Raw genomic sequence first — 72089 nt, forward strand, 5'->3', positions numbered from 1 at the left:
AAATAAATAAATCCTTAAAAAAAATTCTTTCTGCTCCTAATTCAAGGATAAAGAAGACAGGATTTTAAACCAACGTGAAAGAGATAAAGGAAATTTTCAAAAGCCACAGGAACAGTGGTCTTAGTATCACACATGCTGCCAGTCATGTTTAAAGGAACATTCTAGAAAAGTTTTGGGAAATTTACATTAGTACTTAGTTCCAAGTCCAACCAGAGTAGAAACAATACGAGCTCCCCCTCCCCATATTTCAAGTGACCTATTTGCCACTCCTTGACTTTTGGGAACATCTCTCCTTGCTCTTAGAATCGTTAGACATTTGCAATTGTTGAATTAAATGTAGCTCACAATATTGTTTTGAGCCAAAGCTTTTATCATTTTAAAATTTTGATGGCTAAATAAAGTTCAATCGGGTAGAAGAGGTGTTTTTTTTTAATTTTATTTATTTATTCATGAGAGACACATACATACAGAGAGAGAGAGAGAGAGAGAGGCAGAGACACAAGCTGAGGGAGGAGCAGGCTCCATGCAGGGAGCCCGACGTGGGACTCGATCCCGGGTCTCCAGGATCATGCCCGGGCTGAAGGCTGAGCTAAACCACTGAGCCACTGGGGGCTGCTCGGGGAGAAAAGGTTTTAAAGAGAAATCTAACCAATTACTACAACTGTCTGAAGAAAAAAAGATCATTCCTAGGAGTTGCATGCATTTATGTTAGACTTGTGTAATTAAACATTTTAATGAAAGCAAAGCTCTATAATGGATATTGGTCACACCTTGCCTGTTGTCCTAAAATGGGACTTGGACCCAAAAGTTAAATGTTTCATTTTTTTTAATAAAATCAAACGGCACTGAGCTTGTAATGTATATTTTATTTTGCACAAGCTTGCATATATACTGCACATACATTCAGTTTAAGAGAAGATGGAAGGCACACAAGGCAATTGGACTACTGTATCCTTTAAGTGGTACAAAGCAAAAGGTAAAAGTTTGGAGAGTATACAAAAGCTTAAAACACACAAAGTAAAACCCCCTACCCACCCACCCCCCAACAACTTTTTTTCTGTTTTAAAATTTAGTAGCTGCCAAACTAAATTTTTGTACTTTTATTTTAAAATCAATTGTCTACTGCACCTTTTTTATTTTCTTTTTAATATGGACAGGGAGTCTCATTTTTTTATCATATCAATTAATATTACAGTACATCCTTGGTAATACAAAATTGTACACCTTCATCAAATAAATTAGGATAAATTAAACCAATAAATTATGCAAAGTCTTCAGAACAATAGACAACAACAAAAATCCACAATTGAAATTGCCTCTAGCTAAAAAAAAAATCAAAAATTGACTTTATCAGTTCAGTTATTGTACTATATTCAAATCAAAGGGTCTTTATTACAAAAAAAGAGCTTAATAATGCTATTTACAACATATTGCTAAATAATATAAAGGCAGTGTTTTGTCACGGTTTATACTATATACATATGAAAAATGGCTGGGACAACATTGGGAGAAGCCATGACCTTTGATTCTTGTAGGTAGCGCTGAGACCAACCCCAAATACAATTTGTTTTTCTAATTCTAATTTTGAAGTGGTAATATACAATTTGAAAATGCTTTTCCCCCCCACGTGGAGGATTAGAATAATTCTAAAACACAGAATGAATACATTTTCACAAAAGAGGGCCAGTCTGTTTGCCTTTTCTGCTTCTGTCTGTGCATTTTAGAGGGTGTCAGATTTGAGAGAGGGCTCAGTTGAAAGACTCAAAGTCCAGACGCTTCCAGATCCTGTTATATTCTTAGAAGGATAATTATAAGAAGATGCAAAGGTTAAATACCAGTTTTGATCCCAGCTCTGAATATGAACATTTTAGCTTTAGTTTTATAGATGGTTTACAACCAACGGATCTACAGAAAACAAAACTGCATTTCCTTCAACAGAACATTTAAGTGCAATGCAGTAACCGCTTACTCATATAAACCAGTTACATTCTTTTAAGGGGAGCTTTTTGAAAACAATGCTTCTTGCAATTTGCAAACACAGAGTTTGTACCAGAAGGAAACATTTGTACTATTCACACGGATGAATATTCTATAATATACATGGCAAAGAGATTTTGCTCTGTCCTCACATGTACACTGCTTTCAGGGAATCTGTAAACCACTTTCTCTTTGATGAATTTATGATTGCTTCTGAGGGACATCCTATTTTTTTGAAGCCCCCAAATCTTTAGCTTTATGACTTAGTATTAACCTGTATATGTGTGTGTGTGTGTGTGTGTGTGTGTGTGTACGTGTATGTGGTGGTGGGGGTTTCTTACTAAGTGTTTTCATGTACATAGAAAAGAAATTTCCTAAATTTACAGAAACTGCATTACCCTTGCCCTTGACATCTGATGAAAGAGACTGTTATCTTTTAAAAGTAGAGAGCAGGATTTTCAAGAATGCTTTCAACTGTCTATACAGTCACTGTAGTGTTCCTAATAAATTCAACAGATGTTGTGAGAATGTAGTTATTTATTAAAATCTCATGTCTTACGTAACAACAGCCATGAGGTTAAATATTTACATTGCTTTATAAAAGTTCCCCTCTTGCTTTAGTGTTTTTGTTTTGCTTTTTTTTTTGTTGTTTTTAACATTTTTAAAAATGATATCCACCCACTTCCCTAGCACAGCAACAAAGATTCTGCAAACATAAAACACTTGAATTAAATAATACTCGGAGGCACAAAGCAAACTTCAGGAACATGTGGGTGAACATTTTCTTAAATAATTACTACATTCTACCATCTTCCACGTTGTTTTACCATTTAATGCGAAACGTCCTCATTAAACAGCCAGAGATACAGTAAGAATTAAATGTTTTGTTGTTGCAAATAGAACATTCTTTTCACAAAACATAACAAATGTCTAAAATAGGTCCTTAAATCTAGATAGGAAAAGGTAAGCTTTCCACTTCACACGCATATATATATGTATATTTTTACATGTGTGTATATGTGTGTATGTGTCTTTACGTTCACACACCCGCACACACATATATAGCACATGGTATGAAATATTGCTTCTATACTACTTTTCATTAGGCTAAGAAAACACAAGATTTGCACCACTGTTACAAAAAATTGGCTTCTACAAGAATTTTCAAAACTCGAATGCTGCTCAAACAATTGAAGAAAAAATAATTTGCGGTATCAAACTGTTCTAAAAATTCTCTTCTTCAAAAACGTATTCTCCCGCTTTGTTTTTAAAAAGACACAAAATATGCATAGCTATCAACGTTATGTCAAACAGCCAGAAAAAAAATCTAGTGTTTATTGCAGCTGTAGTAATTGGAAATAAAGTCAAAAAGATGAAATCGAAAGCCACAGAAGGCACAAGAACAATTGTACTTGTGGGAAAAAACTGGTATTTTGAAGGATTTTTAAAAATCCCCCCGCTGGTGCATTTTAGGTCTAGGCACAGACTATCACCTCAAGTGTATATGCAAAAATAATTTAGGGTTAGCAGAAAATAAGTGGTAATGTGGTATTTCAACATGCACTTTAGACTTCCTTTTTCCTATGTAAACTGTCCCTCATCCTCCCTCCCACCTTCCTAGAAAGTTAACTTTCTCCCAGGCAGCCAATTTTCACTTGGTGAGAGTTGAGCTGAGATTTGAAAGATGGTGATTAAAAAAAAAGTAAAAAATAAAATAAAATAAAAAACAAACCAAACCAAGCCAAACCAAACCCAAAATTGTTAAGTAGGAGTTTTGAGAGACAGACTTTTGTCACTTTCCAATGCACTGGCAGGCACAAGATTTTTGTGATCGTAAAAGGGGAAAAACCACCTACACGCAGAAGTGATTGCGTTCTATTTTCAGAACAAAGAGGTGAGTTTATCCTCATGCAAGTTCTACTCGAAATAATTTCTATGCCTCAGTGAACCTTGAGTGGATATGATCACAGATAAGCACATCAACATGGGTGGTGACACACACTTTTGCTTAATTTGTCTACTTAAATTCGAAAGGCAGGGTAAAATAATACTAAAGATCCAAATGAGTCTGGAATCAATACCGAATGTGCCCCAGATCAGAAGATACTAGCAGTCTGTCTGCGTACAGGTGAATACACTCCGGTCTTGCCTTTTACCTTGCCAATGGCAACATAATGTTGATGTGAATTACTTGGAACAGCAAAGACCCACTTGCATAATGATGTGAACAATGAATTCATACTCTTTCCCATGAAGCAAGGCAAAAGAGTGTGACCACAAGTTGAGATTGCTTCCCTACTTTGTGCTGATTGGGTTTTTTTTTTTTTATTTCAATGTCATGATTACCTGAACATGTTTTTCTTTTTTTTTCTCCCTCAAGCAAGCCAGAATGAGAACAAATTGGATCTGCTGGCTCTGTGCGTGCTACGTAGGGGAGCACGAGCTGGACAATGCATTTGGCTTGTGGGTGCGGAGAGAAGCCGGTAGTGTTCAAGCCTGCGTCGCTGCCCTCTGTCCACACTGTGAGAGTCTGTGAGCCTCCCGAATGATGCAGGGCATCATAGGACTGTGCCGTTTAATTTAAAGTCAGCAGGTTTTAAGGCTTTGTGCTGACAATAATTGCCTCCATACATTCCTGTCCATCAGCAGAATTTATAAACGATGTTAAATTACCGCGATTGGGTCAGCTAGTAGTCACATGGGTCAACCTGCATTCTCCAGAGTCAAATGTAACTTTTATGAAAATTAAGGAAAAATGGTATTTGTGTTCAATATAATCTAAATACCAGGTTTGTTCCTGTGTCACTTTAAGTGTGTATCAAATGACCTAAGGGGAGGGGGGGGGTCTGGAAAAGCCTATTAGAATGAACAAGGAATTCTTACTGCATCTGCACACAAAACCCATCTGAGAAAACAAGCGTGAATGCCATATGACTTTTTAAAAGCAAGTATGGGACACTGTACACCTTTGAAAAACTGGAAAAAGAGAAAAAAGGAAGAAGAGGAGAACCATTGAAGAAAGCATAAAATAGCAGCTAGCTTTCTTATGTGTGCTGAAATTGTATCTTTTGGGTTAACCCCAACCTCTCCTATGCTGTCTCTACACTGTTCACACATTTTGGTCAGTACTAGCTTCTGAATTCGAAGAGACTTTATCAGTTGCTTTAAAATGCTGTACCTAAAATGAAGAAACACTTCATTAGACTGTCACCACTTTGAATATCCATCCGGGTAGTGTGGAATCGTATACGAAAATAGGTCATTCTTACATGTGCTCCTCTTCGGAGGTGAAGACCAAGTCAGCTAGCAGCTGTCAACAAGAGTCTAATGTAGGCAGGAGTTCTATGGTCAACTTGGGATGTCCTTTATTCCTTACTAGAGAAAGGTATTCAGAAAATAGTGTTTTTGGAAAAAAGTGTTAAATATTAAACAGACATCATAACTCTTTGAAGCACATAAACAAAGTTGAGCAAAGAGTACATTGGAAACGTATGTGCCTTTTTAATATCTGACGTAAGATAATAGAAAATTATGCCATAGGGGTTTTTCTCTATGAAAAATGACATGTACTCACTCATTATGAAGAACCAATTGTAAAATTTAGAGAGGTAATTTGAAGATCAGGTATGAGTTTCCCGCCTCATCTTGATAAAGAGTCAGTTTTGTGTAGAATTGCTCTGCCTCCGTAAGAAACTGGTACTAGTTTGGGCTACCTGCCATTTCTCTTACGGAAAGGCTTGACAGTGACTATTTTTCTATTTGAAATCTGGCCTTTTGGGGGTAACTTGTGAAAAGTGAGCCGTTCATCTGCCACTGACATTATTTTTAAACATGTAATAAAAAGCGACTTAATGGAGTTCCAACCAAACAAAATTATTTAAGTTTACGTAGTGGTTTCATTGAGTTTTCTGGCCTTCTTAGCAGTAAAAACGAGAAACACACCACCGTCTGTGGAGTGGTGCTGTGTCCCGGGTCTCCCTCTGCCAACTGCCATTTGTGATAAACCATCAATCAAGCAGAAGCATCTTTAAAATGCCTTTCCTTGCGAATAGAGATTTTACACACGTCAACATTCTTTTTTTTTCCCTGAAAATTAACCCTATTTGAAAGTCTCCAAATGTTAAGGGCCTCGGGCAAAAGTAAACTAAAGACCGATGGAAAAGAACCATCCCCTTGCAATGGAAAACCAAAGAAAATGAGTGAAAGATGATGAGGAGGAACTACCAGCTGATTTCATAACATATCCATGCCTCCCATACACATATATATGAAATCAAAATCTAGACACGTACAACTCGGACATCCAAAGGGGACTGCTACTATTCATACATTCGAAAAGAGTTGTTGAAATTTCTACTCATGAAGCAGCTCTTGTAGGCAGTTCGGGGATTTGAAAATCTCAGGGACTTCACTATCCAGCTTGCAGATGACCTTGTATATGGCCTTCTTCCAGGAAGGATCAACATCTTTGCCTGCGATAATGGCATTGAAAAACTCTCGTAATGTGATCTGCGCAACTTCCAGGAATCTCTCTGGAACCTGCTGATACAAGGAGACAATGGCATTAATAAAGTTTTCAGTTTCAAGTCTCCAGTTCTTCAAAGGAAATTGAGCTAAGTTCTTTCTTGCAGAAAGGGGCTTACATGGCACCTGCATTTGCTAAAAATGGCCGGCCTCTCTTCTCTTATGTAAAGTCGTTATATATAGTAGCATTGTAATGTAGGGTGGACAGCTTTGTGAAGTCTTAGAAAGGGCCTTGGGGAAAAAAAAAAAAAGAAAGAAAGGGCCTTGGGCAAAGGATACACGCAGACACACGGAGAAACCAGGATTCCCTTCTGAATATTCAGGTAAGAAAAGGGGACACGCTGTTGGGATTCCCCACTTCACCAAACAGGTGTATTCCAGGGACAAGTCTCTGGCTAATCTTTCAGAATTTGAATCCTATTTTCTTTGGATTTCCATTATGAAGACGAAGCATGTTCCCAAAAATAGAATAAGAAATCACTGGCCTTTGATATCAACGAAACCCCTGTAAATGAAGAAAACCTAAAATCTGTTTCCTACTCAGAGCAGCAGAAGAGTGTTGACCTGAGTGCTGAATTGTATATGAGAGTAATATGCACCATGAAGTACCCTGCATACAGACAGGGCTAAGATAATGAAATGAATGCTGAGTCCCAAAATACCAAATCTGTACTGAGTCCTAAAATTCTACCTCGGAAATTACTTTACTTTGAGATTAGGATCGCTCCATAAGAGTGATTCATGCAGCTGATGGTAACAACGAAAACTAACATTTCTGGCGTGCTTATTACGGGTCAGGCGCTGTGTTATGTACATGAATCATGCCATTCAATTCTCCCAACATCTCCATAAGGTGTCATTGTCCCCTTTTTACTGTGGGGAAAACTTGGGCTCAGAGAGATCAAGGGAATTTTTCAAAGTCCTTACATTCTAAGACCAATATCCTCCAAATATTCTTTTTATTTTTAAAAAGAGTTAATTAATGAATTTAATTTATTTTTTAAAAATATTTTATTTATTTATTCATGAGAGACACCAAGACATAGGCAGAGAGAGACCGAGACATAGGCAGAGGGAGAAGCAGGCTTCCCGCAGGGAACCGGATCCAGGACTCCATCTGGGGACCCAGGGATCACGACCTGAGCCGAAGGCAGATGTTCAACTACTAAGCCACCCAGGTGCCCCATCAATTTATTCATTTTAGAGAAAGAGAGAAAGAGACAGAATGCACGTGCTGGAGGAAGAGGGTTGGGGGGCAGAAGGAGGGGACATGTAGACTCTGTGCTCAGCAGAGGGGCTGAGTTCCCGACCTGAGCCAAAATCAAGAGTTGGATGCTCAACCGATTGAGCCACCCAGGCGCCCCTCCAAATATTCTTCTTAGAATCCCTATTTGCTTATCCTTTTCTTCCACAGCAACTATTATGTGCATGGGTGTGTGTGTGCGTGTTCTTAATTGTTTATTTAATAGTCTGACCTCTTGTCCAGGGAAAGGGGTAGCCATTGATGTACTTAGTATTCTTTGTCAGTTACTAAAGGTAAAAAAGCATGGCTTCTCTTTCCCCACACCAAGATAAAGGATTAGCAGAGCCCTTCTGTGAACTCTTAATTTTCCAAGTACACATGGACACTCAGTAGATTTCTTTTAGTAGGGTATGTATGCATTAGTAATGTTTTATTTTTATAGTAAGTGCAGATACATGAGGAAGTAAATGTACTATAGTTGTAAGTGTAGATAGATCTGTCTGCACATACACAAGAGGTGAAAAGATTTTCATCCCAGTTCACATATGCCACTTTATCAAATAAAAAGGAGGTACGGTCACGTCGAACAGATTTGATCTCTTTCTCCCCTTCGTTTCTCAATTTGTGCAATGGACCATTTTATAATGATAGTAACTATTAAAGAAAACTAAAATGATCACCAAGCATCTCTGTTTTATATATTTAAAATTGGACAAAGAAATTCACTCCTTCCAATGGTAAGTAAGTCACTTGTCTTTTGTAAAAAAAAAAAATTAGTAATTTCCTAGAAAAAGGGATCCCTGGGTGGCGCAGTGGTTTAGCGCCTGCCTTTGGCCCAGGGCGTGATCCTGGAGACCCGGGATCGAATCCCACGTCAGGCTCCCGGTGCATGGAGCCTGCTTCTCCCTCTGCCTGTGTCTCTGCCTCTCTCTCTGTGACTATCATAAATAAATAAAAATTAAAAAAAAAATTAAAAAAAAATTTCCTAGAAAAAGAAGGGACCCTATCTGGGGCCTATCAGAGTCTAGAAAAAGCAAAAAATTTGAGAAGTCCCTTCCAAAGACATATATATCATGTCCTGAGAAACTGGCCAGTTTCTCAGGACATAGCTCCCCAAAATCATCCAGACACTACCTCCTCCCCACACATCCCAGGGGCCATTCCCTGATGAGAATTCATCTAGATTTGCTGCAGAAGGTTGGTGATTTCTCCCCTAAAACTCTTGCAGATACAGGATAGGAGGGATAGGAGGAGCCTGGAGAGATTAGCTCTCCCACTCACCTCACACCAAATAAAGAGTCATTAAGCAGGCTTTCTGAGTACTCTCCCCTCTTCCCTCAAAGATAATCCTTCACATTTTATCAGCTGGGCATTATTGAGAGAGGGAATCTGGCTGGAGAACAGTAAGGCAGTACAACTACCCACTCTAACTACTTGGTTTGGGAGCTGTTAGCCAAATGCTACAGAAACATAATCATAGGCATTTATTAAAATAAACAATTCAAGAAGTGTGGTTTTCCTGGTCACTGGCACCAAAGGCATGACAAAGATCTATGTTCCTTGAACACTTGGGGAACGCAGCATGGCATGGCAGAGAGCTGTGTGGGGCACAGGGTACGGTGGCCGCTCCAGGTGAAGTCAGAGAAGAACGGAGCCCCTCCACACCAAAGGGCCCCACAGGAGGTCTGGAGTACCAGGGCCCAAAGGGAACAGAGTATTGTCTGAGATCCTCAGAGGAGAGAGATGGCATCAGCTCTAGAGTTGGGAGGGAAGCAGCGTTCCAGGATTTGCCTGAGGGCAAATGAAAGTAACTTCTCGGGGTGAGGGGGTGGTGGGTTATGCAGCTCCCATCTTTTTTTATTTTATATTTTATTTTATTTTATTTTATTATTTTATTTTATTTTATTTTATTGCAGTTCCCATCCTATTATTACCATTTGTCATGCCTGTTAATGGTTTTTAGTGGGTTTTATCTTGTTTTAAACATTCATTTCTTTTGGTGGTAATCTTGGGCCATCCTTCACCATCTTTTGTATTTGTGTCTTGTGTTGTTTAATTTTCACCTACTTCTCGCTAGCTGTAGAACTAGCTAGCAATGAACTTGCCACAAGACTTCTCTAGATAAAGAGCCACAGTTTCTATTCTGTGTATTTCGCAAACCACCCCTGCCCGCAATGATTACCTACAAAAGTTCTCTTGCCTAGTCTTTCAGAATGAGAGCTTGTTTTCTGCTTTACTCCATACTGCTCTGGAGTCCTACCTACCTTCTCCCTCAAACTTTTTTTTTTAAAGAAATTTTAAAATAATGCCCCCCCAAAAGATAGCATATGAAGAGTTGGAATCGATCTCAAAAGTCAATTTTTGTAGATAAGAAACTACGAGACTCTACAAGATGAATGAATTATGAGAACAAGAGACTCATGAGAAATAACATGTCCAGGTGTCTAAGCATTAAAGCATGCTGACTCCTTTTTAATGCATTTTCAGTAATTTCTATTTAGATAGGGCATCAAAACCTTGACAAGCTACGGATCTGTGTCTGAGAAAAACCACAGAAGAGCTGGTAACTTCAAAATCAATGTGAACAAAGGATTCCCAGGAGGAAATTTAGGTTATTGGTTTATGTTTGAGAAGGGATGAATTCTTTTTGAACAAATGAAATGGTTTGCTAATTTAGTGCTTACTTTGAGGCAATACTTCCCACAACAGATTGGGCTGGTTTAGAGCAATTGATAATGAGATCCTCTAATGCTAGAGCAATTAATCTTTTTTGGTGGCTCCAGAAAGGTAAACTGATGAGTAGCAACTGATCTTTTGAGAGAGTGCCAAGGAATTCATCCACAGGTAGAAATAGCACCCATGGGAAAAGAGACCCTCACCTTTCTGCTTTAAAACTTTCCCCAACTCCATTTAACAGAGTAAGGGGTGGAGGAGTCCTTTCTGATTTTTTTTTTTGTGGGGGAGGGACTGTCTTAGAATTCAGGCTTATGAGAATGATGTTGCCCATATTTTTCTGGACCTCTTCACACCTAATGGATTTCCAATCACTAATAAACATCTGCAGAAAATCCCTTAGTGACAAGTAATCCCTTATCTAGGTTTCTTTTAATAGAACCCAACAATCTGCAGAATGAACCCCAGAGTATCTCCTCAGCATCAGGTGGCAACAGTCAATCAAGTCCCTGGAATGCAAGACAATGCAGGCTGCTGGGAGGGGGGAGGGAAGGCCATGCCTTTGGACATGCCACAGGGAAAAAACAAAAGGCTTCCAAAGTCTCTGGCTGGAACTCTGAAGCTATTGTGGGAGCTGCTGTGCCGAGTGTTCTTCAGGAGAGGAGAATGGAAACTTTGCTTGATAAAAAGGCATCCCAATATAGGAACCTCACCCCAAATGGTCTTGCCTCTCCTTGCCTTGATATTTGGAGGAGAATATAATTGCCATGAGGTACTTGAATGCACTCATAAATTTGAAGGGGGCTGGCTATCAGCATCTACCAATTTCATCACAATCTTTTGTACTTGAGTCTCCTCAGAGCAAGCAAGGGCCTTATGGGCTTTGATAAAATGGGGAAATCGGAAGGATGTTTTCAAATCTGCTCCAGCTGTGGCTGAGTTGCGCGGGTGCGCGCACGCGTGGACACGAATACACATGCACGCACGCACACTCACGGTGTGTTGGGTGTGCGGCTGTTTTGTGGTTCTTTTTTTTTTTTTTCCCCTCAGAATGAGTGGCAAAGACACATTTTTCCCCTGTCTTCCTCCTCCTCTTCCCAGTTGCTTTACCTTCAAGGATGATTTGTTTTATTAAACTGACTGTCCCTAGCCTCTGCAGTACATAATAAAAGCCTGACATAGCAGGCTGCCTGCCTTCTGTGTCCTGCAGACACTCATCATAAGTGTCAGGACATACCAAGGTTAGTGGTCACTGGAAGTGTGCTCGCTGGCCCAAACCTTGCCAAACGCTCTTGGCAGCTGAATGAATGTCACAGAGAATAGAAGGGGAATTACAAAGGTTAAAAAGAAGACAGCCTCTCCTATTTTCTGGAGACAGAGAAGCTGATTTTTCACACCTCTGAAATATCCACAAGCTCATCCCTTGGCCTTTTGCAGGAGACCTAAACCTGGCCCCTTGCACAGTTTCCCACGGATACCTCTCCATCCTCAATCCCCTTTAAAAATTGGTCCACTGGCCTAATTTTATCAGCAAAATGATCTTTGTTGAAATGGACAGAAAACAAACCAGGCGTAGAGCTGTCTCCCCAGCCCCTCCCCAATAACCAAAGGCTCAAATGGCTTTTCGAGGTTATCAATAGGTTTCAATCTTATCAAGGGAGATCCTCTATTCAGTTCATCTCTTTAACTATTGTTTTTTCAAACTTACTTCGACAGGGAAATGTAAGAGGGGACCTGTGTATAGACAGGAGATGGAAAAGTAACAACGTGGCTACTATTTTGGTGAATTAGTTTGTGTGTGGGTTTCCTTTCTTCTTCCTCCTCCACTTTTTTTTTTAATACTATAAAAGGACAATAAAATGCTGACTGTAAGAAGACAATGTCAAGGAGAAAAGGGTACTGGTATTTTGGATACTCTTCACTGCTCGCCTTGGAGAGAGAGTTATTCTTGTCACAAACCCTTTTGTCTGCATCTGCTGACTGCTTGCCTGTAGCCAGCAGCATACTTTAACTGTTTTGTCACCTCCTAACATCACATGCATCAGCTGTTGGGCTTTTGTTACGGGTATTGTAGAACTAATCCACTGTGGCTGTTCTACTGTGCAGTAAATAAAACAGAAACGGGCTTCTCAGACAATTCTGCATGAATATTTCAGATGGCTTTACAACTCCAATTCACAAAATCAAATAAATAAATAACTCCCCCAGCCTCTCCCAGCCTCTACCCACACAGAAACAAAACCCCTCGAACTAGACCCAGATGCCTCCAAGTCAACTGGATTGGAGACACTGACTTGAGCCTTCAAGCAATTGTTTCAGTGATGTTGAAAGAAGAGTGCTCTCTAAACTCAAACGCCGTGGTGTTCATATTTACTATTAGTGTTAGACACATCTAAGTTCAAAAACTGGGTAAGCAGCTTTGAAAATCCGGAGAGTTGCTTTTCTCCTTGGGCTTTCAAAGAAACCAAAAAACCCAAAAACAAAACAAAAATGAATGTAATGCCCTCAGAAATATATAGTTAGAGTTGCCTTGTCAAATTGCTTTCACCGTTTCCATCTGCGTTTTCTTCCCTCCCACTTCTCTGAAAGGGGTCAGAGGAAGATGCTCGTGCATCTTGTTCATCCCAAGAGTCTCTTCCCAAAATGTTTCACCTGTGCAGGAGCATGAGAGTCGCACTTTGGGCTGGGGCTTTCAAAACCGAATTTGCATCATGAATTCTCTCTTACAGGGTAAACAACGCACTGATCATAAATTGCGAGGCATTCTCTAGATGACTTCTAAGTGTCTTTGGAGAAGCTAGGAAGAGAAAGGGCATCTGCTCGTGTACACGCACACACGCACATGCTCAGAGAGGTCCTAGAGAAGGAGACAAAGTTGAAGTACTTTCCCCAGCACTCATTCACCCTGGTGTGCACATGATTCCTCTAAACAAACTCTCCCATCCCCGCTGTTTGTTAAGTAAATATTGATCAAGGAGAGACCTAGCTCCTGACGGCAGTGGCACAAGCTGGGGACTTACACTGCAGACAGAGTGGACTTAAATGGATAAACTCAGATGCTTTAGTAACTCCTCAAAGAGATTATCAGATGAAAAGGCAAGAACAGATATGATATTGCTGCCCCTTTCCACCGGTGCATTCTCACTGAATTTTCCTGCCAGGCAGGGGAGGAAACCTGGAGTTATCAACTATGGTTATAAGATGCTGTTATGGAGGGTCTCCCTTGCAGCCAGGCATGCATTTACTGTGTGTGTACATCTCAGGACTAACTGGCCCAGAAAGAAGACATGGCACTGGATGCTGCACGGAGTGCATTGTGGGATTGTGTCCCAACGTCCCCGGTGGGAAAGCAAACGTGAATGTGCTTTGGAAAGCGTAACATACCACCCAAATGTAAGGGGAGGCTTTGAACCTTTAAAGAAGAGTCCGATTCCTGGGAAGTATTTCACTGTGGTTAGTAAGTGTGTGCAAAGCAGTATTTTGAGAGATGCTCTGAGTACGTCTGCTTGAGCAATGTTATTGGCTGAGTCAACAGGTTGAGAAAGTTGCTTTGTGTTTCCTAAGTTTTATTTCAGTCATTTCATGATTGTGATTTGAATCTCTGTCAGGAGCTGAAGGAAGCGCCATGTGTGCTTCCCTTGGGAAGGCCAGTTTTACAATGATCACTAGAGATTAGGTTTTGTATATTAATCACTGAGTGCCACAGTCAAAGAACGGGGTATTATACCTAAGAGTTCCCACTAAACGGCTACATGGCGTTTAAATTTTATTAGGATGCTCACACCTATGTTTGGAAGGCCTGGCAGTATCTGGGGAGCACTGGCTGCGAAGCCACTTGCCAATGCCTGCCTGGTTATACCAGAGGAAGATTCTGGTTGTGGCAGCAACCAGGCTTCGGACTAAAGCCTTTTTTACTCTGATGCTCCAAGTGGCGTTCAGTGTTTGGGCACCCTAGAGGACTGGCTCAGCATAACGCCCATGCAGTTTTAGGCCTAAGAGTGGGGCTCACTTCCTAGTTACATGTTTTGCCACTTAAATATGTGAGGAGTAAATGCTTATAGGAAGTGGCTATAGTTCAAGGCTGTCCTTAAAAAAAAAAAACAAAAAAACAATAAAACAAAAACAAATCCACCCCCCCCATGTTTCCTCTAAGCAAGGGAACACATGGCAATAACAGTCTGTGTGTATATATATATATATGTATATATATATATATATTTTTTTTTTACAAACCTTCAAAAGAACAATGTTCTGTTGAGCAAAATTCAGTAGCATTCTGTAAACATTAATTTAAGCAAATCAATACACTCAGTGAGCTAAAGCCATATTGCAAGATAAACTGGCCAGAGTGCCACTTTGTCAAATAGATTTTCGTTTTCTCGGCTAGATAAAGACAGTTTCAAAACGGGGCAAACGTGTTGCAACCAAGGTTTGAAAAGTATGTGGCCTTCAAACAGCCTGCTTGTTCCTACTGCAAAGCTGGATAAACATACTTTAAAAATGATAAGATGGCTTAGAATTGATTTGGCTTTCAGATTGTACGTATAGTAGATTTCTTGGTTGTCTCACAGGAAAAGGATAAAACAAAATCCCATGCATTCAGAAAAAAAAAAATGTACTTGGGAGAAGGGGTTAAATTGTCTTGAGAAAAGGAGCTTTGGGGGCAGTGTCAGTTGGTGCTTGACTTTAAAAAAGAAAGGAAGAAAGAAATCTTTATTCATGCTGACCTGATGGGCAACAGGCCTTCTTGCCAAAATCCAAAAGCCAAACTCTCTAGTGGGTTTGGGATCAGAGGTTTCAGCTGGTGGAAGCTGCTCGCGTTCTGTGCACACCACGCAATGTCATGTTAATGTGCGAGGGGTGGGGGTGGGGACAGAATGGGAGGGAGACCCACACACAACGGCCCCCAGGTTGCTCCCAGCCAGCCTGAAAGAGCTGCAGGGATAATTAGAAAAAGTGGCAAAAGGGAAGCATGTCTCTCCGTCTGTCGCTGCAGCAGGGACATACATTGGGCTTGTGGCAGGAAAACTTCCAAGTGAAACCGCCTGACATCCTCCAGGGCCATACCAGTCTATACAACCAGATAGGACATGGTGGAAATGGCCTAGTGGAGGAAGTGTAATAAAAAGAATGAACAGTCATGTGGAAATTGCAAAAGAGGGAGGGTAAGGATCTACCCTGAATGGACAGTGGAACTTCATGAACAAGCATCAGAGGAAGTGGACTTTGGTCCGTAGTGTGGGCAGAGAGGGGCTGCTACAGGCTGTCACCCGTTGTGTGGGTGAAGTGAAGGACAGTGAAGGAAGGACTGAGGCACGCCCTGAGTATTTTGTTTCCTCACCCGCACGGAGTCTTTCTCTTTTAAAAGTGGCTATTTAGAAAATCCAAAATTCCTACACCTCAATGAGGTTGGTAACATATGTGTTGATAGAAACATCGTGTGATGATCAAGAACTGTCCTTGGATGGGGCGTTTTGACTGTGAATAAAAAAGAATGTCTTAACATCTACTCTTCCTGTTAATAATTTGTGTATACTTTCCAAACTGTATAAACATTCCATTGGTAACTCTGTGCAGCGATATCAAGATAAATAAAACCATCTCTCCCACAGCCCCAGAGAGGGAGGTACTTAACTGGCTTGCCGGGAGTAGAATGGCAAATGTCATTATAATACACTCTGTGACAACTTAAAAATTATTTTGTGGGGCTGAAATTTGGTTCACCAAATATGATTAAAATGGCTAGTTTATTTGCTCATGCTTGGAAGTCTTGGTTGTATACGTGCCAGGAAACACAACGACTGTCATGTTATTTGTGGTGATGGAATAAAATTTCCTTCCCTCCAAAGCTCTGCACGTGTTTCAAAGAGTGACTCCAAGTTTAAACAATGAACACATAAAATTAAACAAAAAGAAAACCAGAAAAAAGGTATTAAAAGGGAAAATCTAATACTTTCCTAATCTCTTTACCCCCAGGATACATTGCAAATACTCTTGGATCTGAAAAAAAAACTGGAAGCTCTCCACTGGAATTATGCAGCTGGTAGGCTATTCAGGTAAGACCTGGATCAAGGCTATTCCACCAAAGAAACAGGGAGTTTAGGAACCTCAGGACGAGGAGAGAGTTCATGTTCTCCAAAAGGGTGAAACGATCTGAGCCAGAGGCTGGCAAACTTTTTCTGTAAAGGGCTAGATAGTAAACACACGGGCTTTGTGGGCCACATTCTGTCTCTGTTGCCCATTCTTCTTCTTGTTTACAACTTTTTAAAAATATAAAACCATTCTGAGCATGGAGTCATAAAAAACAGGCTGAGGGCCAGATCTGGCCCATAGGCCATAGTTTGCCAGCCTCTGCTCTTAGCCAAACTTGAGGGCTGAGAATGAATGCGCTTTCATTCTTCACTAACCCTGTGCGCCTCACTGGGTCACCACACTACTTGTTCTTGCAGGGTAGCTGGGATTGATTCGCCCAAATGCAACCCGCAGTGTCACGTCATTTCTCAGGTGTACCGAGGGCTGCGCATGTCGATGGGAACAGAGTGGAACCACACCCAGAGATCATCAAGGACCAGTCTTGCTTGGTCCACCAAGACTTCAGTCTTGCTCCACCTTGATGAGGAGCTTTTCCTTAGGAACTTTCCTGCCAGTAAACACTCAAATGTACGAGATGGAGGAATCTGTATTTCCTTCAAAACCCATCAAATGAATCAACTCGATATTTAGATGGAAAAATAAGCAGCGTACTGGTCACTCTGTAGCGTTAACTAACTTCCTTTCAAGGCAGCCTCATGAATTATGTGGCATCGGTATCTGAGTTCAAGACAGGCTGGGAGTGCTTAAAGTTTAACTTTTGCTACAATTACCGGGTGAGGCGGTAAAATAAATAGGGCCAAGCTTGGTGCCATTCTTGGATGGGAGATTATCCAAAAACAACAAGACATAAACTCTCCAATATTGCACGAAAGGAAGCTGGGGCACAGATAATCCACAGTTACTCCTGTTTCGTTCGAGAATGCATTACGTGATTGTTTTCTGCAGCAGGTTTATCTTCGTAATTAAGCTTTGCCTAGGCTAACATGGAAACTAGCCTGCGTGCCCTGTATTCATGCTGATAGAGCATGTGAGTGAGGAGCCCAGGGAGAAACTGTTAGGAAGTGGGGGTTCAGGCAGGACGATGAGAACAACATTACTCGTGGCGAGCACCAGAGCAGGCACTGTGAGATACGGGTGATAATCAAAAGAATGCTTCCGAGAACACCGGATCCTGGGAGAGACGGCCACTCTGCTAACAATAGAGCATGCATCCCAAATAAAATCGAGGCTGCTCTGAGAAAGGGCTGGGATTAAAGGCCTCAGTCCCATCTTTTGGTTTTCACTAAAAGATCTTTGTTCTGCTGGAGAAATTCTGTTTTGTTTCTGGAGTATTCTATTGGTCTCTCCTCCACAATTACTCTTTGCAAAAGGAAGGATGAGCTATATTTCAAAGCAACCTAAGAGCTTGGGATTGGCTCTGAAATTCCTTTTTCAAGAAAGGTAAATAGTTTGGAAGAGGGGAGAAACAGATTCCCGAATGGCCCCAGGAGACTTCGGGAGCCCTGGACCCATGCCAACACTGAATGGGACTTGAGGTATTGCCTGCGGTGGGGCATCTTAGGATGCTGTCAGGGGCATTTTAGGATGCTGTCAGGGATTGGCACTTGCAATGGCCCTGCCGGAAGGCAGTTACAGGAGTCTACATCCAGGTGATCATGTATGCCATCAGGCCACTGCAAAGGAGAAATCTTTGAAAATAGTCTCTATATTAAAAGAATGGTAGTGGCCTTGAAACCAGAGCCTTTTATCTTCTTCCACCCACTTCTGCTTCTGGCACCACACAAACCCCTACACTTGTTCTCAGTCAACATAGTACCTTTTACTAAAAGTCACTGTTAGAACCAGATTTTACTTTAAAATGCTACAATAGCCCCTTCCCCCCAAAAATACAGAAGTTGGGGGCCATGACCCTAAAAAGATGAAGACTACATATCCAAATGACTTGTGTGAGGATTTAATACCTGCCAACCACAAATGCATGAACACCCACAAAAACCCAGTGGGAAAGACTTTCATGATGGAGATTACCACATTGGGAGGCCTTAAAATAAAAGGTGGGTGACGCTTTTGCAAAAGTTGCCAGCCAAGCCTAGTCGTGAAGGTAGTTATCCGAAAAACTCCTTCTGACCCTTAGAAGAGGGGAGGTGCTGTCTATCATACAGAGGTTAACGCATAGCGCAAATGCTGGCTATCTGGGTGGAAGTGTGGCACAGTGGGATATGGGTGGGAACCGGTCTACAGACTCTCCCTCAGTTTGTGCAGTTCTGTGCCATCTCCTAGAAAACCCACTTGCACGAGGGCTTCACCGACAAATGTCCTCATGGTTTGGCTGCCCTAGCCAACACAACAGATAAAGTGAGCAGCAAGTATAATGATGCGTGCCAATTCAGTCAATAAATGTTTATGAATTTAAAAAATTAGTCTCTATAATCCCAGCAAGGGAGTTGCCACGTCTCCAAGGGCACTGTTGAGATTTAGATCTGCAAAGCGGGCCTTGGGAGAAGGCTAAAATGGGCACCCTAGAGATTTTCACTGAGATAATTAAGCCACAGCAGAGCCACAAGGGTGTCAGTGGCCCCACATGGACACCATCTGGATTCCTAGGGGCTCCACAATCACTGCTTAAAGCTGTGCATCATGCCTGGGATTTATTTAAAGAATGCAGAATGTCTTTATTCTAGAATCACAGAATTTCAGAGATAGAACACAGCTCTGTGTTTAATCTTATCACTTCACAGGTGAGCAAAGGACAGCCGGACAAGGCAGGTGTTGCCAGAGGCAGACCCTTCCATCCGGTGCTCCCTCACCCTCATTGCTGCCCTTCTCATCTGGAACCCACGACTCCAGAATCCTGGAGCCGTTCCAGGTTGGTGTCACCTTTACAGCCACACCTGGGGCAGGAGGAATCACTTTCTCTTTTTCAAACCAGTTTTGCATTGACTCTTTGTCCCAATTCTGATGAGAAGTCCCTGTTTGCTCATTTGTTTGTTTGCCTATTTAGGGTCAGCAGGAAATGGTGCAATAGTTAAGGTACTGATAACAGCAACATGGTAACTTTTACTCGGCTCTATGGATTAATAAAAGCAAAGGCTTATACAGCACTAACTTTGTACTACTAAGTTCACTTAATTCTCAAGACAACTCTGTGAGGTAGTTGCTATTATTTTCCCCATTTCGTAGACGAGGAAATTGAGGCACAGGAAGCGTAAGACACTTGCCAAGGTTTCAATGCTAGGAAGTGGCAAAGCTGGGATCTGACCCCCAGAACCAGTTCCAGAATCCATGCTCTTAGGCTCTGCATTATTATTAGTTCAGGACCTGACATTGCAAAGACTCCCCAAAGGATTTCCTTCTTAGGATTTCAAGGTTGTGCTTTCATATGAAATAACACCTACTCATAAGTGAAGAACATTTTCTTTCCTGCCCGAGAATAATTTAGAGACCAGAGCTTTCTCGCCTTCCTTATCATGGTTACAGACTCAAGCCCAAGACTAAGGCCATGTCTTCGTGATATTAAATATTCTGATACTTTATCTACAAAGACCCTAAAAACATCCGGACAGCATGGTGGATCTGCCCATTTTTTATTTGGCTGGTTGTGCCCTGTAGACACATTCAGATTTGTCAGAATACTGGCCAAGAGTCACAGAAATTGGTCTCCTGGGATCATTTTTAACCAAAAAGTGTTCCTGAGATATTACTCAAGAAATCCAACTTCTGAGGATAAACTTTTGGGACAAACAAAACAAATCTCACTGGGTGTGCGTGAGAGAGGTACAATCACCAAACTGGTGTGGCTGCCCACAGCTGGAATTCTGTGCCATGGTCTAGTAATTGCGACCGTCCCTCGCGAGGGCACAGTCATGCCGGAAGCGCATTACAGAGGGCAGCGGAAATGATCAGGGGCAGCCCACTTACTGTATGAGATTAGACTTTTAAAAAGGATTAGAGCCCCTTAATCTGGAGAGATGAAGATTAAGAGGGAGGAATGATCAAAGTCTATAAAATCAGAAAGGAAATGGAGAATATGGCCACAGTCCTGTTCACAAATCCCAGGATATTATACCAAGGGAGATCCCTTTGGAGTTCCAGGGAAATCACTTTAAGAGCCATAAAAAGAAGATACAATTTTCACAGCAGGTAATAAATTTAGAGAATTATTATCTTGAGGAGTGGTATACTCTGAGAAGGCAGTCAGATTTAAAAAAGGTTTAAATAAACCCATGGGTGATAAAACCGTAATGAGCTAATAATAGAAGGCTGGGAATGTTGCGGCGACATCCTAAGTTTTTCGAAAATGATTCCACGAATGACACGTACCAGCCTCTCCCGACAGGCTTCCTGCCCGGGGCCGGGTAGCCTACTGATCTGACCACCTCTCCTTCCACTCTGCCAGCCAGGTCGGTCCTAAGATTCGGAATGGGGCTCGGTGACTGGAAAGCATAGGGGCCTGGCACAATAGGACAACTCATTCCTTGCAGGGAGTTTCCTTTATTCCTTACCAATGTCTCTGTCCTAGGGTCTGCCCGTGATGCCCATAAACATATGAACTTAATCCTTAAAAACGAAGAATCTGTGTTTGACTCAAAGATAGGGACGTTTCAAACATCTGTGGCAGCGACTGGGAGATAAAAACTGGTTAACCTCTCCACTGGCGAGGCTACTCAGAGTATGCTAACACAGACCAATTAATTCAAATTTAAGGGGAAATTAAACATCCCAATTATGGAGCACCCATCACAGCCCAAGACATTAAACTCTGAAATTTACTGCAGTTAATGGAGAAACCAGCACACCTTAACAAAAGCTGTGGTTCTGTGAAATACACGGAATAAAACTTAAGGGAAATGTTTTAGCTCCTTCCTAAAAGAGCCAAGTGTTAATCTAAATATCTAATAGTAGGTCTTGGGGGGGAGGGGGTGGGCACGGAGAGGGGTTAGGGCTGCAGGAGGCAGGGGACTTGGGTCAGGGGTCGAGTGGAGATGAAGATCCCATTCAGAGAAAAAGAACCCTTAGACTGACCATGACATGCACAGTGAAGCCTGAAGAATCTTTTCCATATTCGTATTTTCCGCTCTTTTCCGAAAACTGGTAAAGTGTGGCAAAGCGTCGGAAGCAAATAAAGGAGCCACGGAGAGGAGAGGAGTGGCGTGGATGAGAAAGGCACCGTCCCACAGGCGGTATCTAGCAGCTTCCAGTCCCCACCCCATCTACCCCATCTACCGTCGTAAACTGGGAGCAGGCCCTTGGTATCTATTCCAACCGCAAGTTTTGAAAATGTTAGTCCTCGTGGTGGGGAGCCTCAAAGTCACAACCCATCCGGGGAGCGGAAGAGCAGGAAGGCGGCAAGTGGTGGGGGACGGGTTCAGGGGTAGAGTCCCCCCGTTTCTCACTGTAGACTCGGGAGTGATCTGGGCAAAAAAACCGGGACATCTGGAGTTGAGAAGTCGAGGGAAATGGGGGAAGAACCGGGAAGATGAATACATGATCATCAGCCACACAAAAGAACGGAGCGAAAAGAAGCCGGGATTTGGGCCCTGGCGTCTGGCAAGGAGGCCGGCAGCAGGGCTAATGAAGCATTTGTGGTGTGGGACGTGTGCCAGCGCAACAAAGAAGATGTGCTTGGGCTCTGCAGATGTGCCAGGGCCCCCAGAGCAAAATAATGACATAATCACCATCAGTGTCACAGACCAGACTGTACACAAGGTGACAGGGGAGGGGGGGAGGACTCGCCATGGCCCGCGGCGGCGGCTGCCCCGAGGCCTGGGACGCAGGCCCAGCTACCTGCCTCTGCCTCCAGCTGCGTCTTCAGTCCTAAGGTGAGGCTTTGTCCCCACCACCGGTGGCTGGGGCTCAGCTGACCCGAGTTACTCCTGAGGCGGGGGCAGGAATCTGACAAGCCGATGAGAGCTTTAGACTGGCGTGGAAAAGGCTGACTAAAGAGAAGCCAAGGGAGGAAATGGAAATGGAAGGAGTTTGGAGACAAACTCCCTCTGTCTTCTTTCAAGTTCCGTGCTCAAACTTTTCAGGAACCTGGCCCTGGCCATCCCACCTGAGCATCAATACTGATCCCGGATGGCAGCGGTTCATGCTAGAAAGAGAAGGCAGGGAAAAATCTGGGGGATCTTGAGGAGGGGGTGGAGGGGAGTGGGGGGGAGCGGATGGTCCCCCCTCGGCGCGAGGGTGCCAAGCAGCAGGCAGGCCGGGGGAGGCGGCCCCTGCCCATCTGGAACGAGGAGGTCTCGCAGAGGGCCCTGCACCTGCCCGCGGCTCCGGCTCGCTAAGGTGGGTGTGTTAGTACAGCTGTCTGGCTTTTAAGTGACTTTTGTCGGTTTGAAAGTGAAAGTCTGTTTGAGGAGCTGCAAGAACAATAGCCCAGAGCCCGGAAGAAGAGCTCGCAGCACAAAGGACTCCCGACTACACTCGTGTCCCTTTTCATTGCTTCTGATGAAAGATTCATAAGAATAACTTTAATTTTTTATGACCCCCTTTTTTGGTATGACTATATTAGTTGTGTCAACTTCCATGCACAGGTTCTCTTTAAATACCAAAAGGTCTGCGGGGAAAGTTGTTCAAGGAGGCTCCGGGGACAGAATCAGTTCTGGGCACCCTTATGGGTCCCTTCCTGCAGGAGGAGCTGCTCTGAGAGACACAGAGATTTCCTTGAGGTAGGCCGCCCCTCAGCCTCGACGTCACCGTACACACTACAGTGAAGTGATCTTAAACCTTCCTAATGTGCCAGTTCAACCGCTCTTTGGAAGAACAATTATATTTGTTTTTCTTGGCTTCACCCTATTTAACAGGAACAGAAGTATAATCATCATTAATGGTCCTCTCCTCCTTTACTTCTCAAATAGCTGTCTCCGCATCGCATCTTTAGTTTGTGTCTCAGGCGAAAGCAGGGGCTGGGGGGCACACGGATTGCATTGTTTTGTGTCCTGTTACCAAACAGCACTGAAGACTGGCTCCAGGCAATCCCTGAAGGGGATACGGGTATTTTTAAATGACAACGGTCTGGTCTGCGTTGAGGAACCGAAATCCTGTGCGTCACCAAAAAGAACGTTTGCAAAATTCCTTCTCCTGGCAGATTTATGCTGAGATACTTAAGAGAAATGAGTGACTGAGCCCTAAATTTTCTGCCCCACGGCTGAACGAGAACCAAACAATTACAGTGAAATCAAATCCAGGGGCGGGAGGAGGACGAGGAAAATTTGATTTAAAATATTATCTGCCCTGTGAAAAGGGATCACCAACTTTTTGAACGAGCGTCAGGTCGCTAAATGAGTTTGCTTAATCTAGACGAAATAAACAGGCTCCTTTTCAAAAGGCTGTTAGAACTTCTTCAGACATTTAATCCGGGATGGGCCGAGCACAATGATAACATCCCACCGAAAGCTCCAACCACCACCACCAGCGGCTCTCCGCAGAGAACTTGCTCCCTTTCTCCTATTGATAACCCTTTGTGGGGCGAAGAAAAAGAGCAGAGGCAAGGAGAACTGAATGTCAGACAATAGACATCACTCCACACTGTCTCTGAACTTCCCTCATCTCTGAAGGACAATTAATTATGAAGGCCTTAGGGGTAGGTCGAAGCAAGGGAAAACCCACTGCCATCCCAGCACCACGGCTGCCACCTCTGTATTTGCTAAATGGCTTCTCCTGTTGGGGTACAGCCACCCAGAGAGCCAATAGATCATGGGGGGGGGCGGGGAGGGAGGAAAGCAAAAGATTTTTTTTTTGTGTGTGCGTCTGCCCTTGTATAATTCTATTCTCACTGTGAACTCATCCATACACAAAACACAAGGACAATTTTTTTTTTTTAAAGAGAGAAAAGCCACAGGGTAGGTTGCAGCAGAAACGGCCTCTCAGTGGTGTGTTAAAAAGGATGGTCTTTTCACCAAATCATTTCACAGAGGCAAAACAGACAAACACAAAGAGTTGAGACTTTTTCTCCGACATTAAATGGAGTAACTGATAAGGTCAGACATATGATACCTAAAGACATGAATCTGTGAACTCTTGAAGTCAAAGGGCCTCTCTGTGCTGAGGAACAATCTTTCAAAGGAAATAGATCATAGAACTCCACTGAATCCGCTTTAAACTTTATGAAGCAGGAGGAGAAAAAGCTCTAAGTAGGGAAGCTTGACAGAAGAGCCTTGAACTATTTTCTGAAGGAAAGATGAGACCCTCCCTAGGCTGCCACAAAACATTTTTTTTTTCTAAAGGCTCCTCTGAACTTTGATATGTGCCAAGACACTGCCATTGAAAGCTGTATAATTATGTGCTATAGCCACTGTAGAAAATGCTTTGTTCACCCCAACAAAGGACAATAAGCAAAGTAAAGCGACGTTACACTGTATCTTTTTCTTTAAGAATGTTGAGAAAGGTCATGGAATGCTATAACTAATAAAGCTGTTGAGTAAGGAGGTTTTAAAGCTGATCTTACTGTGCTTGAATGTAACCCAATGACAAAAAAGACACAGGGAGCTAAAAATGCAACGACATTACCAAATAGATGATAAATCAATGGGCCCGCTTCATTATACTGATCAACACCTTGAATCCCAAAAGGACAGTGGTGCAAAAACGAAGCTCCGTGCGTGCGTGCACCATCCTGCCTCTGCTCCCCGCAACACCCCCGCCCCACCCCCGCCCCCAACCCTTCCAGCCCACCTCGAAGCCGGCATCCTTACTGTTCTCTCCCTCACACTTCAGGCCATCATTCTGTACAGGAATATGTTCCCAGACAGCCAGCCATGTGTGTACATATATTTAGAGAACATTCATTTAGTCTCTTAAAAGATCAATTTGGCTTGTCAGTGGCGGGACTGGCAGGGGAAGAAATGGTAAGAGTCTCTTTTCCTCCTCGCCGCCCACCAAGGGTGTGTGTCATGTGATCACTCAAACGGCTCAGCGGCTCGGAGGCCAAAAGACTGCAACAGCAGTAAAAGGTTTCCGCTCATGTGCCAGTTTTCCAAATGATCACTCATATTTAAGTATCTATTTGGAGCGGAGGGAAGCGCTTCCTAAATCCACCTGTCCTCATTTTTCTTTAAAGAGATGACAATGTGAATGAGAGATTTCCAAATGCATTAAATCTTCTAAAACGTGTGTTGTGCGGGAAGCAGGAGGGTTGGGCATAGGGGCAGGCGGGGTGGAGAGAATGCATTCAGCACATGTATTTCAGTGTGTGTGTGTGTGTGTGTGTGTGTGTGTGTGTGTGTGTGTGCCGGGTGGGGGGGGGGCGGTGTGATGTGAGGGGTGCTGCTGTTCTTCTTTTCTCTTTCTAAGAGGAGAGTGTGACGACACAGAAGCAGGCCTGCAGAGGTACCCTCCTTGGCCGGTCAGGTGACACCTGGGAAAAAGTTGAACCGTGGGCTCTGTGATGGAGCACCTGCTCGGTGGGATGTCAGTATTTCAGGAAGTGGTTTGGACGAGCCCCATAATCAAGGAACTGAGTTCCCCGTGTTGTTTTTTTCTCAGCCTCCCAGCCTCCCACCTGAGTCTCTTTAGGGACGGCAATGGGGGCTAAGTGCTCTCCCAGGGCACGTGGACCCTCCTGCAGATAAACGGCTACCACTGGCAGGCCTGTGAGGGATGCTGGCTGAGGCCGGTGGGGACAAGAGCCACCCTCTGGTCCTGCAGATTGACAGACAGTCCTCGGCGCCCCCTTGGAAATGGACAGCCATCCTTACCTTCCTTCCTGTCCCGGTTGTGAGGGAAGCAAAAAAGTAATAAAATCCAACTCATCTGCCCCTAAAGTCAGAAGTATCAGTATGATTTAAAAACTGGGAAGGGATCCCAACCCTTCTTTCCCTCCCCATAAAAAAATGTTGGAACCTCTTCAAAGGGAAGTGAGAACGAAGCAGGGAAATATATACCATAACACCTGGAAAGACAAATTTATTGTTGCCAATCTCATTAAACGTGAGAAGTAGGAGAGAGATGCAGCCTGTCATTAAACCCCCCTCTCCTGCACACCTTGGCACACTCACCTTCAGAAGCGAGATGCCCCACCCCGTGTGAGGTGGCCAACTTCCCTTCCTCGGGCAATACCCGGGGGCCCCTCCCCCTTCAGTGTCTTCCACTCCCCTCCCCTGGGTCTTCTCAGGCTCTCACCACACTGGGGCTGAGCGCTGTGCCAAGGATCTTGGCCATTGTGTAAACTGATACAAAAGGCAGAACAAGCCCTCCTGTCACTTCGAAGGTCCTGACTCATAAAGGCCAGGAAATGCAGGGTTCTAGAGGAGGAGAGAGATGCAGGCCACTCCCTCCTCGCTAGTGATAAACCTTCCCCATCTGCTTTATTTTCCGGGAGGCCAGGGGTCAGTAACCACTCTGGCCTTGAAAGCCATGAGCAGCAGGGGCTGGAGGGGGATGGTGCTAGGCAGTGACAGAGGTGCCACCAGCAAGCTTATGACAGAGGCAGAGACAGCAGAAAGCTGAAGAGAGATAAGCAGCTGCAGAGAAAGAAGGAAGAAGAAAGTCATCGAGAAGGAGGGAAAGCCTTGGTTGGCTTCATTCTCCCTCACCCCTCTGTCTGCCTGGCTCTACTGGTTCCCACCAGTTTAGAATCACTTAAAAAAAAAGGTATAAAGCTTTAGGCAAACTAAACTTTTTTCTCATATTAACAACCATATGGTTATTATTGCTCACATTAAATAAGTTAACAACGGGAAGATATTCAGAAGAGTGCCTGGGACATAGCACAGTCAAGAAACGTTAGTTATTTTGTTATCGTTACAAACTGATTGAGAAACTTAAAAATCCCATCAGTAAGCAGTTCTTTTATTTGACTAACTCATACTCAACTGGGTTAATATATTCCTTGAAACTGACTGGATCTTTGGGCATCATGTAGCCATAACTTCAAAGTCTCTCTACCATATTTCGTCTCGGTTTAATGAGAAAAAAAAAACAAAAACCCAAGGTATACAGTTCTCTACTTTGCCATCCTCTTCACTTGCTCCTGTCAGACTACAGATTCACTTGATCTCAAGAGGAGAAACTTAAATATAAAAGTCAAGCAGTGCACACAGTATCACTTGAGACATTCAGCTGGAGGTGCCAGGTCTACTTGTGGCTCGTGGCCACGACCCACAGTGGTAAAGCTACAACGATAGGACCAGTGGCTTTTTAAGCATCTCACTTAAGCGCTGACCTCCATGCACAAAGGCACAGAAAAGAAGGGATCATCTTATCTGAAGCTTTTGTTAGTAAATGCGCCAAACTGGGAGGCTAAATTAGAAGCTATTTAGTGATCGTCAGTGGCGGCGAGTATGCGTATGTGCCTGTGTGCGTACGTGTGAGGGAACAGCACAGAATCCATGTTCCTGCTTTCTTTCTTACCACATTTCTGGAAAGATCCTAGTTTTTACTGAAGAAGGAAAAGACCCAGAATAGACCAAGAACTTGTCTGAAGTCACATGAGAAGTGACAAAACTGCTCCCCGGGCCCCATACTCCTTGCACTGAAGCAGTCTTAAAATAGACACTGCAGATAAAGGAGAGGTGGCCTGGCTGGAAGTGGATATGATTCACAAAGAGAGAAATATCAGATGTTAATCATATTAAAGGAGGATTTAGATGATGCTAAATGGAGCAGCTTGTTGGGTACCTCTTGATGCCAGCCGCCCCTGCTTGTGTCATTTCGGCCCTTATGCTGTGAGCAGGGGATTAAACTCCAACCAGGTAAGGTTTAAAAACCCTAAAAATCCTAATGTGCACCATAAGGATTTGTCCTCTCGAGTATATTACACAGCAAAAACGCAGAACTCATCTCATGAATCTTGGACAATTCTTTTAGGAAGCTTGACTCATGCTGCCAAACAAATATTTGCCATAATCAGCTGTAAAGAGCTCACTAGCACACAGTTGAACTCTCTTTGGGTAAAGTTGAGAGCAACAGACTTCTCAGAAAGGGAGAGGAAAAGAAATCGAAGTCTTCATAAGATTTCTTTAAAATGTTTAGCCATAATCCTATTCATCAGCTTTAGAAGAAATTCTGCTAGAGAGTAGTCAGGAGAAGAAACCAGAGCTCTCCTACAACAGACTTTAAACACAGAGACTTTGTAATGGTGAAGAAATCCAAGGAGGATCCCCACATTTAATGTGTTCAGCCAAAGAAAAACTTGGTTCATAACACTTTTAGCAAGAAAAACATATTAGTCTTGGAAAACAAAGATAAATTGGCTTGCAGTGCAACTGTTCAAACTTTCAAGGGAAAACCATGACTTCGCCACAGCTAAGCTCCCACCTTCAGGGCCTGATAAGCCACCATCCCTGATCTGCACTGCCAAAAACCTTGTGAGAAGGGCCCCAAGAGGAATGGGCAGACAGGGCGGTGGGAGGGCAGGTCCTTTTATTGACAAGTCTAGACCAAGATGCCTTTCTCTTTCTTTGAAGCTGCCAATTTCCTGGGTGTTTCTGGGTGCCTATCTACGTGAGGAAAGCAAGAATATTAATGTAAGGTCCCCCTGTACGAGGAGATATAAGAGAAGAAAATTCTTATCCTCAAGATACCCAAGAAAAGGACCAACTGTGTCAAGTCATCCATAGCCTATCTACAGTCACCAGCGGGGGTTCAGCCCGCAGAACCCTTGCCACGTTCCCACCTCTAACTATTGTTGCCTCAGCCAGCAGGGCTCAGCAAAATGCTTTTGTGAGGACTAGGAGATTCGCTAGTGTTGTCTCATAGAGAGTCATCACGTTGCAATGAAAAATGTTTGCTGAGGCACCACATTAGCCAGTAAAGAAACGCCTTACTCATAGCCACACATCTTTCATTGTTGTGTGGCTATTGCTTTCTGGGAATCGTCTACAACGCTTCGTGTGTATCTAGAATATGCATGTTGTAGATACGTGTGTGTGTGTGTGTGTGTGTGTGGATAAAAAGCAGCATGCCTGTGAAGTTACACATATGCGAGATACACACACTAGACTGTCCCCACCAGAGAACAAAAACAGAAACAAAACCATAAAAAGATGTTGATGGCTCTCTTATAAGACGTACTTAGTATAATTCTCATACCATTTCTTCCATAAAGGAAAAAAAATGCTGATTAAAGTAGAAACCACAGAATCACTTCCCCATCAACCTTTCTAGACTTTTTTTAGAAAACAACTTTTGCGGCTATCAGTGCACACAGCATATGTCAGCTCAATCGACATGCCAGGACATAAGTAGCAAAAAGGCCTATGAAAGTGGAGACCTCTTCTCTGGAAAGGGAGTCACTGTGAGTGGGTCCCTTGCTGCAATTTCCTGCGAATTCTCCAGTTCCCTTTGCTATGGCCAATGGGTCTTCATACAGCAGAGCTGGGGAAAGGGAAAGGATGGAGAGGCAGGTCAGCTCCCCGTGACTCTGATGGGAACCAGACTGGGGGCTCCTCATTGCTACTCTACCTCTTATCCTATTGGGGGATGCTTGTGTGAGATAACAAGACTACAACTGATTTGGGGGACACTGCTAAAGAAAATAAATTTTTCAAAAAAAAAAAAAGAAAAAAAGAAAAGAAAAGGGAGATGACCAAACAATAAAGATGAGTTCCTACCTCAAAGTCATTTGCTTTATTGTAGTGCATGTTCAGAGCCCTGTACAGCTCACAGTCTCTGGTTATAGACAGCTCTTCGGTACTGGTGACTCCATCGTTGATGGCTTGACGCGCATACTTCTCCATCTGAATGTAGTAAAACTCACGGAAATTGCTAAACCACTTGATGAGCTGAGAGGTAATGCATCTGTTGAACTGTCAAATTTAAATGTTGGAAAGGATAAGAACATTGCCATTTTCTTCATTCATTCTTTAAGCATTTGATGTATTTTTAAAGTTCTCCTCTCCTTCTTCCTTAGGTATGTTTTTGATTCCACCAAAATGGTGGCAAGAGGGCTGGTGAAAGCAGTAATACAGTTATAAGAGATTGTAAAACCCATCAACAATGGAAATCCCTTCCCAACCCTTTGCATTTCAAATGGAAAACTCATGTTCTAAATCTGATTTTCCTTAAGAAGCTGAACATCTTATTTTAAACACTGCTGGAGCAAACAGTATTTGTAAACTTCTTAATGGCAATTCATTCAAGCCACAGAACCCTGGGAAGAGTTGTTACTTTCAAGTGCAGACTTCCCCCTGCTTTTCAAAAGTTCATGTTCTGCTACTTTGCTTTTACGAAAAGACCTACGTTGGTACCTGGTTTCCCTAACCGAAAGAAATCCAAAAAAGGATTTCTGCTTTTCAGAAAAGAAGCACCAAGGGAAAATTGTGTTCAGCGCCCATTTTGCAGCGAGCCATGAGGGAGGTGGCAGGCACCCCGAGCAGCAAGAGGGGCCCCACCAAGCTCCTCCCCAGAAAGCAGGCTCAGCATCTCAGCATCATGCTGCCATGGCTTTGCACTGTGTCTGTGAGCATCTGTGCTTTATCTTGATTTATTTTGTGCATCTGTTATCGAGATGTGTCCTAGGGTATCCGAAAAGTCTAAAGAGAGGTTATTTTTTGGGGTCTGGGAATGCTCTAAACATTTTTTCCATATAAATTGACGGTAATTGCTTCTTTGCTTTCTGCCATTTTGGCTTATGGAGGGTTTCCTAGGAACGCTCTACTTTTGGATAGCGGGGGAAACCTGCACCAGAGATGGTGAGCCATGTGACTTCACCACTAGCATGATTTCTTTTTTTAAATGAGAATTTGTGTCATCACATGACAGCCTCGTACAATGCTGGAAAACAGCTTTTGCACCAAAGGGGAGGAATCTGGCACTTGCTTATTTTTTGGTGATGGGTGATCCCCATGGCCATCCAGCTGTGACTCCACTTTATTTTTGCACACGGTACTCACATCTGTCCAGCCAGACGGCCGCACCTGTTTGTACACTTCCTACAGCCAGCATTAGGTAAGGCCCACGCCCCTTTCTGTTGGAGTCTATGCTGTTTGGAAGGTGTGGTTAAGACGTAGTACACAGACAGCATAGACAGAAACTTTATTACATTTTTTTTTTAAATGCCAAGTTACCATAACATGATTAGGCTTTAAAACTTTGTTTACCAAGGTTTCCTGATGACCTTTTAAATGAAGATGTCTTCCTGGACTCACTGCAAATGATACCATTCTTATTGACAGTCCTCTGTTCACGGTAAAGGACAGATGCATCTCAACTTGCCAAGTCAAAACCAATAAATCCATAGCTTTATATCAGGCGGGCTGACAGACAACCCCCTGCCTTTTGTCATCACAGGCATTCCCTTCCCTGGGCCCCCAGAAAAAAGATGTACATTCATCAAAAATCAACAAAGACCACTTATCAAACATTGGCCATGAGAACATCCAGACTCCCAACAAGATGACAGCTAAAGTGTGTATTGGGGCTGTAATTACTACACAGAAAGTTGTTTCTATACTAGCAAAGATAATAAATGAATGAAAATTTATGACAGAGAATGGACGTAACAAGGAAACAGAAGCAGGGAGGCTGGTGCTTCTCCCAAAAGGCCAACTTGCATCATAATTGCCATGGAGTTGCAAGGGCCCTTACAGATAATTGACCAGAAAATGATTAAGTCATCAGCAAATCGCTTCTGCTTGCAAGAGTTCAAACATGTACTTAACCTATCCAAGAATTATATTTTCACTCTGTGTGTCTGCTCTGTCTCTATTCAGCCTTGCGGGGAACCCGATTAAAAAGACAACTGAAGGACCCCCGTTATCTGATCTTCTGGTTGCCGATTTCAATAGAACTTAAACCCATTACGATTTGCTGAACTTGGAGTTCTTTCCATTTTATCTCAGCAGTAAAATACACTGTCCAAATTTCCAGACACTGAGATAAGGACTACAGGCCCCCGTGACGGCTTACTGTTCCTTTTTAATTCTTTTAGAATAAGAAACAAAACATTACAAAATGATAGCAGGCTGTGCAGTGGGGAATGAAAATTGCTTTGACATGGAGATTAGGCTTCTGCATTGTTACAAGACATTGTCTCCTATGGACAAGAGTACTGTAGAGGAAAAAAATAGAAGGGTATTTTTTTTTTTTTTCTAGAATGGTCATGAATGACCTAATGGGGGAGGACAAAAACGTAAGTGCACTTGCCATTATTTAGGAATGAGACATAAAGGGAGATTTAAAGCTTATTGTTACAGAATGGAAATACCAGAGAGAAAGAATGGGCAAAAACAACAGACTCCCCCGACATAAGACAAGTGAAATGACCAGCACAACAGCTTGGAGAACAGGGTTTCCCTCCACCAGAAGTGCACTGAAATTTGTTCTGTTTTTAGTTGCTGGCAAAAAAAGCAAAGGCCACCCCTCCCACCCCCCACCGCCTCTTTTCCAGATATTCACGCTGCGGGAGAAAAAGTGTTAAACTTTAAAGAGTTAATTCCCCCCCCCCCCCTTTCTGTAGTGGCTTACAAGAAAAGGATCAATTGTTCTATCAAGGAAAGCTCTGTAGTGTGTTAATGTGTTACTGCAAAAACTAATCGCTACAATAAAGAGGCTGTGTTTCCACAGTGTGTGAGTCTCTCTGACTTTGATTAATGCTTCCCACGGGACATCTCAGCCTCAATATGGGCTGAAGAAACTTCCTAAATATTCAATGAGCATGGTCAAAAGATGTATAAAACAAATCAATCTGACACCTTAATCTGGCTAGGCAGCAGTTGACTCAAGGGGTGGAGGGAATGAGATACATCATTTAACACTGCCGGCTTGAAAAGCTGTGAGCGTCTGTTCTTCAAAGCTAAAATGACACTGAATCTGTTGTACTTAGTGGTCTAAGAGTTATTAGTTGATACATTAAAATCAGCACCCAGTAGTGCACAGGAAGATGGTGGGGCCCATTGATCCTTGGCATGTCTCACACATTTGCCCCCTTGCTCTTCTCAAAGGATTTTGAAGCTCTGATGAGCTGAGCTTTTTGTCTGGCTAAATGTCGCAGGGAGGGGATGGAGTTGGACTCTGTGAGAACATGGAACTTTGTTTAGATTCTTACTCTAGGAATTAGACCAAGTCAGCCCTGGTTTCATCCTTCATAGAGATCATCGCTGGAGAGCTCACACCAAGCCAGTGTCTGACGTGTACGAGGTTTTCTCCCACCTCTCTCTTTCCAGAGTAATTTAAAAGTATTCACCTCTTGCTCAAACAGAAGTCACTTGTGGAGAGGGAAGCGCTCTATCCCTCCCTAAGGAAAAATGCAAGGCAGGGTGTATCACCCTGGCTGGGCTCACCTTCTGGGGTGGATCAGAGGATTCACTTGGTCTAGTACCATCTTCTAACTGTGTCTCTGATGACACCTAGGCTACATTTTACTCACGAAACAAAATATTTTCCACTTGTGTTGTTTCTCTCTCTCTCTCCCTCTTTTTCTTTTACTTGCAAAACTAACTTCTGATCCCCATTTGAAATGAAATGACTTTTATGACGTGGAAAGGTACATTTTGTTAGGATTAGGGATTTTCACTTAAATGAATGCAGCCACAATCCAGTATAGGCCTGTGTCATTGTGACAAGTCTTACTTGGCCCACAGACACATGAACATGTCTTTCTCAAGACAGGTGATGCAGGCTGTCACTTCTGATAAACTCCTAAGGTCCTTCCTCTAGTTTCCAGGGATCTCTTAATTTTGTAGTGGTTATCTTGAATCTACAGTGAAATTAAATTTTGGATTGCCTATTCATATATAGAAAAACATCTAGTTATTTCCATCTTGCAAATTGGTATCCACCTTTACATATCTCTATTTAGAAATAGATATGTATGTGTTTATATATCTACACCCATTATATCTATGTGTACAACATTATAACATAGGCATAAATATACATGTGTATGAGCATATGCATCGTCAGCATTCAAATTCTGGATTTTCCTTAATATTAAAAAGTCCAAGAATGTTCTACCATTGTTTTCTACAAAGTTTCTGGAACACGGTGCCCGGACTATCCTTCCCTTTTCTATGCATGCCTTTCCAATCTCATCAGCATAAGCTTAGGGAATACAAATTCATTTATTACTAGCCAAAGAAAAAACATAATTAGCAAAGTTAAAAATGTATAATTCATTCCAAAAATAAAAGAGAAATGACCTTCGGTGATTTTCCGCTATGCATTATATGCCCTACTGTTTCCCCTCCATTAGAGTGGATAATTGGGAATTAACCAGACTCACGTATACTTTAACAGCCTCCTCTCTCAGTATGGATAGAGAATGGAAAGAATCTATAATCTGAATATTAGTGCTTTTTTTTTAAATAAAATATTCACCCTGGTATTTAATTGTTGTTTACATAGTGATTATTTGCAAAGCTGAATTACTAGATGTATTCTAAACGAATAGGAACAATTTCTTATAAGTTTACACTGCAGTGCATTTATAAAGATTACAGATTAACTACTACAGATTAACAATCTCCCCTACTCTGGCCTCCCCCCCACCCAACAAATGTTTCTAATATTTACATCTACAGTTGGACAGTGTTGCTGGCTCAGAATGGCTGCTGCTTTCTATCCTCCCAAGTGGCTGCATTTCAATGGTAGGTGAGAGACCCCTGTGTATGAGGTCTGTAAAGCTCTTTGGCCTCCTTCTGATGAAAAGCACTATCTAAATAACATAAGGTATTCTCATTATTATATCACAACACTGCAGATCATTGCCCTAAAGAGGAGTGGAGGAGGTAACATGGGCACCTAGACACGCGCGCGCACACACACACGTGCACGGTAACACTTTCTCCCTCTCCTCCACGTTCTCCCCTTCTTCCTGGAACTAGAGTGTTGAAAGGAACCCCCACCCTAACCCCAACCCCAAAAGAACGAGGCTCCAGAAGCTGTCCAGTCTTCCACCAGTTGACAAATTCCTTCCCTGGTGTCTGTTTCAGATGGTCTCCCCACAAAGTCCAACCCCTTTTCCTGGCCTATACTGTGTCACTCGGCCTTTTCTGCACTTTAATGATTCTCAACCAGCCGTTCAAATTACTGCCTCTCTGTGCCTTCCCATCCTGCCCCGTATGTTGGCCCTAAGTGGGGAGAAAACATGCCTTCCACTTAAGGAGCTCAGCCAGGGAAGGAGAAAGATAAAAGGCTGAAGTTGATACACAATTCAAAAGCAAACAGGAGGGAAAACAGAACTTTTCTTATAAGGCCAAATAAAACATCAGTGAAGGAAACTAAAATGAGTTGGCCTGCAAAAGGGGGCCAATATAGCAACTGGCCATTGGGCACGGCATGGAGGGAGTGCTGGAGCAACAAGCATGTTTTGGCAGCTCCCGAGTTCTCCGTGGCAGAAATAAGAACTTGTACATATGGGGGTGGGCAGCAGGGGGTGGGGGGGAAAGCACCCAAGCCTAATAAACTAATCTCAGCTAATGTAATGTTTATCAAGTTCCTCGGATAATGATACCATGCATGTGATTATCATCATCAAAACCCAATCTATGTTTTAAAAAGTTGCAGATGATTAACACAACATCAAGTTGTTGCAAACAATCACTTAAAACCCACACACAGACACAGACGTGCGCACACACATCCACACACACACAGAACCAGGAGGTCCCCATATTCTGTAGAATGAGGGAGGCTGCAGCTGTAGGCCGACAGCTTTCATATCCTCATTTGAATAATGTGTCCTGAATCTGTCACTTTATTCATTCTCCTTATGCTCAGTGTACTCTACATCAACAACAAATTAAGTTGTAAATAAGAGACAATCATCACTTTTGTTTTTAAGCAGCTACTGCATAGAGAATTTCAATGTACGCGCCTTTCGACAGGGGGAAAAAGAGGTGCTAGAGTTTGCTTTCATAAGCACAAATATGGGGAAACCAACAGAAACCAAAACAGAAACAATTTACTGTTGCTGAGGGGAGGGGAAAAAAAAAACCCATTCTCTAGAGCACACCCCTCCGGGGTCGGCTGAAATTTCTTCCAAGAAGTTACTAAGACATATAAAGACAGAGGCTAGGACTGCTGGCTCACACTGGAAATGCACGTGACTTGGTACCAGCCTTCTGGTCTTAGGGGGCATCTTTGCCTGGCACGGCTTTAAACAAAAAGATTGAGCGCATTAAATCAATTAGAACACAGGTGTATCAATGGATTGATTTTACACTCATGTCCACTAACTTCCAAGAGTTCAAATCACTACCACGTGCAAAGAAATTGAAAAATCACAAAAGAAAGATGTCCTTACCTTCACATCGGAGAAGTAGGTCTTCAGCATATTTGAGCTGGGATAACGGGTATAAAAGAACATGAGCTTTGCTTTTTTCAAGTGATTGGGTGACAATCCTTCCTGCATGTAGGAGGCATTTGGTTAAGGAAAAAAATTTCTTTAAACACAAACATCCACCACCCACCACTCCCCCAAAGAATCTGGAGGCCCATCAAGCAGCCCGGGGAATTGTGGAAGGTAAATGGCACCACTGGCCACAGAATCCATCACTACCTTGCTGCCGCTTGCTCAAAATGACCATTGCTTGTCAGAATTTGCCAAGAGTGATGGTGAGGATGTACAATGTGGTCGCAGAATCTTGGCTACTCCGTGGTGAGGATGGCAAAGCATTCCCCCCGTTTGAGATCCTGATGTTACCTATACGTTCACTTGTTGCTAAGGAGACAAATGCACCCAACACGTATCATACAACTCTTATCGTAAGAGTTATTTTTCTTCTTCGCAATTACAGTTCTGTTTGTTCTTCTCTCCACACTCTGCAGTTTACATCAAATTATTATCCTAATGTGCGGGAAAATATAAAATGCATTATTTTGAACACTGTTAGCCAAGCTTCATAGTTTACCTTTTAGCGCTAATCTAATGGAGCATCTTGACTCACTTTCTTCCTATTTTATTATTATATCCTTTTAATTGTTTCCTTTTAAATAATAGCTAAAAGTTAGGAGGGGTAGTTTTGGCACAGAGAGCGCAGGGAGGGGGTGTCGCTTTTGTTAAAGCAACGATCCAAAACCAAATACAATTTGCCTCTCCTGGATTTATAGTTAACTCCTTTGAGAGTGGCACAGTAGTTGGGGCTAACAAATCAATAAATGTGGGTTAGCAGATCAATAAATGGCCACTTACCCAAAATAAGAAGGCCTATTTATCTGGAAACATCATTACCTTTTAGATCTGTAAACAGCAGCAACTAAAACAGTTCCCAAGAGAATGTGAGGCTCACCATAACAATCCAGGCTTCCTGATTCTCCCCCAGATTCTTGGCACTCCTCAGCAGACTCAGAGCTGGGATGGCTCTGGTCACATCTGTGCTACAGCCTGGCCCTGCCATTTCCGCAGCAAATTAATGGCTTTATAATTTATCAGAAATGAAGATGCACGTGGAGAAAATCAATGTGGTCCCCCACAAGGTCAATTAAGGGTCCTTCCTAGAAGCTTCTCTAAGGATTTTCTCTTAAAAGAGAGTATGAGAAAAATAAGGAAGAAAAGAAAATCTGCACTTGTGTGTGTGTGCGCGTGTGCACACACATGCGTGCACACGCACACACACATTTTACCACGCAACAAAAATGCCACACCTGGCGAAAAAAGGTCAAACAAATACACGCATTTTAGGAAAAGTCAACGTTTCTAAATGACCTCCATCAAGAGCAGCGTGACCAATCTTAGGAAGAGCGAGAACCAGGAAGTTAGTAGAGAAGCGTAATCAAATTAATACTGATAAGCTCTTGACTACTTACAGCAGGGTGTTTAACCAAATATTCTGCTGAGGATTTGATCAATTCGCATTCCCTTTAACATCGTGCAATGTTTAAAAGATCACCTTGGTTTGTAATTAGAAAAATTAAACCTTGTGCCTCCCCCAGACCCCCTCCCACACCCCCACCACGGAGAATACACACTGAAGGAAGAAATTTCGATTTTCTATCTGTAAGCCAAAGCAGCTTAACTGAACTTGTGTTTTTGTTTCAGATCCTTAATGATCACAAAGACGATAATTTATGACTGACATACTTCTTGTGCCAAGGAAAGAGCTGAAAGGCCCTCCAGTAACCTCCATTAGACTGGTAGAGAAGACTAAAGGAGCCCGGCACACTTCAGGACCATCTGTCCAAATGGGTAAGTGAAATAATAGTGGCAAGCTGTCTCGTCTTGCCTCGTGATAAGAGTTTTCAGGCAAGTCTAAACTTCAGCAGACGTTCTCAGATCTGGGTTCTAATCTTTTCTTCAGATGCCCAGATTAAAAAACAACCTTGCACACTGAATTATTATCAGGGGAAAATACCAAATTGTCAAAAATGTGGTCTCCTACAAAACACCTTGTTTTGCTGTGGTTCTCAGAGATACAGCTACCAGAACTTCCTGACGCTTTCAATATGCTTAACATTATGCTTCGATGTTTTAGTTCTTTTTATTTAAAAAACAAAAACAAAAACAAACTCTCCATCTTATTTTGATCAGGATTTGGAGGCTTTTTTACTTCATGAAAAAAATTATTCTAATTCCAGTGTCTCAAGTCCGTTTTGCTTTAAAATGTTTCCTGTTGGTAATACTTAGAATTGATCAGTTGAAACGGAACACAGAATAAATCTCTATCTCCTGCTCATCGTGTAATTAAGATAAAATTCCCATAAAATATATGTTTCTAATAAACTATTAAAAATAGCTAATGAAACATTTAAAAGCCAACAGTTAGATAATCCTTTTTTTTCCTCCTCAAAATAAATCTGAACTGACCAATTGGTTAATTTCCCTTTTAAGTGCTTGTGCTGAAAAGCAACTGTTCTTCCAAGAAAGCACTAGCTGTTTCCAGGATACTTACACACGCACAATGACTCATGATGGAATAGATTCAGTAAACATACAGCTGTACTGAACACGAGCTAAGCTCCATTCAAGGCCAGGAAAGAAAATGAGCACAAATAAATATTAAGGAGGTAAGGGGGGGTGGGGCGAGGGGGATGGAACGCAAACAAGATCTGTCCCGGCAGCTCATGTGGCTTTGCCTCAATTCTCTTAGCCATAGCTTTGTGAAGACAGATGACATTCAATTCTATGTGTAATGCAAAATAGACAATAACTACTGAAACTTGAGACAGCTGCCAGGTGTAAAAAAAAAAAAAAAAAAGAAAGAAAAAGAAAAAGGGAAAAAAAGAAAAGATGATAAATCCATAAATTAATGAAAGACATCTGCTCAGGAATATAAAAGATCAGAGAAGTAGGGTACTGCAGCTGAACCTGAAGCGGTGTTCAAACAACCTGAGAATCTGAGTGTTGTCTGTTTACCCAGCACAATATAACCTTACCTACACAGCAGTGGCAGGGGAGGAGCAGAGGTGGCAAAAAGGCAAATGCAAGAACACATTGTGAGGCCTGGAGGAAGGGAATTCTTTTTTCTTTTTCTTTCTTTTTCTTTTTTTTTTCCCTCCAATTGAACTCCAAATTGTGGCTAGAGATTTTACCAGCTGCAGTTCCAACCAAATTGGATTGGGGCTCCTTACTCACATTTTCTAAAAGGCTTTGAAACCCAAAGAATTTTCGCGGCCTCCTTAGGCTCTGATTTGCTGTTTCTGAGAGGATTTCTCTCCCTCAAATGGGGAGAAAAGGTCTAGACTGTCTCATTTCATGAAGGTGCTAAAGCCAGTTGTTACTCCAGTAAGAAGTTGAACGCGTAAGATGTGTCACTTATAGAAAATAAAAAGAATTCGCTTAGTAATTTTTTTTTGTGGGCGGGGTAGGAACCAAGAGTCTCTCGGTCTTTAATATAAATGTTTTCCCCGTAGCTATTACAACTAATACAATTAATATGGCCCCATAAGGCTTCTAAAAATGTCTATGGACTATTTCACATATCAGAAATTCATTTTTAATCCATATGTTCCCGTTGGATTTTAGTTTCAAATTACCAAACAATTTTCCTTTCTAAACTTGTGTTTTCAGCGTTTCCCCTAAAAGTCAGGTAGGGAATATTGGCTATCACAGGAAACTGAGCTCAGTTTCCTTACCTGCACATCTTAATGGCTCATAATACTACTCTTGCGCTTTAACTGGGTGCATGCAAATGTCTGAGGCCCAAACAAGGCTATTTTTCTTGAGATGCAAAGAGGATGAATGACAAGGAACATCATGAAGAAAAACAATTGGCTGGCTGTTTCTTTTGGAATTTGAATAAAACTTAATATTTGATTAAATAGATTCATTTGCAAAGATACTATATATATATATATATATATATATATATATATATATATATATCTCCAAGATGTGAGTTCTTGGAGCAGGTGCACTGACATTGCTTCCAAACATGCACACACTCACTACTTCCTATTAGAAAGGATAACGAGGTAGCGCTTTTATATAGATTATATATGCCTAATGTGCTGAATTTAGAATGGATTTATCTGATAAGCTGGTATTCTTAATAGTTCTTATCTTGGCTACTTTGTTCAAAGAAGCGGATGATGCCCTTTGAAGCGGGAAAGAATCATTCCTTAAGAAATTATTCATTACTATTTGGAAAGCCATGACTACAAAGTAAAACATAATGATCATCATAGAGGTATGATTTCATCCCATTTCTACTCAGGTCTATTGAATTTTTTCCTAGGAATAACTGTGCTTCAGGGCTCAAAGATGGCCCTTACACACCTAAAACTGAAGTAGACACCACTCCCCAGGATTCCCAGAGCATTCTTTAAACTAAAAGCTTGGCAATTTTGCTGCATGCCATCAGGTAAATCAAGGCAACAACAACTGCCATACAAAGATGGAGACAGGAGAAAAGAAAAATGGGCCGAGTCTCCCAAAAAAACACTCAGATTCTCATTGGCTTCAGAATCGTGGGGATTATAGAAAGGGTTGCTGGCCTATCTTCTTCCTGAGAAAGAAGGTATCAATGAGATAAATGGTTAAAAGTACAGCATGATGGAGGAGAAAGAAACAAGAAGATAGAAAGCCAGAAGGTGGGAGATGTAATCATTAACTGCAACAAGAAGCCAAAATTATTTAGCTCCATGAAAGAAACAGCTCCAGGGGTAAGCAGCATTTCATATGAACACAGGTGTTTGCAAGCCATCCTGTTCAACAGACTCTTATATTGGTAGCAGAGGGAAGTTATTCAGCTGAAGAAGCAACTATATTCTCCTTAAAGCCTTTGATATGTATAGAAATAAAAGGAACTTCTTTCAATTCAAATCCTCTAAATTCCTCAGGGGATTTAGAGAGCCTGAGACAATGAATGTAGCCAACACTTAAAGCAATCTAAAAGATTTTTTTTCCTAGAAGACCCAACTTACTTAAAAAAAAAAAAAAAAGTCAGAGGCAAAATGATCCAATTACAATGAAAAGTCTAGTAAAAAAAAAAAAACTGGTTAAAGAGTTTAGTTGGCACGTATGGGACTTTGAAACCTGGTTTGAAATATTTCTTGAAATAGGTATGTTCCTTTCCTCTCTCTCTTTCTCTCTCTCCCTCTGTGTGTGTGTGTGTGTGTGAGAGAGAGAGAGAGAGAGAGAGCGAGAGAGAGAGAAAACAACCCACCATCATGACTACTGCCTTCAAAATGAAGTAAGAGATGTATGAGAGCAAGAGGGGCTAGCGCTGGACCTCAGCCTTGTGTGCACCTCAGATGCTCTTTCTGCCAACGATAGAAAACCATTCCAGGCACTGCCATCTTCTTGCTTGGCCTTTCTCATCACCAACATTATACGGCAATCATTTTGACCAATGTTTGTTAACTGTTTACAATGTGCAAGGCACGGTGCTTGGTGCAGCTTTGATTCATGGCTGGTAGTTTAAATTTTAGGTCTTTGAAAGGTGGAAGTTAAATCAGCAACCAAACCAAGACCCAATTTCTATTTATATATCCAAGTCCTCAACATCTTTATCTTCCTTCCTCGCATGACATTATTCTCTTCTTTCTCACTGTGGAAAGAGACTGTGTTTAACTGCCCCAAGTGGGTCTCATACTTGTGGCTCTCATTCACCTTATCAGAAATCTTCACTACCGTCCTCAGAGCTGGTTAGAAGGATGGCCTTCCCCACATAGAAAAAAATATATTTCCATCATAGCTGGGACTTTGCACTTACGTGGCAGCCTCTGGAGTGGGCTTAGATACTAAAATGTCAATCTCTAGTCATCAGGACAATTGCTCAAAATCCTCAATTTAGCAACAGCCAACTTAATTACTAAATTTTATGTCCATCTGGCAATTGATTATAAAAGAAACCTGCCTCTACCTGCCCCCAAATGCTACTATTCTATGACCCCAAAACACCAACAACCACAAGATTTTTAAAAATTTACTGAAAGGAGCAATTTACAGAGAAAAAAAAAGTCAGTTAAAAATAACTGGAGTTCAGGACAAGTCTAATAAAAAATACAACTGGCATCTCTACCTAAAAGTCAGGTTCAAAATATAAAAGAGTCATAAAAAAGAGCCATTTTTACGTCGAATACAGCTGAGTTTTATATTTAATTGTGCTCTCTCGCTTTCCAAAATAATTTGCTTTGTGTATGTTAGGACAAAAGATTTCTGTGTATGGCTGAACAGAGGTTAATCATGCATAGAGGCAGCTGCACCAGACCCAAAGAACAGACCTTGGGTGAACGAGAGAGAGAGAGAGAGAGAGAGAGAGAGACCAATGTCGTCTGAATAAATCAGTACCTGTATATTTCCTTAAAGAAACAACCACAACAAACCATGTCTCACTTAAAGATTAAAGAGAATCTCTTTCCACCCTCACTGCCCCCATGTTCAGTTTCTCCCACCCAAGCCTCCCACCAGTAAAGTGCTCTTCATAAGATTTAATCAGGTCTTCTTTACACAGCCCAGGAGCCTTGCAGATGGTTTAAAGGGAGAATTCTTCTTATGGAATCTTAAGGATCTCAAAACTGACTTTTCTCTTGGCTCCATTATAAAACTTAATACCCTAAAAAATCGGATAGAATTCAATATGACAATGAGATTTTTGTCCATCTCTGAATCTAATCCTAAAGAGAGAGAGAGAGAGAGAGAGAGAATATACAGGAAGAATAGCAGAAAAAGCACTGCTGAAAAAGCACATATTAAATCCCAGCTCTTCGAGGCAATTAACAACTTGTGAAAGTTGCAAAGATGTGGGTTTCCCGTGAAGCTTTTGTGCGATCAGAAGTGCCACACGTGTGTTGATGAAAGCCTATTACTCCGGATAATAGGAAAGATTGCATTCCTAAGAAGATACTAGTCTACATTATTCTATATATTGTGGAAACCTGACCTTTGGGGAAGCCTCTTTTTGTTTTGTTTTCCTCGAGGGGGAAAATAAAAGGATATTGCACTTCCCGAATAAGGTGAGATTTCGGACATGTCTTGAAGATCGCCACACTCGGACTTGATGAGTGACAGGGAGAGCCCTTCTGCGGTGCTGGGTGGGTGTGCTGGTGAACAAGGATGGTGGCTCAGGTGGTGGGATGACATCTTGGTCCTCAGACTCGTTGTCTCCCTAGTTAAGTCTAAGGATTCAGGAGAGGCTCTGTCTTTTCCCGAGAAGGAGCCGGAGGGAGCACCTAATGGACTCTGAAATGGGTAGGCCATCAAGGGAAGGGGGAAGGGGTGGCGGAAGGTGGACGTGGTGAAGCCCGCGGTGGCAGAGAGAGGCGACTGGTGCAGGGGCTGGTGGTGGCCGCCGGCGGGGGGGCCGGAGGCGGACTGGTCGGAGGAGTTTTTGCGGACAACCAGGGGCAGCGCTTCCGTCTGGTCTGTGGAACTGGGCATCTGCACGTTGCCAAAGGTGTCCAGGGGGTTCGGAATGATGACGTCGCCAAAGCACTGCAGGCGCTGGTTGGCGGTGTGGAAATTGTGGTTTTCCCCGTTGACTGCAAATCGGGCCTGGGGAATCTGGAGAGGCGGGAAGACCTGAGGAACCTGGCGGGAGGGTTTGGCGGAAAAGACTTTGACCACAGTGTCCACAACTTGCGACATGGCAGTGTTCAGTTCCTGCTTCAAGGTCTCGGCCAAATGTTTGCCTTCTGGTTGTAAGGAGTTTGGCCCGTGATCTCTTTCTTTGTTGTTGCCTTCTCGTTTCGGCTTGTTTTCAGCCAGCTCCTGCTCCCTGATCAGGGCTCGGGCTCGGTCGATGAACTGCCCTGGGTCCAGCTCGCACATCTCGTTATCTGACCGGCCCACGGAGTCCTGCGCCCTGGCGTCCAGGATCTCCGAGCGCATGCTGTCTTCAGACAGGTTCCCATCTTCATCATTTTCAGAATCGGTGCTGTCATAGATTTGGTAGAACTTCTCCTGCAGCTGGCGCAGCTGTTTCTGCATGTCCTCCAGCTGCTGCTTCAGCTGTCGGCGCTCCTCTCGCTTCTGTTCTTTTCGGGCTGAAACCAGCTGCTGGAAACTCTGTTGCTGCTGCTGGGGCAGCTTCTGCTTGCGTTTGTTTTCTCTGTAACTTTCTCGGGGACTCACAGACTGCGGGGCCATCTCTCTTTCATTTTCATTGCCCCTTAATGCCACACTGGGGGAATGGCTCATACCCCGAATGATATTCTCAACCCGGGCGCGCTTTGCTCTCAGGTGCTCATCACATAAGCGATCCATATCAAACTGGCTCATAGTAGGCCTGCCAAAAGGGGAAAGACACTCTGGGGGGCTGTCTCTTGAAGAGTTGCTGCATATATCCTCCTGATGTACTTCGGAGCCTGTACTAGAGAGACCGCTGGCTTGGAAACTGGGCTCCGTGCCACCATTTTTGTTCATGTTATTTTTCAACAGCTGGGAAATTATGGTTGCTCCTGGAAAAGGCATCATGGCATCTTCATACGAGTTCGCCCTCTTCAGCAGCTTGCGGAGTACATTTGACTTTTCCCCATCTGCATGCTGCACCACTGAATACTCAACATCCTGCTCAGAACCTTGGGGATTCATGGCACTAAAAAACGTTGCTCTTGCCTTAGCAAAAAATGCAGATGCTGTCCCTACCGTCCTTTTCACTCCAATGTCAACTCTTCTCCTCTTGGTTTGCCGGCTTAAGAGGGCTGTGCTGTCATGGTCAGGCATCACTGGACAGTTATTGTGCCATCTTCAAAAGCTCGTCAGCTGGGCACAGCTCAAGAATCCCGGGACCCTGGCCAACAGAACAAAAGGACTGATGAATCATTTTCTTTAAATTTCTCCAAATTTCCTGACCTCAATCCTGAATCAAATGCAAAATGCATAGGCTCTGGGATTTATGGCACATTACAATTATTGCAATTTATTATGCACTCTGCTTGAAATGAAACATTTTTAAATATTTCTGCTCCACTGGTTTAAGATGGATTAAGATTAAAAAAAAAAAAAAAGCAAAAACTGCTTAAGCACCAGTAATATGATTCTCTTTCACAAATGCCTAAAATGATACTGTTTATCTTCAGAAGAAACGGTAGATTATAAGAACACAGCCTCTGACAACCAATTGATTAAATTTTGGGTACTGAGATTCATATTACAAAAGAAGATGAAAGTGGTCTATACTTAAGAAATAAGGTTAAAATTTGAGGCTGTGTGAAATTTGGAGGAAAAATTCCATTTCTGAATTAAACTTACGGTGATTTTAATGCTCTTAATGGAAGAAGACTTGAAAATAAATGCAAATACTTAACACTCCCCCCCTTTTCACAGATTTTTAAACTACTTTTGTCATATGTGAAATGGGAAGGAGAACACCCCCATCAGCATCTTTCCAATATAAATGGTCAATTTAACATTGAAATAAATGCACAAATACTCATTTTACAAGTCTGCTTATTTAGCATAGATATGCATTTTTATTAGTAAAATCACATTTGAAAATGGTATCTGTTGCTATATTTTAACACAAGTGTAAGAATATTTATACATTTTCATGATGTCCTTTTGATAAATTATTACAAAGTTGGACTCACTGCAAAAGAAGGGAATTGTCACATTTTAGAAATCAAAATGTGGAACAATAAATTGAGTTAGGCAAGGATAAATACATCTTCAGTATCAGTTTTCTTCTATTCAGATCTGCCAAAATCTGTTCCAATGCCTAAGGAAACTTTAACATACACTGTTTGTGAATCGTATTTCTTATGCCAAATTAAAGGGGAAAAAAAGATAAATAAAGAAGGAAACAGCATTAATCAAAATACACGATAAAGAGAAATATCGTCTCTGCATATGAACTTCCATTGTTTCTTGAGGACACAATATGAAAAGAATAGCTTTCCTTGCATGTTATAAAAGGCACTTGACATATTTTGTGACTTATTACCTAGTGATACTAACCCCAAATTCTGTATAAATCTAAGATGTCGTATCTTTTTGCTTACAATTAACATTTTATGAAGAAAATGAAAATATTTTTTTCACACAGGGTTTATCTCATATTAAACTTCACGTTTGCTTAACAGAGCACATCTTCACAATAACAGGGTCTATTGCCAAAGGCAGCGTGCAGAGTGTTTGGAACAGCTCCCATCTCTTTCGGTTCACCTGTAAAAACATCTACGTGCTCCCTAGGACTGCATCTGTGGCTAGTTTTAAAGAATGACTATCCATGCAAATAGGCATAATTTCAGCATGAAATAACCTGTAAAAATCAAGAAAATGCTCAATGCTTAGATGACAATGTGTGGGTTTTTAATTTTTTTTTTTTCAAGCAACAAAGATTTCATCCTGCATTCCTTGTTCCTGGTTTCTACGTGAAGATACAACGTTTTTTTTTAAAAAAGCCTGTTTTAGAGTATTATGCAAGCAATATGATGCTTCTTTATATTTTTTGTATACTTAAAAATAAAATACTTTTTGTACGCCTCAGGATAAAATTTCCTGAAGTCAGAATGGAAACAGATCTTAAGAACTTCAACACTGGGTTCAAAATTGGTTTCAGAATGATTTTGAACCCTCAACACATCAATAATAAAACTGTGTTCAGGAATATCAAATGCAATGACAAATATTTCACTGACACATTAGATCTGATAAATCAGGTATAGCGATCAGATGAGAAAAAGAAAAAGACCGAGACAAACAAGAAAAGGGATGAATTATTTCAAAGCCTAGAAAGACTTGCACACTGGGGGTAGGTCTTTGCAAGGAGGACTTTGGTGTGTGTATCTCAGCTTTCCAAAAATAGAGTTCATTGCCATTATTAAAAATTTTTTACCTCTTTCCTTTTTGTGTGCAAATCCTTTCCTCTTTAATATCACCTGAAAGGCACATGAGTCTCCAATCAAAACGGTGAACAAACTTTCTGCAGTCTTTTTTCTTCCTCTGTTCATCTGAACACCCCATCTGGATTTTCCTCCTACCCATCCTTGCTAGGGAAAGAGCATCTCTGAAACAGAGGCTCAGAAATGACAGGCTGGTGTAAGAGATGAGCACAAGGTCATCCCCAGGCATCCTTCCTTTCCCAACTGCCATTTACCTCTGCGTCAACTGCACTTCCTCTCATCTAGCCTAGGTATCAACAGCTGCATCCCTGCTTCATGCCCAAGCCAGGAAGAGGGCTGTGCTCTTCCTAAGGTGGAAAGACATGATACTCTCATCTTCAGTGGACAGTGTTAATTCGACATGCTTTGGGGTCTTTCAAGAACAAAATATCTTGCAACTTCCTTCAAATTCACCAAACTAACCTGGTTTTTGCAATCCCTTTTTTTACCCAGTCAGGATTTTTGGATTAGATAATGACTTGCCTTCTGTTTTGGGCTAAGAGAATTTAAATATTTTTAGGTCTTGTAAAATGTCCAGCGAAGATGTAACAAACAGGACAAAACAAATAGGAAAAATTATATATTCCACTAAGACAAGGCACTATATCAGTAGGCACAAATAAATATATCTCTCCACATAGCTAAGGCCTAAACTTAGAACTAAAGGTATGGTAGTAGTACACACTGGAATCATAACTCATGGAGGCAAGAGACGACATTAGGTAATTGTAACTGTTTGACGACATTAGGTAATTGTAACTGTTTGACGTAATACTTCATTAGCATCTTGATTCATAAACAAGATCTATACGTGAACATACTGACCACAGAAGAAAATGTTTTGTTAAATGTCTGCAATAGAAATTAAATCACTTGAAAACACTTTTAAAGGCGCTTCCATGAATTTCCCAATTCAGAATTTAGAGATGCTATGGACTGACTGACTTTATCACTCATACCATCTTGGCCCGTTAAGATTTGTAGAAATTCCTTTATTTCTCAACATATGTACTGCCACAATGTTTCAACTACAATTACTATTGACTCTTATTGTATTTTAATTTTAACATTAATTTTGAGTTTAACCAGGCAGCAGGAAACCTTTTGATCAGCACTTGTGAACATTAATATCAGCAAGTACGCAGAAAAAAATACTGATACAGAATTTGAACCCAAATGTATTATTGTTTGGATACGCATATTCTACTCCTGTAAACTCCTCTTTAATATTAAAATTCACATGGAATATTTTTATTATTAAATATTTTGTCATACCATTTGGTATTTTACTACACCGATGCTTTAATAATTCCTATACGATGAATATCTTGACATAGCAGATTCCTCTCAGAAAAATGTAAGGACACATATCCAGGTAAAATCAAGTCAGATTTTAACTACTCCAAAAGATTCATTAAAACCTGAATTATCTGACGTCTGTTGTGTAATTTAACATGGAGAATCCGAAGAAACCTGGTGAGTTAATGTTAGAAAAGAATTTTCAGGGAAGAATTTCAAAGGAACACTGCATCGTGAAGTAGAAAGTGGTTAAGTGCTCTACTTTAATAGAGAAGTTATTTGGGGGAGGGGAGTACAACTTTTACGTATCTATCTGGAATCCAGATTCTGGACAAAGAAGTGTTCATTATGGTAATTATCCAAATAGTTCAGACAAATCTTTTATGAGACAGGGGGAGTGTAAGGTTGGCATGGTTTCCTGTTTGGATTACTTAGATTATCTGTCTTTGTTGATAAAATTATTTGAAGAAATTGCTCAAGCCTACACTTTAGTTCTTATAGAAAGCCACCTTTGAATGGGCCTCGAATCTACTTGGGTCAACCTGGTTATGAAATTTCAAGTGGAATATAACTAACAAAGAACATTTTAAGCCCATCTGAAAATCAGTAACTCAAAGGGGAAAAAAAACAATCAGATGATTTGATTGAGGTCCTCTCCTCCACCAAATCACTAAGCTGCCCTCTTCACTATATTCCAGAGTTCATGTCTGCTAATTAGCAACTTCTCCTTCAGAGATGTTTCTGCTTATTGTAAGGTTAAAAAAGCGTTTTATGTTTAGCTTGAAGAAGCCACTTGACACAAGTTAAATCTTCAATGAACTAAGATTGTATTGTCAAATCTTCTATCAGGCTTCGAAATTTCCTATCACAATAGAGTTCTCAAATCACAATCATTTCACTGAAAATTCCTCCATCCTATCAAAAATTCCCTACATTTTTCACCTGTAAAACGAACACACTATTTTCTGAGGCATGCTGAAAATATTTATCTGTACTTATCTAAAAAGCAATAATTCACCAAATTAGTAAATGAGAGAAATGATCTCAAGAAAAAACACGCTTTTTTCTTTTTGTAGAAACTAAAATACTCTAAATGTCCTTGGAAGCTCTAGAGTACACTAGGCAATAAGGTTTGAGAAATTCTTTATGTATATGTCCTTTCTGGTTTATACAGGTACTTAATTAGAATCCAATAATAATGATACATCACACACAATCCATCTTCATATTGTAAAACCAGTAACATTTTATAATTTCTTTGTTAAACCTAAACCTAAAATTCCTTACATTAATAGATGAAAATGCAAGACAATCCCTGAAATGATATAAGAAATTCTTTTTTTTTTTTTTTTAAAAAGGGGGACTATTTGCACTTTGAACAAATAAAGAGCAACCCTGGCAGCTAGCTTACGCTTTAAGATCGCAAGTGCTACTTATAGAGAAACCATGCTAGGAAATGAATAAAGTGAGAACAAAGATGCATGTTACGTATGCATGACTTTTTTTCCCACAAGGTGGTGATTAAACTGAACAGAATTCTGCATAATGGACACATAAAATATCAATAAGTACCAGGCGCAGATAACCCCTATTAAAAATAAAGCAAATAGACATGTCCATAGATGACACGAAAGAACTTCGAAAACATCCAAGGAAAGTATTGGGGGAGGGACTTTGATGTGTAAGTCTAAAGAGTAAATACACATGCTATCTCCTTTTCATGAAACGATGATCATCACCCAAACGGCAGAACCAACCAACAAAACCATCCTCCATCTAACCTATTTCTATGTGACACAAGAAGTCGCCTGTTTAAAGAAAAACTTAAAAGGTCAAGTTTGAATAATCCAGCTACAGTGCTTACATTGAATTCTCAGTATCTTCCCTCAACCATCAAGCCACAGCCCTTACCTTCCCCTATTTTGCCATTATATGGACAAGTCCATGTTGTAGCATATGGACACATTAACCCAAATGCTCCTCTTTTCCCTCCTCACCACACACAGCCCATTTTATTCTGAAAATACTCAGAAGTTCTTGCAAGAAACTCCTCACAGAGCCCACTGCCTGCATCACGCATCAAACAGAAAAGCGCAGTTACCTCTCACGTACTTGAGATTTTCCTTCTCCATCAAAGTAATAACTAGGACATCTGGCACATGTCTGGTACAATGACAGGCTCATTCTACTTTATGAGAGTATTTAACATACGACTTGAAAGAGTTTATGCACATACCTATTCTTTCTGGGCAGGGAGAAAGCACGCTAAAAAGATAAGCTTTAACAACAGTAACACTTTCAAATGACTTTGGTATTCTTGGCAGTTACACACACCACCCATGGCTGCCCAAAACACACACGCACACAAAAGACGCTCTCACCCACCCCCCTTCGGCACCGCAGACCTGGGAGATAGGCATAAAGTAGAGAGGGAAGCAAAGGGAAAGTCAATCTCCCTCCACCTGCTGCCTGAAGTGGGGGTACTGGCAGCCGCCTGGCAGCCCAAGTCTGAGACACAGCCTCAGCAGCAGCCTGCCAACATCCTTAAGAAAAATAAACAAACACAAACCAACTCGCCCCCCACCCCCAAGCAAAGAACTCACATGGCAGGGCTCAAAACATAACAACAGCCCAGTTCCCTTTAGTCCGGACAATCCTATTAACCAGGGCACCCATAAATTCATAAACGTCTGCAACCCCGGAGTGCGCATTGTGGTCTGGAACTGTACAGACACACACAGACACAGAGGAAATTTGCACCTGTCTTTCTTGACACAACACACCTGTCAGGCCCTGCCCATGCACAGCACTCTACTAATAGACCTCTGCCTACCTAGTTTAGGAAAGGAAATTATTTTTTTTTTTTGTAAGGGAGATTATAGGTGGGCGGGAAGGAGGGTGGGAGGAAGGGGGAGAGGGAAGGGGGGGAGAGGAAGAGACAGAGAGGGAGAGAGAACAAGAGAAGACACTTTTAGCCTTGACTTTGAGAGAAGGCCATCCTGTGCTTGCACTGTTTTTATAAGCTCAAGGAGACAACACAGACCTTCTTGGAAAAATAAAAACAAGCAGGTGAGTTCCCAGCCTTCCCCCAGGCGGAGTAGGGTTCTGGATTGCCAAGAACAGCAGTTCCACACTCCAACCTGCCTCTTTGGGCTATTTAAGACGATCGCCCAACCCCTTCTCCTTCTCTGCCAGCCTGGAGGACTCTCAACTTCCGAAAAAAGCTGAGAAGTGGCGGGAGACGTGAGTCTCTCTCTCGAAAGCGACTGCCCCGTTACCTCCCCTCCCTCCCGCCCTTCCACACACATCCCCCCCCTCATTCCCCCCCCCCCAAACCAACTCCAATCCACACTTTCCACCGACGTTCAGTCTTAGCAGGAGTGAGCGGCTTGCCCGCCAGAAGCACCAACAACTTGCTAAACTGGACTTTGGGTGATGTCTCCCCTCCAACGCCCTCCCCTCCCCGTCCTCTTCCTCGGCCCTTTGGGCCAGGACAGCAGCTCTTCCCACCCTCCTCACCATTCTCCCCGGTAACAATTACCCTCACCTCTGATCTCCTGCGGCCCCAGTCCTCCGAACCGGGGCAGAGCTGCAGGTACCACCCAGACAAGAGCAGATCCGCGCAGCCCGACAGCACCGCCAGCCAGCCAGCCCGCCAGCCCGCCCGCCAGCGGGGACTGCGAGAGTCTTGGCCTCGCAGATCCGCAGCCCAAGAACATCCCCTACCCCCGCCCGCCCCGCGACCGCCCGGGCCCCATCCCTGCGGCGCTCGGGCCCCATCCCTGCACCACGCCACCTCCGGGGGCTCCCGCCGCCGCCTTACCCAACTCCACTTGACCTAGCCCTGGTTCCTCCGAGCTCGGGAGAGGGGCGCCGCGCTGGGTTTCCCGGGACCATCTCTCCACCGCTCCAACCCCGATTTCAACATTTCGGCTTCCACAGCGTTTTGCGAGGAAAAGTAACAGAGCGCCCTCCTCCTCCTCCTCCTCCTCCTCCTCCTCCTCCTCCTCCTCTTCCCTCTCCCCCTCCTCCCTCCTCCCCAGCCAGCCCTCCGCCGGGGTTAAAAAGGAGAAGTGAAAGGTATGCAAATGACAAGCAAATTGGAAGAGCCTGGAAGAAAGGCAGCTATAATAAACAAGACAAAGAGAAAGGACCAGGGGACTTAGCACGGGAGTTTTAACCCCGGGGAGACGGGAGCGAGGAGGCTCGGCGGAAAGCGGGGATCCAGGCGAACAAAAAGCGACCCGGTCCCCCTCGCGGTCCCTCTCTCCCGAGAAGAGAGGGCAAGAGAAAGAAGGAAAGGAGGGCAGTCGCCTCCTCACAGCGCAGCAACAGTACACAAAAGGTGACAAGATCAGCGACAAGTCCAGCGCTATCAGCCTCCCCCCTCCCCTCCCACCATCACCGCCACCGCCACCGCCACCACCGCCACCGCCACCACCGCCACCACCACCCCAGCCACCAGCAGGAAAGAGAAAGAAATAAAAGCCAAGCGGATCACTTACTCTTAGGAACTGGGAGGAGCGGAGCGCTGAGTTCCACGGAGGCTCCTGCTTAGAAACTGTTTAGAGGCTATTTTATTAGGATTCATTTAAATAACAGCATTTTCTCCTGGAAAAAAAAAAAATGTTTACACGGGTATGAGTAATGGGAGTCTCTTTGGGAGAGTCTCTTTTTTCTTTTCTTTCTTTCTTTCTTTCTTTCTTTCTTTCTTTCTTTCTTTCTTTCTTTCTTTCTTTCTTTCTTTCTTTCTTTCTTTTTTTTTTTTCTTCTTCTCCCCCTTCCCATTCAAGAACAAGCCAGGACAAGTGATTCTGGAAAAGGGGAGGGGACTGGCCAGAGGGAGCGAGGATACTTACGCGGTTGCAGAAGGCAGTGGGACCCAGCGTGGTTTTGCCGGCAGGGAGAGGAGGACACGCGCGCGCACACACGCGGCGGTGTCTTGCGGGTGATGAATGTGATAATTGGAGCGGGGCCGGTGAGTGTGCGCGAGCGGGGCGAGCGGGGCGAGCGGGGCGAGCAGGGGCGAGGGGACCGAGGGAAGGGTGGGAGGGGAGAGGAGAGGCGAGGCAGGAGGAGAGCGGGGAGGAGCGGAGCCGAGAGGGGAGAGAGAAAGGAGGGAAGGAGAGAGGAGCGCGCGGAGCCGAGCGGAGCGAGCCGGGCGGAGCGGGCGCGGGAGCGGGAGCGGGAGCGGGAGCGGGAGCGGGCGCGGGCGCGGGAGCGGGCGCGGGCGGCCCGGCCAGAGCTCTTTGCGCCGCTGCGCTTCCCCGGCTGCAATGGTGTATTATTTCAGAGCGCTCCCTCGGCTGAGGGCTCCGCTCCACAACAAGATTTACTTTAAGACACAGCTGAAGGAAACAGGAAGACTGCACGTCACAGTCTGACTGACGTACCCGGCCCCAGCACCCAATCGCGAGGCGCCTTCGGATTCAAGGGGGGATAGCGAGGCAAGAGAACTTGGGAGGAAAAAAAAAATATAAAAGGGGTGGGGGTGGAGGGGCTGGGAAGAGAGGAGGGGAGAGGGGGGCCCCCCTGCGCTCCCCCCTCCCCCGCGCCTCCATCCCTGGCCTCCACCCCCCACCCCCACCCCCCTGCCCCCGCCCTGCCACCGCTTCGGGGCGACGGGATCGCCGCGCCGGGGCCGGAGCGAGCCATCTGCGGGCACCGTGCAAAGCGGGCGACGGCGCGAGCGGCGCTCGGCTCGCACTAGCTCGTCCAGGACGCAGGTCCTTCTTTTTTTTTTTTTTTTTTTTTTTTTCCACCCCCTCCTTCCTTTCCCAGATACAGCTGATCCAGTTCGCCGAGTGGCCGAGCGTGGAGAGCGGACTTGGGTGGAGGAAGGCACAGAAAAGTATATTGGAGGAGGAAAAGTGGGGCTTTAGGGGTGGGGTGGTACAGGAGGCGGGAGTGGGGTAGCTCCAGTCGTTCCACCTTCTAAGTGATCATAGATAGTATCACGAATACATGTCACCCTTGCTTCCGTGGAGAGGCGAGGTGGACAGTGAATTACAGGTAGGTTTGGGATTAAAATAATAGGTGCCAGAGGTTGCACTTGGGATCCGCTGCATCTGGTCGAGCAGATCAGTATTGGCTGAGTTCCAGTTAATCTCCCGTCACAGTTATCAGGAAGAAGAATATTTGCCACTGGTTATTTGGATTGTAGGTGTAGCAGCGCTTTTCTGTTGTGGGGAGTGTGTGTGTGTGTGGGGGGGGATGTTGCAGACATTACCTCGCAATTACCCCTTACTAACTGACTCGCCCCAGAAGGACCAAAGAGAGAGGTTTCATATAGGGGTACAGAGTTCTGACGCCTGGGAAACAAACCTTAAAGTTTATTAGGTAAGAAATTTCAAACGCTCAGATTTCAGGCTTCAACGTAAAGCTGTAGGAAATTCACTTTGCTTTGACATTTCTTGGATGAAAAATAACCAGCAAGCTTTCTTTAGATAATGGGGCTCTTAAAGAGCTCCTTGGGGGTTTTGCAAGTTGCAAATGCTAAAGGGCATTTCTAGCCACAGCCACGACGTGTCTTTCACCGGGCACAGTAAACGGCTTTTAATAAAGCAACCGCGTTTATGACCTAAAGACCCTATAAAAGCCAGGACTTACAAGGTCTGCGAAGCAGAAACATTCATACCTAGTCGATTAGACACTCAGTTTTTAGGTAGGATGGGGACAAGTATCTTTCCTATGTTCCTCGAATTCAGGCAGATCAAAGGTTGAATGACGTTGGTTGGGACAACAGAGTGTTTGTGAGGTGTGTTACAAGTACACTGGCCGACAACTACCACCATCTTCTGCAATACATGCACGGGCGCACGCACGCACGCGCGCGCACACACACACACACACACACACCTTTCTTAGGACATTTACAATTTCAGCCTCACATTCGTCAAAATGTGAAGAAGTCTTCTCTTTGAATAAGAATAGAGATGATAACGTGCCTGAGACTAGACCCTGTAGGAAACTTTTGGCACGGAATTCAAACATTGAAAAGAAGAAAAAAAAATCAAGCTGGCCAGGGTAGGTGTCAGGGATAAGAAAAGAGACTTGCTTGAGCATCCCCAGCCTTCATTCCTCCCTTTCCACCGCCCCCAGACACTCCCTCCACACCATCACGGAAACAACACAGAGGCATACAAACACACCACTCACACTTCCAGTGACCGGCTATTGTATCAAGTGTTATAATCGAGATGTGACAATTTAGGCTGGGAACAGAAATAATCTAGCAACATGCCCATTAGATGCAGGATGGAATAATGCGTCTATTGGTTGGGTCCTTTCGAGGTAAGCGGGTGTATTGAGCGCGGAAATGTGGGTGCTGTTGAGAGGATCAAGGCTACTTCCTCTCTTCTTTCCCGTCCTATTATTTTCTTGAAGTAGCCTAGTTTGTACACATATTAGTGCCAGCCCACAGATGAACTGGTAGGAGGAAAGGATATATGCCCTCCACACCCTTAAACCATCTGCTCATTTTGACGTTTAAAAGGAAGGAGGGCAGGGAAGGACGAGGGGGACAAGGGGGCAGAAATGGAGCGAGAGAGCGAAAAGATTCAGAGTCTGGAAGGAAATGGCTTGAACTTTAAGCCCACAAGTTCTGTCAATTGCACCTAGCGCTCCGATGCACGTCTTGCACACTCTTCGCCCGGGAACTGGCGGCAGGAAAAGTTCCCTGCGAACCCCAGAAAGCCCTCTGTCACTCCCGGGGCGCGGTGGGGGTGGGGGGCGGGAAGGCAGGCCGGAGTGGAAGTCGGGGTAACCCGCTTGGCAGACAAGGAAGCTCCCCCACCCCCCACCCCCTCAGCCCCCCCAGCCAACGCAGCGGAGGCTCGCGGCTCGCCACGCTCTGCCGCGGCAGTTCGCAGCCCGCAATAGGGCGCAGGAGCGGCTGGTTGAAATAGGAGCGCGCGCGACGCCGGGCAGGCGAGCTCGGTCCGTAGTAGCCCAGCTCGGTGAGCTACGTACGCGGAGCCCTGTCCTGTCCCCTACTGTCGGGGACACGTACAGGCCGGGCTCCTGGCAACCTCTCTTGCCCAAGCCGCGGCGCTCTCCCAGGTCTCGGGCCGCCCTAGAGCCAGGCAGGAGGCCCGAGCCCCCTATCTCGGGCGACTCCCGGTTTGTTTTCTGATAGGGGAGAAGCGATCAGTCAGGTCGGAGCCGAGAAGTCGCCTAAGATATTGGCTCCATCTCTGAAACCAGCGGCCAAACCTAGGGTCAACCCCTTCTTCCGCCCATTGGCAACATAAGCCCTTTGGCAACATAACCCCAATAACTTAAAAGTTAACCCAAGTTCTGACCCGTCTTCCAACAAACCTCATCATCCATCCATGCAGACTTGCATGTACTTATTTATGGGAAGGGGGATCTGCTGTGAGTTCTTAGTCAAACTCTTGCAGATATCACTTATGCATCTGGTTCTGGGTTAAGCACACTTTGCTTTGACATCTCCTCGGTGTTATTTCAGGCCCCCTGCCCGCCCCGCCCCTCCACCGTTCTTTCTTAAAGCCCTTAGAGGAAGGTAGGAGGGAAGATTGCATGTAAGAAATCTAAAACCTTACAAAGAACCGTCGTCAGATCCGAAAACCAATTCTGGGAATTTCAACCAGATCCAGCAGACAGGCCAACATGGGCGTGGATTTCGGGAGAAAGATGCTGAAGATCCCTGCCTGGACACACAAACACACACAAAACCATGCACTCTCCACCACCACCACCACCACCACCCTGAAGAGGGGAAGAGAAAGAAATAAAAACCAACTCCAGGGTGCAGGCCGGCCTGCTTCCGGCTGTCTGGAGGCAGACTGACCGCCATTCTCTCATCCCCCACCCCCTACCCCCTGTGCCCAGTGTGACGCCAAGCCCAACCTGGATCTGTTCTGAAAAGGGGGGGGGGGGTTGTGAAATGCCACAAGATCAGTAGCAAGTAGCAGCTGCGGCGTTTCTCTCCTGGGAACCCCACTGCTTAGAAGCCTCCCGAGTGATGTTTGTTTAACCAACAGCTTTCAAAGTAAACAGAGGCCAAGCGCTCCAAAGAAGTTGAAATATAACCCTTACAAGAATTTGGGGCCGCAGCGCTGGCGGAACAAGTAATTATTTTAAGCAATAAAGCTTCCATCCCCAATAAGGGTCCACCACGGTGCCCAAAGGAAACTAAAATCGCCCTAAAGATATAAATTCATCGAAAGGACTCATGACAATAAAGTGACCTCAAAGAGCATCACCCTTCGTCCACCCACACACCTGCAGGGTCGGTCGTCCGTGAGCGAAGGGGGCACACAACCGGCTCGATTTGTGGGAAGTGGGCGAAAACCATCGAAGGGAGGGTACATTCCCTGCCCCGGGAGTAGAAAAGAGTAGGCTGGGAGCTCTGCGCCGCCAACCCTGGCTTTGCCTCAGGCACCGAACTTTCCAATATCAAGATATTAACAGATGGCGGTGAGCACATGGAGGGCTGTTACTTACATAATCCAGCCACTCCGCCCGGCCGCGCCGAGCCCGGCAAGGCGTCCGCCAGGCCGCGCGCGCGCCTCCCGAGGGGGGCTCCTGCACCCCCCCACCCCAGATAACGTGTCCTTTCTCCATCCCCGCCCGGCTCTTCGGGGGCTTAGCATTTGGAGAGGTCGTGCTTTCAGAAAAACATTCGCATCGATCGGGTTGTGCTTTACCGTCTTCAGTGCACCGCGGTAAAGAAGCTGGGAGACCCAAGGGCAGAGGGGAGCGGAGCGAACGCTCTCGGGGAGAACCGGCCGCTCTCCCTCCGTATGGGGCGGGGTGGGGGGTGCCGGGCAGTGGAATGGATGTCCGCAGTTCCCATCCCTCCTTCTTTGGCTCGGAGGAGCAGGTCTTTCCCAGTCACTGAAATACAAAGGCCGGCTCGGGGCCGCGGCTGGGGGCGGAGGGGGGCGCGGGGCGGGGTGAGGGTGTGAGTGCGAGGGGACGCCTCTGCACGCGGGGGCGCAGTGGGCAAAGTTACGCGAAGCCTCCGGGCACCGCTCTGCTCCCGAGCTTCCGCGGGGCTTCAAGCACCGCTCCTCGCACGCGGGGAGTCCCTGGCGCGCGGCCTCCGCGGCCCCCGCCCCGCCCCGCCCCCGCGGCCCGGGCGCCCCCCGCCCCGCCACGCGGCGTGCCTGTGTACCTCCGCCCGCGTGTCGGGGGACGCGTGTGTTTGCAGAGCCTCTCCCTGACGGCGCCTCCGGCCGCCGAGACCCGTGAGGATACGCCTGCGTGGGGTGGAAAAGTTTCGGGTTGGGAGGGAAGGCTGGGAGTCGCCTCTCGGGGCCCCCGGCGGGAGCGGGGGCTGCCCGGCCGGCGGCTTCCTCCCGGTCTCCTTCCTCCTCGCTCCCGGCCCTTCCTTCCTCGCCGCGGCCCCGCGCTAGGTGTCGCGGCCTCTCGGCCCGGAGACCGCGGGCGCGAGATGCTGCGGCGGCGGCGGCGGCGGCGGCGGCGGCCCCGCGCTGCGAGCAGAGGGCACGCCCCTCCGGCCCGCGCGGCTCCCGGGGGTCCGGGTCGCCCCGCCGGGGCCCCACGGGCCTCGCCTCCTCCGGGGCCGCAGCCCTGCTTCACTGGCCCGCGCTGGGCACACGCCGCGCGCAGAGGGCAGCCACCTGCTCCCCGCGCTGCGCCGGCCCGGGGACCCCCGATGCCGCCGGGCCCTCGCCCCCGCCCCCCGTCCCCCGTCCCCCGCCCTCGCGCACGCCCTCCCCGCCCCCAGCCCGCCTGTTGCTGCGGGGGCCTTTCCCGCGGCGGCGCGCCCGCACCCGGGACGCGCTCCACCTGCGCAAGGGGGGCCCTCCCCGGGGACCCGAGGGGGGCGTTGGAAGGGTTGCAAACCTCCCCTCCCCCTTCTTTTAATCTCAGGACATTTGGCCGTTACTCCAGCTTCTTTCTTTGGTCTTCCAAGTCCAGGGTGTGAATTCCCCTGGGGGGGGGGGGAGTGCTCCATGCGGGGTGGCTTTTGGTGATTTGGGGGTGATAGGACTTAAGTCATCCTTCCTGTCCTTCGTACTAGGGTTTTACTCGGGAGCGGGCTAGAGATAAATAGGTGTAGGCCTGGCAGCAGAGGAAAAAGAGAAGGAAACTCCCAGTTTGGATTTATTTGGTGGTGGTGGTGGTGGGGTGGTGGGGTGCGGGGGAGCGAGAGAGACTCTGGAAAGTTGCATTTTGTTTAAATTAGAGCAAGACAAAGTTGAAAGGCAGATTTCTGTAATTTTTCTGGTGATATTTCTTTTATGAAGTATCTAAGTGTCTGTTTGTCATCATTTTGAGATCAAAAGGAAAATCCATATGCTGCAGAGGTTTTTCGAAATTGCTATTTAAATATGTTTTAAATGTTTTATCCAACATGGAGAGGGCTGCTCAGCGGTAAGACCGGTGACAGGGATAGCAGGATGGTTTGATGTGGAGCTGTGGTTCCCGAGAGTGGCGAGTAATCAAGAATCACCAAGGGAGCTTTTAAAAAACAAAGATTTCTGGGCCCATCCCAGCCAGGCAATCCGTGGGAGGACCTGGGCATCTGGGGGTCATGCTGTGTTTCCAATTACTGCTCAGTGACTGACTTCTGGGACCTTAGGTGTGTTACTTAATCTGTTTGAGCCTCAGTTCTTTTCATCTGGTAAGTGGGGATAATATCCAACTTACAGAGTTGCAGCGAATTTTCTTTAAGTAAAATTGCTCAGCGCATGGCTGGTGCTCAGTGAACCTATTTTGTCTACAAGTATGTGCTCTACACACTCACACTGATCCATACTCCTTTTATACAAAACTCCCCCAAATATTTTGATGAAGCTAAAAGGATTGTCATTTGATATGTACACATATGCACATTTTAGCATATGCATAGGTGCTGCTTTGGGCTCTTTATGTATACACCTCTCACCTTTTAGGGTGCAAACCATAGGATTAGTGCCTGTTTGGCAGCTAGGCTCTGTGCTCTTGGACCTAGAACTGATCATCCTGGCAGACAGGAATCACTTACTGATCTGAAGTCTGCTTTTTTCTTTCTTTCTTGTTTTGGTCCTTTCACCTTCCCTGCTTTATAGATGGCAAACCTTTCCTCCAGAAGGAACCAATGAAACTGCAGGACAAAAAGTTCTATTCAAGAAGGGAACAAGAAGAAGGGGAAAAAAGATCAACAGTCCTAGGTAAAGCTAAAACAAATGTGTATCATCTGTGGTATATTTTTACATGTCTGAATGAACGACTGCCCCAAATCTCTGTAAACTACAACCCTTCATGAACTTCTGTTCAAACCAATGAACACAAGCACACCCCAACATCATTACGAGGGGGCCCAGCCAAAGACAGCTGTGAGAAGGCAAAGAAAGATAGGCGGGCAGGTGCCATCCCTGGCTGTGACTCTGCAGTAGTGTGAGAGGAAGAAAGCCAGAGAAAGGGAACACGCTCAACGAGCAGAGAAACATCAAGAAGGCTGACAGTTTTAGAACTGGAGATGGCTGTGAGTAGCTAATTATACATCCCCAAAAAGGTATTTGCTGGTACCCTCCACAAGCTTGAGATAAGTAATTAGGGTGTTTCTTGGGCCAGGATAAGGGACAGATTGCCAGCTTGGAGCATCTGCGGGACCAGTCCTTAGTGAATGAACCCAGGGGTTGGGAGGAGGCACTCCCTGAATGAGAGAGAGTTCAAGCATCGCCCCTCGATGCCTGTCCTCCTAGGGTTTGTGGATATCTTTGGGCAAGTGTGGAAGATTGCTGCTCTCTCCTGGGGGAAATGCCTGTGACTCTAGAGGACAAAACAAAAAACCTCAAGACAACAGTAGGGAAACATACATGTGGGGCCAAACTGTTGGGACACAGGTGACACTGACTTCTCACTCCCAGGGTAGAAGCAGCACTTTGGCCTATATTTGAGATCCAGATAGATAGATTGGGGGAGGTGGAAGGGTCGGCGGGGGTGGGGGGTGGGGGGTGGCAGAGGATGAGCAGGGTAGAATGGGGAGTGGAGGGCAGAGTTTGGAGCAGCAGGGGTTGGGTAGGAAGAGGTGTTGGTGGGGGTGGGAGTGGAGTGGGTGGGGGTGAGGAGAGAGTGTAGGTATATGCCCTGCAGAGTACAAGTCAGAGAGGCCCTGGGGTCCAAGGGAGCAGAATTAGGGAGAGACTGCAGTTGGGGGTGCCTGTGACTGGAAGGAGACCAGGAGCACCAGTTCCTCTGTGAGGTGGCTCACTGAGGGCTGACTGGGGGGTAGAAATGTGTCTGGAGGGCCAACGGGGAGGCAACCGAAGAAAAGGTCATGAGGCTACATGGGACCTTTGCTCATGCCAGGTGAAGGGCGTAGTGACAAGACTTCCTCAGGCCCTCACTAGCCTGCTGAAACTTCGGAAGCCACTGGCTGGCTTGCTCCTCCTGGCTTGACAAGAAGGCCTGGGGCTGTACTTGGAAGCTGCTGCCTGGGCCCTGGGGCCATGAGGGCCAGCAGGTGTACAGCAGCAGCACCTGGCTCCCTGCTTCCCCCTCCCTCTGCAGACTGGGCTCTTCACCCCCAGCGGGGGCCTCCCCTGCAGGCCTCAATCCCTGCTCTAGGCCCTGTATGGCTCCCCTCACCCCAGGTCATCGGCCCTCTTCTTTTCCCTCAAAGCTAAGGCATCTCCTCTACGCTAATCTTCTGGTGGTGGTGCCTGGGAGCAGGTACCGGGCACGAGGGGGTGCGTAACCCAAAGTGGACTCAAAGAAAAACGGAATAATACAATTCAACAGATAACTAATGTTTGCAGCACATGGCTAAGAATGGCAGTGGGTGACCGTGTTGAGGGAGCAGAGCCAACTGGAAGACTTAGGGTCTTGGTCAGCACGAGTGGATAGTTATGTGTTTGATTTAGTTGGGTTTCTGAAACTTCAATTAGGAGCACAAGTGTGAAAGAATCCGGAGGAGGGGCAAAGTGTCCACACCTCCTCCTCTCAATATCCTGGTGTTCTTTCAGGGAGAATTGAAAAGGAGGCAAACGGACATAGCAACAAGCACTGATAGGTATTTCAGCACTTATTGAGCACCTCCAATGTGGTGACTGTGCCCCATGTGGGAGGCTCAGTGCCGCCATTTTCCTCATTCTAAAACGCCATTGATGATAGGACGCTCAGGCTATCTAAAAACGGCTTTTGACAGAAAAAGAAAACCTGAGGACTTTAAATGCACCATGGATTTATCTCAGTCTGAGAAAAAGTGAAACTTAGAAGTGAAGAAAGAAAGTATATTAAGTGTAGGTCTCTCCACAGCCCTGAGAAGAATCATCCCTACTGTACGGATGAGTAGACTGAGACGGGGGAAGGTTTCGCCACTTGCTCAAGGCCACAGAGCCAGGAAGTAGCAATCAGGATTGGCACCCAGGTTGGCCCTGCTCAGAGCTAGAACAGTTTCTCCTCGGGCACAAGACCCCTCCGCAAGACTGGGCTTTGTCAGCTTTCTCCTGGCCCCTGGTTCTGTCTCTACCCTTCGACCATCCACACCCCCTCCCCCACCCTCTAAGCTATGGAGATTTCCATGAGGAGAAAGTAATTCATGGGGGGAGAAAAGGTACAAAATAGTCAAATTACATTCTTCAGATTCAAATAGAGTCTTTAAAAGGGTAAAAACCATGCATGCCAGGTTTTGCTGTGCGCTGCAGGAAGTCGATGAATTCAAGGATCCCTGTATTGCTGAAAATAGAATTGTAAAAAATAAAAGGGGTGGGGGGAGAAAGTGAACGAAACTAATCCTATTAAACGTGGTAGCATGTTTTTGTGGCACGCAGGGAGAGATTAAGCACAGGAAAGGGGATAAGTGCGGCTTCAGTTTCACTAAACTAATGTGACAACTTGTCATTGGAAATCTTTGCAGCTTGTTAGTAGATGACTAGCTGATTCAGAAGTGTTTTCTATCATTCCCTTTGTGTCTCCCGTGAGGAGTTTTTTTTTTTTAAATTTTCTTTCTTTTCCTGTTTCTTTCTTACTCATGCTGCTCTATTTTGCTTTTTAATCCTTCGTGTCTCCTTCAAGTCAAAACATTTAGCTGGCTCTAATCAAGATTGGGTTTTGAAGATGCCCTTTGACCTCGAGTGGCCCGGAGAAGCCCCGGAGGGGGACTGCCCTCCAATCCCCAGCCCAGGGTCGGTCTTGCGGCTGGAAAACCCGAGCTTCTGGCTAACACTCGTATTTCAGATTTTATTTTTCAACGGCCCTTTCCCTTCCTCCCCCCTCCCCTTCCTTCTTATTCTAACCTCTTATTCTCTCCCATTTGCCTTGTATTTCCAGGCTTCTGGTTTGGTTTCCACCTAACCCCCTTGCTCACTTTCCCTTTCTTTTCTCTTTAGTAACTTCTTTCCCTCACCTGCTCACTTTCCCTCTTCTCTTTCATCTCTCTTAGAATTTCTTTTCCCTTTTCAGCGCACCCCAAAGAACTCTCTTAGTCTTTCTTTCCTTCTGGGAAGACAGCTGGATACGTAGAGAAACGTTGTGAATCCCTTACGGTAGTTTCCACGTTGAAGTAACCCCCACCGGAGAGGGCAGGATCCTGGGGGGCCCTCCTCCCCCAGGGCCTATCACAGATCTGCAGGGAACAAAAGGCTGATCTCAATCAAGAGGAAGCAAGAATTTTAGGCTCGGGCACTGTCTTTCCAAAGCAGGTGTCTAGCGTGTTTGGAAATACGGCTGACCGGCCCTCTGTCTCTGGCTTTGGCCTGGCTCCCTCCCCCGCTCTTACTTTCCCCACTGGCTGACCACCAGAGGCGAGATGTTGAGTCAATGGAAAAACAACATTCGCCAACATTAAAGGGAGACTGTTTGGAAAAGGAAGGCCCTGCAGAGGTGCAGAGGAAGCCTGTACATTAACACGGGCCACCTCTTATCTGGGGCAGCTGGGCCCAAGCCGCCCGTGCTGATTCCCTGGCTTTGCCAAGAGACCTTCAGCAGAGAGGCCAGGCCGCCTTGCAGGGGCGGGGTGGGGGGATGGGGGGGGCTGATCCCTATCCAGAAGCAGAGCATCACCAGCACTTTTAGAGACAAAAAGGCCTTGCTTTTCTCCCAGGGGCTTAATGGGGGAAACCTGCATCAATAAGCAAAGTCTTGCAAAAGGCAGCAGTTCTCTGGGCCTTTGTCCCTGGATGCTGCTCACTGCTCCTCACCCGAAACCCAGCCCCTAGGCCCCTCTTCAGTCTTCAGTCCTTTTGAAGACTCTCAAGTGCTGTAAGGACCAACAATTCTGACCTGAATGTGAATTATAGGGAGAGACGAGCTAAAGTGACCCAAAGGAGAATTAGAAAGAGAGAGAGAGAGAAACAAACCAAAAACCACGTGGGTAGGTTCACCCTGGCTCTAAATTGCTTACCGTTAAGTCTTGAGCCAGCTCCTGATGGAAAGATAAGGTAAATCCTTAATCAGTCAATAATTAACCGAAGCTCCATTAATGGTCTAGTCAACCAAATCCTGCTGACACCTTCAGAACCCTGCTTCAGTGGGAGGGTTAGCTGGAACCTTTCAATAGACCCCACTCATAGATCACACATAGAAAGAGGTGTAAAGTTCTGTTTTTACCTGCCAGTGAAGTCTTTTCTTAGGCTCACTTCTTTGGATGACTTCTGCAGATTTCACTTTTGGAAATCTCGGTGTGTGTGTGTGTGTCTGTGTGTCTGTGTCTTGTCTGTGTTGTGTATGAAACAGCTTAGAGATCCATTCTGGTTCCAGGTCCGTTTGAGTCAAATCCCAGATGTGTTCTGATCGTTACTACCTCACTTTTCCTAGAGGACCATATTTTTTCTTTCCTGCTTTCCTCATCAGTTTGTAGTTTATTCCCACTGTCTGTGGATATTCCTATTCTTAGGTTCTCAATGTCAATGCCTCTTCAATTTGTGGTAAAAGCAGAAACGCATCTTAAGGGATAAACAACCACGTAGCCCTACCAAAGCATGAAAATAATTTTTTCGATTTTAAATAAGTAGAAGTTTAAGGGACTAATAAATATTGATTTTGGTCTTTCTGGTAGATCAAGTTATTTTTACTTCCTACAGAAGCAAATTTTTAGGAAGAGGGGCTTAGGTCTTAAATTGTTTTTAATTTCATTTTTTTCTTTTGCTTTGCTTTGTTGTTCTGTACAGCATCTAGTGTGTTTTGATATGCTGTTAGTTATACTATTAGATGAGAAAAATCAGTATATTAAATGTGATTTGAATTTTTCCTAAGGTCAAGCTGTAGGTCACGACTGGATGCCAGTCCGTGAACTTTCTCTGTAATTTTGTCTACTTAAGGCATTTGAAAAACAAGTTCTTGGGGCTCCTGGGTGGCTCAGTTGGTTAAGTCCCTGCTTTCAGCTTAGGTCATGATCCTGGGGTCCCGGGATCGAGCCCCATGTCAGGCTCCCTGCTCAGTGGGGATTCTGCTCTCTCTCTCTCTCTCTCTCTCTCTCTCTCTCTCGTAGATAAATAAAATCTTTCAAAAAAGAAAAAAGAAAAGAAAAATATATTCTTTTAGATACTGAGGAAGTGGGGTACAAAAGTAGTGGTTTGATATGAACCCATCTCTGTCCCAGGAGAAAAATAACAAAAATTGAATGCTTGGTTACTAAGGTATCAGTGGTGTTATTCCTGCATGTCGGAGATGGTTCATCCATTTACACTTCTGTTGGTCCCACAGCTCAGCCTCTGTGATCACCAACACATCATTCTCCCCTCGTAATAGAACTCAGTAGTCTGGGTGCTCAATTAATCCTTGGCTGCTTGGGGGAGTTGCCAATGAGTGGAATTTCTGCCAATGATCTGTAACACCCTTTTCAACAAACATTAATTGAATGACATTTCTTTTTTCCTCAAACCATCCATCTGTCCTTTCTTATGCAACTGTTGAGTTTTAAAAGGGTAGAAGGCAAGCTTTCTTTTGGTCACAAGTTTGACTTAAGAAGATAATCTCTGAATTAAAAAATATGACCTACTACAGCCTTTTAAATAAGTCTAGAAGATTCACCAGCCCGAAGCAACATGTTAAATATAAAACTCATTAGATCCAGCCTTCTTTTTCTGTTTGCTCATTAAAACTTCCTGCTCCCATGAAGGAAGTTGGTAAATGGCTCGATTCAATGTTGCTATGATCATTTGGGGGTACAAGTGGGAATGGGAAAGGTAAAAAGAAAAACAGTGAGAAATTTTTAAAAAAACTAGTCATTTAATTTGCAGGTAAACAAATCTAGGACCCAGTTTTCTTGCGTTTTATGTTAACTTTCGATTGTTTTAAAATATCGAAAAGTATCTCACCTATAAGAGTGCTGTTAAGTAAAGCAGAGGACATACATCAACTTGTCTGTGTGGTCATGTTGCTTGGATATTAAAATGAGCTTTTTAAAAAATGGGACTAGAATCTATTTCCCAACAAGTTGAAAGGCTTCTATAATTACACTAATAATTTTTGGGTATCATATTAATGAGGATAGGGAGATGTAGACCTTGACATTGGCATGTTTAGTTACATTCACTATGAAAAAATGTTGTTTACCTCTCGAGAATTTCTTAAGAAAAAGAAAAATCAATCTCCATCAATGAGCAATATTTTTCTCCCCAAGGGATATTGATTTGAACATTGACTTCACAATGGGTGAGTTATTTCCCTCAGACCCCCTGTTATGAATTGTTAGGTGACATGTCTTTTATGAGCCAATAAACATGCTGTTTCTAGTATAGTAATCTTGTCGGGGAGATTCCAACTTCTGAGTTGTGGCTGGTTTGGAATATTTTGGCTTTTGTGTGTTTGCGTTAAGTATTTCTATGGGATGTAGTCCAAGTTTAAAAAGCAATATCTCTCATCTTCCTTCCTTTTTTAAATGGAATATAGCTTTTTTCGACATTCTGAGGGAAAATCAGATGCCAGTGAATAATTCTCTTTTTTGCTTGCTCCTCAACTACATGTCCTCTCAGCTTGTGCGTGGCCCCGTGACTCATGTGTAGTCATAGAAATGTCTTCACGATTCCTTTTTCTCTCTTTATGTAATGGTACAATATTGGTATCTCTAATTTTGAAAATAAACCAGATTCTCAATTTACCAGAGAAACCAGTATGTAAAGGAACATTGTGGTGAATGGAAGCAGGGGAAAGGATAGGTGGGGTCAAATTTTTGTTAACATGAACGCTCATTCTTCAATTTATCTGTTAGGATTTGTGTATAATGTATTTCCTTAATGAGCTTCTTAAAGGGCGAATTTAGAATTTATATTAGATCGCCTTTGAGTTTATTCATCCATCCATTTATTCTTGAACAAATATTAATTTACACCCGTATCGTGTGCCAGACACCGTGCTCTGCATTGACAATAATGATAAGTAAGACCCATCTGAGGCAGTCACAGTGTGGTTGAGAAGACATTAGGTCTGATAGTTATGAATACATGTTGACAAAAAATACTTTAGGAGCCTCTAGACTTAGCTTCATGGAAGCTGGGAGTATCAAGGAAGCCTTCAGGGAGAAGGTGAGCATAAGCCTAGTTAATTAATCAGGCCACGGGCTTAAGAGAGGAACAGAAGTGCGGGTCCCTGTTGCATAGTGAGAGAAATCTTAAGCAAATCACTGTACCTCTCTGAGCCTTAGTTTCCTTGTCTGCCAACTGGGCATAATCACACTTGCCTAATGAGATTGTTGTAGAGATTAAATGAGAATGCATGGAAAGGCCTCAATACTGTGTACAAAGTAGGCACTCCATAAACGTTTGCTGCAGAGGTATAGTAAAGTGACATTATAGCACACCCTAATATCAATCCAACAGATATTTATTGGGCACTGACCTGGTGTCATGTCCTGGATGAGACACCAACAGCGTCAGGAGACACCATGAGGATGGAGTGAGGGATAGGAATGACAGGCAGCTCGTGTAGGGATGGGGGAGACACACTGCTTCTGTGCTTGGCAAGCCAGAGGAGGTCTCTTACTGTGGAGTTCAGAGTGCCAGAGGAGGCCTGGTGGAGGAAGAGGCAGCCAAAGTTTGTCCTGCTAGACCAGGAAGGGCCTGATGGAGCCATGATGGCCTCAACACAGGAAAGAGACAAGCAGAACTTGCTCATTTGTGATTTCTCAGTTTCCTTTAGGTTTTCCATGGGTAGTCATTGCCCTTCTGTAGCTAGATTACAATTTCTTAGGAACCCCCCCCCCCCCAAGATTCTCATCTGTTTGCTGTTGCCAGTTATAATGTGGTGCCTCTGGTATATGCCCAACAAACATGGCTAGATCTTTATACTTGCCTCTTCTCCACATGCTGCAATATTCTAGTCGGTTCTTACGCCCAGTCAGTTTCAGAATGCTCAGATTTAAAGGCTTGCTTTTGTGCTTATTAAAGAGATTCATGAATTGGGAATTGTGATCATGTCACTGCCTAAAACTCTTCATATTGCTCTTAGGATAAAGTCCAAAATCCTGAATGTGCCTGACAAGACTTTGCATAATCTGGCTCCTGTCCTGGGCTCCTGCCTCATCTCCTGGAACTGCCCATCCTCCCAGAATCTCTTGATCTTTTAGTGCCACTAGCGCCCTTATACGTATGTTGCTGCTGTGTGTGCAAGCTCTCCCCAAACCGCTCCTCCAGACGAGCTCCTTTCTTTAGGGTCCCACTTCAAAGTCCTTTGTGCAGGAAAGGCCTCCCTCATTTTTTAGGTTAGACGCTGGAAGAATACAGGCTCACATCACCTCAAGTTTTCTTTTATTCTGCTTACCACAAGTGAAATTAATTATTTGAATGTAAGACTTATTCATCCAACAGATATTCTCTGAGATCTTAATGTGGCCTACATGTTGGGACTACCACACAGGAAGACAGAGTCTCTGCCCATGGAACTTGTGAGTGAGGCAGTGAGCAAGAAGCAAATATAAGGATGCCTGGGTGGCTCAGCAGTTGAGCATCTGCCGTTGGCTCAGGGCGTGATCACGCGTTCCTGGGATCGAGTCCCACGTCAAGCTCCCTGCATGGGGCCTGCTTCTCCCTCTGCCTGTGTCTCTGCCTCTCTCTTTCTCTCTCTCATAAATAAGTGTCTCCCATGAATAAGTAAATAAAATCTCTTTTTATTTTTTTTATTTTTTTTTATTTTTTTTATTTTTATTTTTTTTTACTTTCATTTTTTTTTTATTGGTGTTCAATTTACTAACATACAGAAAATCTCTTTTTAAAAAAAGAAGGAAATATAGATGTGATATAATGTCAGACAGTGAGACTCGGGACAGTAGTTAAACTGGGTAAGGGGACAGAGAGGGCTGAAGATAAGTTGGGAATGATAAGAGGGAAAGCCTTTGGTCGTTTCATTTGGGGAGAATTCCTGATGCCCAACACAACGCCCCGCATCTACACAAGTACCTGACAAATATTTGCTGAATGAAAATCATGTTGGTTCAAGTAGATCTGAAGGAGCAAAGGGTTGAATAAGGCTAATCCAGTTATGCCTGCTTCTCCCCAAGTTCCCTGACTGTATCCAGGACAATGTCTGCCTGTGTGTTCACCCCACATTATGTAGGAATCCACGGCGAACCTAAGTCCCTGTTAGAGTTGACTATAATCACACCTTTTGTGTGGTAGTGTTGCACATTTTCTTCTTAATTGCCCTGGGCAAAAAGGCAACTGGTTGGTGAATGAAATACTTATGCTTTGAAGAATTGATGTTCTAATCAGTTCTATTTATACCAATGATCAACCATTTCTCAGTGAGGAGGAGGAGAAATTTTTCTGTGATCTCTGTGCGTCGAAGTGACTAATGAAGTCAATCTGGGCTTGGCAGATTTTGCCACAACTTGGACAGACATAGCCCTCATGATGTTGTGTTGCTTCTCAGCTTGCTGGTGCTCTGGTTCCCATTGCAATGATCTCATATTTTGGCATCTTCCTTTCAAAGTGTTATCTTCCCATTTTGCATGATGGCTCAGGCTTAAGGCACCACCTACCACTTTTCTTTCAACCAACCTTGTCTTCGTAACAAATATTCTGAAGACCAAACATACTCTATTAGTTTTATTGTTTCAATTTTGGTGGAATGGGGAAAGAGGGAAGTTCATGCTCTCACAATTTTCTTCTTTAGTCTGAATGTGAGAATTGGACATTGGGGCTCTGTGTGAATTGAGATTCAGACAAATCGGGTCCATTCTCTAGTCTTGGTTAAAAACAGTTTGCACAGCATGAAGGAGATGAGCAATAGGAATGGTTCCTATTCTCTTCTGTGGACCCTAGCACACCTTTCCTATTGGGCTGTCACCTGGCCCCACTTCTCCCATGAAGCAGTGTCTTTCCCTGCCCTGGGGGGGCCCTTTCTGGTTCTGCACTTTTATAGGAGTCTATTGCTTTGTTCACACCAGTCTTTGGACAGAAAAAAAAAAAAACAATCAAAGTCCATACTCTAAGTTCATTTTGGCTCTAATCCCCGCTATTTTGTCTGTCCCACCCCTTTCTCTCTTATGTATCACACTGTTTATCTCCACAACCAGATCCCAGACTCCCCAACAGAAAATCACATAGTTTCTATCTACCCTTAACCAGCTCCCTCAACCACCTTGTGCACTAATCAGAGGTCTTCCAATCATTGCTGCTCAGGGCTTGGGTAAGAAAAAGATCAGAAAGAAACGGAATATATTTCCAGCTTCACACTCTTTCCTTCACTCTTACCAGTTTGTAATTATATATTTACTTATCTTTTTACATATTGACTGCTCTCCCTTCCCTCAAGCTATAAGCCTCATAAAGGCTGGAAAATGTGTCTGCTTTGTTGACCAAGGTATGCCTAATGCTGGCCAGAGTAAACATGTTTAATGAATCTCTGTGGAATATAGGAGTGAATATAGAGAAGAAGGAGTTCATTCAGGGTGGATTTTCATTTACCCTAAAGAAGTGAAATGAAAGCAAACTTTGGTGGTTTTGTTTAACTGTGGGCGAATTGGTATGGACCAAGAAATTCAATTAACTGTATTCATCAATTTTTGTTTCTGGGCTAGAATCATGAGACTAAAACTCCAGAATTCTTGGTTCTACCTCTTTTGTGGCATTAAAAAACAAAAACAAAAACAAAAAAACAACCCCCCAAGCCCAAACCTTGGCATATTACACCACCCAGATTTTTTTTCTTTGTCTCCAAGAAGGCTCAGCTGAACGGTAGATTCCTCACCCAGCGCAACAATCACAAACTCCGAAAACCTCAGCTG

The 72089-nt window shown here is 44.2% G+C and overlaps 1 protein-coding gene across 7 annotated transcripts; it reads right to left on the bottom strand.

Annotated features, from left to right (window-relative positions):
* Positions 1-846: 846 nt before the first annotated feature.
* On the bottom strand, positions 847-54169 carry PROX1 (prospero homeobox 1). 7 transcript variants are annotated; one of them, XM_072831077.1, is made up of 6 exons: positions 53809-54169; positions 53455-53560; positions 43765-45558; positions 36693-36798; positions 30061-30255; positions 847-6519 (listed from the first exon to the last, which is right to left on the bottom strand). In XM_072831077.1, exons 3-6 carry the CDS (start codon positions 45489-45491, stop codon positions 6331-6333), a joined length of 2217 nt encoding a protein of 738 aa, XP_072687178.1. In that variant the 5' UTR covers positions 45492-45558; positions 53455-53560; positions 53809-54169; the 3' UTR covers positions 847-6330. The 7 variants fall into 7 exon arrangements, with proteins under 7 accessions (XP_072687178.1, XP_072687182.1, XP_072687180.1 ...); XM_072831081.1 differs by having other exon boundaries at positions 847-6516; positions 36693-36800; positions 43767-45558; positions 53809-54164; XM_072831079.1 differs by lacking the exons at positions 53455-53560; positions 53809-54169 and adding exons at positions 47605-47647; positions 52773-52908.
* Between the last annotated feature and the right edge of the window lie 17920 nt (positions 54170-72089).

This window comes from Canis lupus, chromosome 6 (assembly GCF_048164855.1).
Source record: "Canis lupus baileyi chromosome 6, mCanLup2.hap1, whole genome shotgun sequence".
Lineage (NCBI taxonomy): Eukaryota > Metazoa > Chordata > Mammalia > Carnivora > Canidae > Canis > Canis lupus.

Excerpts from the sequence above, each read along its gene's own strand:
- PROX1 (XM_072831077.1), bottom strand. The coding sequence starts at position 45,491 with ATGCCTGACCATGACAGCACAGCCCTCTTAAGCCGGCAAACCAAGAGG. Across the intron at positions 36,799-43,764 it reads CCTTATTCGGGAAGTGCAAT|GCAGGAAGGATTGTCACCCA; the intron begins ATCCTTTTATTT and ends TGCCTCCTACAT. Across the intron at positions 6,520-30,060 it reads ATAAAGCAAATGACTTTGAG|CAGGTTCCAGAGAGATTCCT; the intron begins GTAGGAACTCAT and ends TCCTTGTATCAG.